At 52.6% G+C, this 69276-nt stretch overlaps 2 protein-coding genes across 13 annotated transcripts; one reads left to right on the forward strand and one right to left on the reverse strand.

The window, feature by feature from the left end:
• Positions 1 to 461: 461 nt before the first annotated feature.
• Positions 462 to 48569, forward strand: MINK1 (misshapen like kinase 1). Of its 12 annotated transcripts, none has more exons than XM_029211117.1 (33): positions 462 to 733; positions 31629 to 31694; positions 33298 to 33354; positions 33446 to 33571; positions 35380 to 35490; positions 35912 to 36002; positions 36400 to 36530; positions 36824 to 36878; positions 37019 to 37097; positions 37351 to 37526; positions 37991 to 38060; positions 38422 to 38632; positions 40430 to 40546; positions 41309 to 41497; positions 41693 to 41866; positions 42177 to 42437; positions 42883 to 42968; positions 43126 to 43236; positions 43383 to 43495; positions 43652 to 43737; positions 43965 to 43988; positions 44094 to 44257; positions 44648 to 44753; positions 44838 to 44975; positions 45167 to 45275; positions 45603 to 45770; positions 45877 to 46020; positions 46226 to 46360; positions 46547 to 46647; positions 46730 to 46879; positions 46964 to 47123; positions 47214 to 47353; positions 47714 to 48569. In XM_029211117.1, the coding sequence occupies exons 1-33, from the start codon at positions 677 to 679 to the stop codon at positions 47795 to 47797; spliced, it is 3990 nt and encodes a 1329-aa protein (XP_029066950.1). In that variant the 5' UTR covers positions 462 to 676; the 3' UTR covers positions 47798 to 48569. The 12 variants fall into 12 exon arrangements, 11 of the variants coding, with proteins under 11 accessions (XP_029066950.1, XP_029066951.1, XP_029066954.1 ...); XM_029211118.1 differs by having other exon boundaries at positions 44651 to 44753; XM_029211121.1 differs by having other exon boundaries at positions 42237 to 42437.
• Positions 48570 to 48787: 218 nt separating this feature from the next.
• CHRNE (cholinergic receptor nicotinic epsilon subunit) lies at positions 48788 to 53648 on the reverse strand. The gene is made up of 12 exons (XM_029212913.1): positions 53603 to 53648; positions 53199 to 53341; positions 53035 to 53079; positions 52808 to 52917; positions 52523 to 52678; positions 52124 to 52224; positions 51540 to 51740; positions 51348 to 51462; positions 49978 to 50092; positions 49705 to 49891; positions 49509 to 49615; positions 48788 to 49391 (listed from the first exon to the last, which is right to left on the reverse strand). Exons 1-12 carry the CDS (start codon positions 53646 to 53648, stop codon positions 49242 to 49244), a joined length of 1476 nt encoding a protein of 491 aa, XP_029068746.1. The 3' UTR covers positions 48788 to 49241.
• Between the last annotated feature and the right edge of the window lie 15628 nt (positions 53649 to 69276).

Here is a 69276-nt window from a genome sequence, read left to right on the forward strand (position 1 = left end):
ATCCTATCTAGAGACCACCCAGCCCTCGCGTGGGGAGTTACCATAACAACCCCCCTAGTAATAGAGGGTGTTGGGTCCCGCCCCCCTGCCCCCGCAAATAGAGCGGTGGGTGGCTTGATTGGCAGCTGGGCACACGAAAGAGGAGGGAAAGGGAAGGAAAGGCGTCAAAGGAGAGATCAGAAGGAAACGGAGGAGAGAAAGGGCAAAAAATACGGGGAGGGAAGGAAACGCGTGTGCGCACGCGCACCAGCTGGTGGGCGCGCTCCCCGGCGGTCCCGGCCACCGCCCACTTCTTTCACGCTAGGCTCGCGCGGTCGCTCAGTCCTCGCGCGCGCCTTTCGCTCTCTCTGCTGCGCCTGCGCGCAGGTGTCGGCGTCGAGGGGGAGGGGGAACCCGGCGCGCTCGCGTCACGTTCCCTCCTCCACCCTCCCCGGTGCTCGGCCATTCTGCGCCTGCGCGGGAGAGTCGGGAGGCTCGGGTTGCAGGCTCTGGGGCGATATCGCCTGTCAGTCGGTGGGTCGGTCTTCCCGCCGGCCTTCCCCCTCCCGGTTCTCCGCGGGAGGCGCGGTGGAGTCCGCCCCCGGGATCCCCCGATGGGGGAGAAGCGGCGACGGCGGCAGCGGAATAACCGAGCCGGAGCGTGAGCGGCCCCGGGGCCCCGTTCCCGGCGGAGGCCATGGGCGACCCAGCCCCCGCCCGCAGCCTGGACGACATCGACCTGTCCGCCCTGCGGGTGAGCGCGCTGCCCCCCAGCCTCGCGTCGCGGCGACCCCCGCCCCCTTCCGGGCGCCCGCTGCTGCCAGGCCTCCGCCCTCCGCTCCCCTACGCTCTCCACGCGCTGCAGATTCTGGGAGCCAGTTCGGTCCCCGCCCTGGGGTGCTCCGCCCCCATTCTTCCCTCCTCCTCTACCTTTACTCAGGTTCCGGATCCCCTTCCTCCCAGATGTTTGAGGGTCACCCTCTGGTTCTCCTGAGCTTGCAGAATCTTTACCGTGATGCCCCTCCCTGGCCCCTGACATGCTTTGAGGCCTCTTTCCCCCCTTGCTCCTACTTAGCTCTTCTTCCTCCCCCTCCTATTTTTCGGCTCCTCGAATTTTGACTTTGCCACAGCCTTGCCAGCCTCCCCCTCATCACCCTTTCTCCTCCTCGCCCAGCCCTGAATTGCATCTCTTCCCGGTCGGCAGGCACTTCAGCCTCCCCTCTCCGCCGCACACCTCCTACCGCCGCCCTCATCCCCTGCTCAGCTCTCCCCGTGCCTTGGCGTTTCAAGTGCAGCAGTCCAGAACCAGGCATTTCCGGTCTCAGGGTCCCCGCATATTACATTACCAACTCTGCAGCAGCGTGGGGCTGGGAGGAAAGACAAGTGCACTGGGGGAGGAGGGGACGCGTTTCTTGTCTTCAGAAACTCTGGCCTGGGCTGGGAAGAGGATGTTTATATGTCTGTACACACACAAACACATGCAGCATGTGGTTTGGAAAAGCCTGGGTATTCTTGGTTTTGCTGGAGGGAGGGGGAGGCGATGGAGATTTCTCCAGGGAGGGGTTCATTAGAAAAGGGATCAGAGGAAACAAATGCAGCAGGAATTTCTTCGAAATAGTCGTTTTCCCTCCTGGGGCTCTTGCATGCCCTCATTTGGGGGCTTTCAGCAGCATTTATATGTTTTTCTTCAGCAGGGAGCCCTGGCTTAAGGGGCAACTGAGTGGTTTCAAGGTGAAGACTCCCGCCTGTCCCCCAGGGGGTGTTTTTGTTCTGTGTCCTTCCGGCTTTCTCAACAGGCCAGGGTGTTGGGGAGAGCAAGATTTCCCATCTCTGGGTTAGCTGCTCTGGAGGCCCCTGTTGAAATCGTCTTCTGGCTTTTCAGTTAGCCAGGGAACATGGCCAGTAGTGGGAAAAGGCGGTCAGCCACACAGGTGCCCCGGATATGACTGGAGGGGAGAGGCGAATTAAGAGAGCAGAGTCATGTCGTTAATTGGGTTTCTCTAGGTGACACAGTTTTTCTTGCCATTCAGGTCATAATTTGTTTGGTGCAGTGTTGGGCTAGGAGACCTGACTTGCTGGAGATAAGATGATAAGTTGCTGAGGAGGGAGACGGAACATTGATTTCTCTCTCTCTCTCTCACTCTGTGTGTGTGTGTGTGTTGGTGGCAAGAGGGTCTGAAGACTTTAGGAGGGAGATTGGTGGGCTTTCTCTAGTTGCGGCGAGCAGGAGCTACTCTTCGTTATGGTGCGCGTGCTTCTCATTCTCTTGTTGCGGAGCACGGGCTCTAGGCGTGTGGGCTTCAGTAGTTGTGGCACGCGGGCTTAGTAGTTGTGGCTCACGGGCTCTAGAGCGCAGGCTCAGTAGTTGTGGTGCATGGACTTAGTTGCTCTGCAGCATGTGGGATCTTCCTGGACCAGGGCTCGAACCCGTGTCCTCTGCATTGGCAGGTGGATTCTTAACCACTGAGCCATCAGGGAAGCCCAGGAGGGAGATTCTTAAGATCAGTTTAAACTGCGATTCTCAAGTTAAGCCAGCTGGGATATAAGGTGGAAAGCCAGGCTCCCCTTAATGAGCTTGTCTTTAGGATGAGCCCCCATCTTCCCTTCCCACCTTGGTTGTTGATTAACTCTGGCTATAGGTTCCTGTGCTGTGGTGACTTAAATATAATAAAAGAGAAGGTGGGTCCAAACCATGACCTTTGGTTTAAACCTTGTGGGACTCTCCTTGGGCTTCTCTTTCCCTTTAGCCTCTTCTGGTAGTTTGGCCTGGACCCTCAACCTGGGATTTCCAGCAATTCTGCAGACACCATCTGACCTTGGATTTGGTATTTCCCTTCTGGACTTCTCTACTTGAAGCAATGTTAGCCTCTTTCCTCAATCGCCTCCTGCTTTATTCTCCTCTCCCTTCCTCAAGAGAGCCCTGTGACCTGCTCCCAGTGTGTATGTCTTTCCTGCCTCATGATGCTTAAGAAAGCATTGCCCTTCCCCCACTACCACCCCAGTACTCCAGGGCTGGAGGGAGTGCTTTCTTTGAAATGGGGCTGCAGAAGGCCTGCTTTCTCCTTGCTGCTGGCCTTTGCTCAGAGCCTGTCCCCTCCACCCCACCTCGGAGAGCCCCTGTGGCACTGTTGGGAAGCTCTCTCAGTCATCTCTTGTTCTGTTTCGGTCTGTTTTCCAGTGAGAAACGGCAACCTGGAGAATTAGTAGAAAAGCGTGTTTCCCTGTACTACATCATCTCGTGTTGGGGGCCTGGGGAGGGGATGGGAGAGGAACATATTCAGCATTTATTAGGCGGCGTCAAAGAGCCCAAGTTGTCTTTCTCCTCTTATTTCAAGATAGGGCTTGGCTTCCAGCTGGTGATGAGAGTAATAGTCTGATGTTAGGGAAGATTGAATTGCACTATCTCTTAGCCATGTGTGGAGAGGCGGGTGGACCTACCTCACTGTGACCACAGGCACGCTTGACCTCTTTGAGGCTCTGTTTATCCACCAGCCCAGTAGCATGGGGTTGTGTTCCTGAGTTCAAGTCCCTGCTTTCTCACTTACTGTGTAACCTTGGCCTTTCTCCCCCTTCTTCCCTAGTTTGCTGCAGAGTGTGCAAAGAGCCTTACCTCTCTAAGGCTTCATTTGCCCATCTGTATATAGTGGTGATGGTACTGAACTCAGAGTTGCTGAGGATTAAATGAAATACTGCATATTAAGTACTTAGTTCAGTTCCTGGCACATTGTGACTATATGATCGCCCTTATTGTTTTTTTTGTTGTTGTTTTGCTTTTTGGTTTTTTGGCTGCATGGGGTCTTTGTTGCTGTGCGCGGGCTTTCTCTAGTTGTGACGAGCAGGGGCTGCTCTTTGCAGTGCACGGGCTTCTCATTGCGGTGGCTTCTCTTTGTTGCGGAGCACAGGCTCTAGGCACATGGACTTCAGTAGTTGTGGCACGCAGGCTCAGTAGTTGTGGCGCACGGGCTTAGTGGCTCCGCGGCATGTGGGATCTTCCCGGACCAGGGCTCGAACCCGTGTCCCCTGCATTGGCAGGTGGATTCTTAACCACTGCGCCACCAGGGAAGCCCTCGCCCTTACTGTTAATTTATCAGATGACAATCAGAGAAGGCTTCCAGCGCAAGTGTATCTAAAATAGCACTTCCTCCCCTGCTTCGTTTTCATATAAATTTTTATATAGCATCCCTTAGCCCGCTTTGTTTTATTTCATAGTATTTATCGCCAGCTGACATATATTTATATATATCAACACCGACTAAAATATAAGTTCAGTGCAAGTTAGGATTTTGACTGTTCTGTTCATTTTTGCATCCCCAGTGCCTGTAACAGTGTTTTGAACATAGTGGGGGCTCAGCTGTTTGTTGAATAAACGCGTATCATAACAAGTGAAAGGTCTTAGCACAGTCTTGCTTAGAGAAAGCATTCAGTAAGTGTCATGCTTGTTAGGCTTTCTCTTGCCATCTATATACACATAATTAAGAATATATCTTTTCTGGGTTGTTTTTGGAATCAGACCTTGTGGTAAGCAAGAGTTCTGGAAGCCTCCATCGGAGCGACGTCCTTGAAGTAAAGTTAGGACCTTCCAAGAGAAAAAGCGGGCCTCTTTTGTCAAACCTTCTCTGTGTCCAGGCTTGGTTACATTCCAGGAGAATCTTCTGACTTGGAACCCTTGGCTTCTCACAAAGGATACGTTATCAGTGGAAGAGGACGGGACAAGGAGGGAGCAGACCCCGGGCTGACCTCTCTCCTTTTGCATTGCTCTTTTTGGTTGACCCACTTCATAAACCAGGCAGCCTCTCTTTACTGTCCAGCCAGCTGGAGGTTTTAGACTGCAGTGTCCTTGGAACCATGGAGCTGTGCGCAGTGTGGCTGTATTGAAATAATACCATGACGTGCAGTCAGGAGGGACTTGTTGCCGGGTAGTAGTGCTGACAGAGATGTTCTTTCTCCAGTGATCTTATGTTGTTGTGTCTGTTCTTTGGAGGAGTCGCTTCCCCTTCCTTTTTCCTTCACGAGGCTGTGGAGCCAGCTCCACTCAGAAAGCTGGCAGTTCTGGGCATGTACTTCTAGGCTGCTGAGCAACTGCTGCACTCCGATGTGCTTGCTGTCCAAATGTTGACGACAGATGCCTCAGGCAGGGGATGGGGAGACTGACCTCCTGCAGCAGAAGCAATGGCATTGACTGGGGACTTTTTTCCTAGAGAACCGCAGATGGGAGTGGGGCTGTTTGGGGAGCTAGTGGCACTTGGAGTGAAGTGAAAAGCTGCTTTGGCAAGAGGATGGAAGGAAGGTTGCGGAGAACTTTGCTGGAACTGGGTGTTCAGCCATCCCCCAAACGAGGGAAGAGGCGTCGCCACCCTTTATGCTGCGGGATAGGACAGAGCCATGGCCCTTCGTAACACACGGAAGGGAGGGTCTTTGAAGAAGTGAGGTTTTCACAGTTAAGAGAACAGTAAGAAGGTCAGCAAGAGAGCAGGCTGGCCCACCCCCTCACGCTTATCCCAGGAGCTCACTTAAGACTGTGCTGTGTAGAATCCTGATTTCAGATATGGCCTCCATTCCTTTGAACTCCGAACTGTGTGCCTAAAAGGGGGTAACTCACACAGTTTGGGTATGTTGAGTGTCCTTGCTTGTCATCCTGGGGACAAGATAGCAGGAAGTGTGCAAACACTCTTTACAAGCTTATACTTTGGCATTGGTTTATAAATAAGGAATGCAGTGACCTCTCAATCCAGGAACATAAAACAGTTCTGGGGCTGCAGAGCATCTCCAGAAGCCATCTGAGAGTCTGCCAGACGAATCTTTCTGTCTCCAAAGTTGTACCAGAGAAAGCTATGACTAATATCCTTTCCTGCATCAGTCAGTCACCAAGCATTGTTGGTCTGTTTTATTGAGAATCAGGTTCTAGATACTACGGGAAGTATGTAATATTGTGTTCATACTATTCTGAGCTATTTAATCAGACCTCTGGAAGCATCCCTCTAAGCAATCCCTTTGCAAGCTGAGGCTCCCCCCTGCCTTTTTTTTCTAAACTATTATTGTCTTCCTCATTATCTTAGAACCCTCAGGGTCAGGAAGTTTTTGTTAAATCTGGTTGCTGTGAATTATACTCATTTTCTGTTGTCCTGTGGTCAGTCATCTTGAAATCTGATATGCAGTCTTTTCCCCTCCCCCAGCACTCACTTTACACCCACAGCTCCCTCAGTTTCTTCTTTAGTAGGTTGAAGAAATCGAACAAAAAGTGATCAGGTTAACAAGTCAACTCTCAAAGCATTTCTTGAATGCCCACAGGATCTAGGAAGATACAAGAACATGACTTGGTAGAAGCGCATATTCATTCTCTCGTCTCTCCTGTTCTTCCTGCTCTTCTCCTAACCAACCAGTTCTTGACTTGAGTCTGGGATTCTTCCATCTACGGGAAGCTCCTCCAGAGGGTAATTGAAAAGGTGTTTGAGGCTTTTTGTTCTTAATCGGGGTAGGGAATGGCAGAGGGAGGAGAGAAGAAAGGGATGGAATTGTGGTGATCCAAGGAGCCCCTAGAGATATTGCCCAGTGGCCAGACAGCCGAGGATGTGCTTGCTAATGGTGGGTAGGATTTCCTGTTCTGCTTGAGGAAAGAGCTAGAACTAGGCACAGAGGATACAGTGACACACAAGATAGACATGGTTTTCCTACAGTCTAGTTGTGGGGAGAGACATTAATAAAATCATTATATATAATTACATACACATAAAATTGCAAGTCATGATAAGGACTGTAGCAGAAAACTTTGGCATGCCGTGAGAGCCCATAAAAGAACTGTTTTTACTTTTTGCAAGACAAATATTTGGTTGGTAGATTGAGAGAGAGACAAATCACACGCTGAAAAACCAAGCTAGCATTGCCACAGAAAGAGTAGATAGAGGTGAACCAGCAGGTGGAATTTGGCGACGGCCAGAACTGGGAGACCTTGGATCAGGGCCATTCTTAGGGTGGAGCATTTGGTCAGCAACCGAGGGCCAGGGGTCTGAGGATGCAGTAGAAACTCCAGGCTTAATTTCCAAAAGGATTTCTTCTGAACCTTCCTATGGGAGGGGAAAAAAAAAAAAGTTTGTTTCAAAGGGTAAGGGTATTATATGGAAAGGGCATATAACTGTCATTTTTATTTATTGGGAGGAGCGTCTCTGAGTACTGGGTCTGTGTGGACTCGCATGTCGCTCTGCAGAGGGTGCGTGGGTGTGCCGATTGGCCAAAGCGGGTGTATGAGGAAGAAGGGTATACCGCTAGATGTTTCATGCTGTATTTTTAATAAAAATTGTGTGTGTTTAAGGTGTACCACGTTTTGATAGACACAGACATAGTGAAATGATAACTACCGTCAAGCTACTTAACATTTTCATCTCCTCACGTGTGTGTGTGTATGTGTGTTTGAATCGATGTTACTAGCCCGAGTGTCCAGGGTTGGAAGGTCGGTAAGTCTCACAGGAATAAGCACAAGTAGGCCCATCCTTGGCTTAGCTTTTGTGGTTGTGGGATGTGGGATTCTTTGTAACATTAGGTAGATACTGTATATATATACACACACACACACATATATGTGTGTGTGTGTGTGTGTATGCAACTCTCAGTTTAACATTGTTGTACAAGTCAAGGATGAGTGAGGTGTGTAGGGGGAGTGTTGCTGATTTTGCACGTTTGAAATGAAACAGGGCTGGAGAACCACAGTCTTGGGCTTCTTGGAGGAGCCAGCCTCCAGGAGCAGGTGAAATGTCAGGAGGGCGGGGTGGGCTGTGGGAAGCGTTTGGTGGCACACCCCGTGGAGAGAGGGATGAGTGGAGGACGTGGAGACTCTTCGCCTGAGAGGAAGGTTGAAGGTTGGTAAGGGAGCAGGCAAGAAGTCCTTTGACCGAGGAGGCAAGTGCGTGTCCCCAGGGCAGGAGAGGCTTCCACTGCCGGCTGGGTGACGAGTGAAGCATCCCAGCCACTCAGAGTCTGTTGACTCAGTCAGTGCGTGTGGCAGTGACTGCGCCTCCGCTCTGCCTTTAGGATGAGAAGGGCCTCCTGAAAGCAGGCCTGGCAGCAGCAGGTCTTCTGAGAGAGAAGGGGAGATGTCTCACACCCTCTTCCACCAGAAATCATCCGAGGACAGGATCTGAAGGGCTGGGCTGGCTGAATTGCTCCTGGAACCACAGGCTTGGAGGGCTTTTCTCTGAACAGCGGTCCTTGCAGGGACAGATTGAAGATCAGCAGGGCTGTGTGAAGAAAATTCCACCTCCTTCAAGCCACCCCAACTTCCACTTTTCCCACGAAGCCTCCCCGGACCGAGCCAGCCCTCCCTGGTCACTTTCTCCACCTTTTCATGGACCTTGTAATGTAGCATTTGAGTGTATGTCACCCATATTGAATATTTCATGGTCATGTGTTCCCTGTCACTTCCTTACATATAGGAGCCATGATCCATACTTCCTGTTGATGCTCACAGTGCCTACAAAAATGCTGTGCGCACAGTAGGGGTTCAGTAATTACTCGCTGGGTGGAGATATGGAATTAAGTTTTTTTGTGGGTTTTTTTTTGTTTTAATTTTTTGGCCACACTGTGCAGCATGCGGGATCTTAGTTCCCTGACCAGGGATCAAACCCCTTCCCTGACCAGGGTTAAGATTCCTGCAGTGGAAGCATGGAGTCTTAACCACTGGACCGCCAGGGAAGTCCCTGGAGCTAAGTATTCTTGTGACTTTCCCACGGGAGTGCCTTGTACGTGCTGGGCACCGTGTGACACAAAACAGTACAGGTTCTTACTCAGTGCTTCTCAGCTAGGGTGGCACTGCCCTCCTGGGGGTGTTTGGAAATGTTGGGGAGGGAGGTTTCATTGTCACTTTGTCTGGGAAGCACTAACAGCATTTAGTATGTGGGGATCACAGATGTTAACCACCCTGCCATGACCGGACAGCCCATTGAAGAATTGTTTTTCCACCCAAATTGCCAATATGCCTCTTGTGAACTTGTTATGGACGTGGGAAAGGTCAGGTGAAGGACTAGACATGTTTTCTTCCATGAAGTCGGAAGTAGGTCCTAAGTCCCCTCCTTTCCTTCTTGCTGGGTGGAGAGAGGAATGTAGGCTGTAAATTACTTGTGTGCATGGCGCCTAGCTCTTCTCACAGCTTTTATTTGTCTGCCCGAACACCTCTGGAGGTAAACTGGGCAGGCTCCAGAGCCAGACTGCAAGGAAGAAGATTTTCATGTTCTCTCTTCACCACCTACCCACTCTCTCTTTCAAGGCACATTTGTAAGAAAGTGGTTGAAAGCATGTCGTACTTGGTCTTCAGTTCTGCACGTTCACCAGAGAGTCTTCAAGAAAAGATTCAGACAGATTCAATATCTTGTAATAACCCATAACAGAAAATAATCTGAAAAATATGTATGTATATAATTGAATCACTCTACCGAACACCAGAAATTGATATAATGTTGTAAATCAACTATACTTCAATTAAAACAAAACAAAACAATTGGGCAGGGGCACCCAAAAGCCTGAGCAGCGGGAGGGGAGGCGGAGGTAGGCGTGTGGTCACAGTGTGAGAGAGGAGGCTGGCGTACCTGTCTCTTCTCTCGTGTCTCTTTGCATCCTACGGTTGGCCCCTTGAAGACAAAGGTGTGCTGAGTGAGTGTCGTTGCTCAAATTGCAGGGAATAACTAGAGGGAAGACCACTTGCCTAGTATCCTTTGGAGAAGAACAGAGCTTTGGGGGTGGGTGAGTGGCTGGGAGTAGAGTGGCTGGTGGGGATGCACTGATGCCTCGGTGCAGCACAGCCACCATCACTTCTCACTATCTGAATCCAACTTAGGAGGGCAGGACTGGGTGGGCTCTTGGTCTAGTCTAGCTAAGGTTTGGTGAAGTTGGAGAAGGTCCCTCTAACCTTCACAAGGTCCTTCTTCACCGTGGAAACTACCTTCAACCCCACAAAGCAGGGTTGGGGGGGGACAGGCAGCCTGTGGTTCAGAAGTTTGCCGGTTCCTTTATCCCTCCAGACCTCTAGGAAGCCCTCTTTTTCTCTCTCTCTTCGGTTCAGAACAAAAATTGCTCTGATACAAGTCATTTGTATTTTAATGTGGATTCATTTCAGAAGGGGTTCTGGGGTGGAATAGGAATAATAATGAATACTTACTATGCAGTATGTTCCCTCCTTATATAATCTCATTATCCCTCACAATAACCCTTTGAAGTAGGATATTTTATTCATTTCCAAGGTGACGAGACCAAGGCTTACAGAACTTGGAAGTTAAATAACGTGCCTAAGGTTGGACAGCCAGTAAGCGGCGGATTTCATTCAGACTCGGGTTCAGGGACTTCCCAGGTGGTCCAGTGGTTAAGACTCCACGCTTCCAATGCAGGGGCATGGGTTTGATCCCTGGTCGGGGAACTAAGATCCCACATACAGAGTGGCATGCCCAAAAAAAGTAAAAAAAAAAAAAAAAGACTCGGGTTCAGACTCAACCCAGAACCTGAGCCTGTGCGCCCCTGTGCTGGTGGAGGCCTGCGCCCAGGTGGCAGGGGTCTGTGTCTGTGGGTGTGTGTTGAGGCGAGGGCACCCTGCAGCTGACATTCTGGACTATGTACCTGGAGCAGTATTGTTTTCAACTGGCTTTAATCATGAATGTGTGGCCTGTGGGAAACAGGCTTTGTGGGCTCACTTGGGATGATATAACACTGTCCGTAAAGTTTCTGTGGTGAAGTATGAGGAGACTTAGGAACATGGCCTGTTTCATGGATTGGAGGCAGCCTGTGTGAGAAGTGGTCACCACCTGCAAGAGCACACGGTCTAGATCTGCGTCTTGGTAGAGGACAGGTTTTAATCACATGGGCGCATTTTTTGAGAAGAGGGAGTGACTTGATTGATGGATTAAGTGACTTTAAAAAAAAATTTTTTTTTTTTTAAGTAAATGACTTTAGCCTGAGCCTTTGTGAACTGCTGGTGGGTTGGCGTTGGTGGGCACCTGCTGGGAGCACAAAGCTCCATGGGGCCTGTGCCCAGAACTGGTAGAGATTTCTAGATGTCAGGCTGCCGGGCACAGTACTCTGATGGTAGGAGGGGAAAGCATGCACAAGAATTTAGATTTATTCTGGAGGAAAGAGTTAATGATTCCGAAGGCCTGTTCTTCAGAGGGAGGAGAGGAAGACGATCTCATCCCTCCCACCTTAAAAAAATTTATTTAAATTGTAGTTAAATATACATAACATAAAATTTACCATTTTAGCCTTTTTTCTTTTTGGCTGCGTTGGGTCTTGGTTGCTGTGGGCGGGCTTTCTCTAGTTGCGGCGAGCAGGGGCCACTCTGTTGCGGTGCGCAGGCTTCTCATTGTGGTGGCTTCCCTTGTTGCAGAGCACGGGCTCTAGGCACGTGGGCTTCAGTAGTTGGGGCACTGCGGGCTCAGTAGTTGTGGCGCATGGGCTTAGTTGCTCCGCGGTACGTGGGATCTTCCCAGACCAGGGCTCGAACCTGTGTCCGCTGCATTGGCAGGTGGATTCTTAACCACTGCGCCGCCAGGGAAGCCCCCGTTTTAGCCATTTTTAAGTGTACAGTTCGGTGGCATTAAGTACATTCGCGTTGTTGTGCAACCATCACCGCCATCCCTCTCCAGAACTTTTTCATCTTCCCCAACTGAAACTCTGTCCCCATTAAACATGAACTCTCCATTCCCCTCCCCCAGTCCCTGGCAACCACCGTTCTGTGTCTCCTCTCTTTCTGTGTCTCCTCCCTTTCTGTGTGTGCAGAGCTGAGCAGAGGGCTGACATAGCAGACGCTTACTGTTTGTTGAGTCAGGTGAGGTGGCCTGTTTCAGAAGTCCATGTGTCATCATCCAACTCAGGACACCCCCCCTCCCTCCTGGCTCCAGTGCAAGGCGGTCACCTCTGAGAGGGATTGTAGATGAAATGGCTACATGGAATCACAAAAGAATTAGGCAGCAGAAAGAGAAGTTGAGGGTTTCTCTTCCATACTCAGCTCCTTTTGCCGTCTCCCAGCTGTCATTTGCTTTCTGGTTCTCTTGTACTTATATTCATCATCTTGTTTGTTCTCAGCTCTTACTTCTCACGCTGGGGGTCTGGTGGGTAGCTGCTATAGGAAGGTGGAAAGAAGATCATGTAGGGCATGAAGATAATAAAAGGTAACAACATTTACGTGTTTGTGTGTGAGGGGTTCGTGTGTTAACTGGGTGTCTTCCTGGTAGTAGAAGAAAACCATCCTTAGATGAGTACCTTGGACCCGGTAGGGTATCTCTGTCCTTCCTGTGTTCCACCTTTCCCGAGGGGTGGCCAGCGGTGCAACTTTGGCTGGAGGCTTTATTCAACATCACGTATTCATGTATCAGTAGTAACTGAAAGCTCATACATGGGTGACATCAAGTAAAGGGAGGGTAGGTTTTTAATATCAGGCAGTATGAGCCCAGGAGTTCTTTCCTGTGGAATGATGGGCCACAGAAAAGGCCTAGATTCTTACAGGAGGAAGGGGTGGTTAGCTGCTAAAGATGTCTTGGGGAAATCATGGGCAGCCTTTGAGGCCCCTTTGATGTCACCCTCCTGGGCCTCCAGGCCTGCACAGTTTGGAGCCGGGTCAGGCTGTATCCCTCTGTGGTGTCCGCACCCCTGGACAGACCCAAAGCATGACCTAGAATTGAGTTGGATTTCTTAGAATAGAGGTGACCAATTCAGTGGCCTGCCCGGCCTCCTCACTTTGTCCACACGATTTATAGTTTCTCATCAGACTTCACGGGGAAAGAAGGAAAAAGGAAGGAGAGACACGCTTGGCACTCGAGTCACCCAGGAAGAGAGGAGGGCAGGAGAGCCCTGTACCATAGAGAGGCCTAACAGGTCAAGATCCAGGCCACAGGGGCCTCTAGCCAGTAGGTTGGCGGTGGCAACTTAGGGTCCCCTGTTCAGGGCTGTTTCCCTAGATCACCTGTCCTCGAGTCGGATCCCAGGTTCTGAGGACTCATAGTCTTTTCTCTGTTTTCTGTGTACAAGCTTACAGGAAGCTACATGTATTCAGCATCACCTTCCAGGGTGTGCCCAGTGGCCCTTCTCACCTCAGTCCCTCTCACTAAAGCCTATTTCTTTCTTAGATTGAGCCAGGTATGAATTGGGGTTGATTGTTTTTCTTGGGCTGAGCCTGGTTCACCCACCCCTGGTACTCAAAGCGTGAATGAAGGAACATCCCACTCCCTGACTCATGGAAGCACGGCCTTCCCCAGTTGTTATCCCGCAGTCTGGCATCGTGCCTGCCTGTGGGCATGGTTATCATCACCACCATAAATAAAAGGAAAAAGTGGTTTAAGTGCCTGTGTTTAAAGCAGAGCATCCATAGACCATCTTACATTTCTAAAGGTGCCAGCAGCAGGCCAGGGTCCCAGAGCTAGTTAGATCTGACTTCCGATACTCATACTGCTCTGTGGCAGTGTCGAGGCCCCACCAGAAACGAACGGCTCGTGTGTGTTTGGTCAGCCTGGAGTCCAAGGTGCATTCTGTGCGGATGAGGTGTGTTTCACAAGTCAATGATTAATGCCCCCGCTGCTGCCCAGATCCCCTGCCCTGGCCTTGTAACCTGCTCAGATAGGGTGATACTGACGTCTCCAGAGAGCTCCTTGATGGAGGCCTGCTGACACAGGGGCTGTTGGAGTTGAGGCAACGTGATGCATAGAGCCAGTGTGGAATTAGGAGCTGGGACACGTGGTTCCTGTTTCAGTTCCCTCTAGTTTACAGGATGCGTGTTATCTCTCTGGGACTTGGTTTCCTTACTTGCACAACAAGGGGATGAGAACAGTGGCTCTTAATCAGAGGCTCAGTCAGAATCACCTGGGTAGCCTTTTTTTAACCCAAGCCCTGCCCTGCGGAGGTGATTTAGTCCGTCCAGGGTGGGGCCCTGGTATGTGTGTTTTCCCAGGTGATCTGATGCAGATTGCCTTTGAGAACTACTGGACCAGATAATCCTTAAGCTCCCCCAGATCCAAGAGTCCCCTCCTCCTTTCTTTCCTCTCTTCCTTCCTGAATATCTTTGCGTGCCTACTGTGTGGGGTGGTCTGTTTGTTCTCTCTTGACTTAAACACATGAATGGATCAGATGTGTGCTTTGCAGTGTAGTATATGTAAGGAAAGGTGCACTTATATGTGTGAAGTTGGGCAAAGGGGGAGTTGAGAGAAACAATACTGGGGGAGGGGTCGGTCAGGGTGGGATAACTGAGCGTGGTGTCTCCCAGCTGGTCTGGGAAACACAAGCACCTACTGTGGAGAGAGCTCAGGGTGGGGCGAAGTTGGGGTGTGGACGTGGGGCTGGGCATCTGGGAAGAACACAAAATAAAGGGAAGGTTCAGAAAAAGGTCTGAAGGACCATTTGAAGTATGAACTTCAGTATATGTGCGTGCACTCCTTAGACTTTCCTGAGTCTGTTAGTGCCGAGGGAAGAGCAGGCAGACCAAGTGAGGACTGACCTGGAAACAGGGCATTTTTACTTGGTCTTTGAAGATAGGGAGGGACCTGGTATAGTGAGGCCTTCCCCATCACCACTCACCCCCAAAAGCATAGATGCTGGAGACAGATGTGAATCCTAATCCCAGATCTGTCACCTACTGTGTGACCCCAGCAAGGTCATAACTACCCCCATGCCTCATTTTCGCCATTCGTCAAATGAGGGTAACAAGACCCACCTAACAGGGCTGTTTCAGGGTTAAATAAAAGTGTAAGTAAAGTGCTTAGCTTGGTAACTGCTCATTACATAGGTGGTAGCCACATGATTTCTCTTGTGAAAGTGCCCAGAAAGGGTGTCTCTTATGAAAGTTACCAGAAAGGTTCTGGTAACATTCCTCTCCTCCTTCACATTTCATTTGGGAAAGAGAAAACCACCCAGTGTATTGAGTGCAATCTTAACGGCTGTGGGTGGGTGAGTCACTAAGTCCCCAGGTGTGGGCCTGGCTTCCCCTTCCCTACCCTAGAGTTTTCTACCATCTTCCAGCTTCATTGGAAGAAAGAGCAACTTCAAAATCTAATATCTGAACTTGAAACTCCTGTTTGTCCTGCCCCCTGAGTCGGGAATTCCGGCAGTGGCTGAGCAGTGCCTCTGGCCCTGCATGCCCTTTTGTGTAAAAGCTCTGGGCCCACCCAGAGGAAGCAGTCAGCCAGAGTGGGGAAACCTGCACCTCATCCTTCGGGACATTCTTCTGGGGATACATGGCTTTGCTCAGATGTGAGAGACAGGACTTTCGCACAAAAATGTGTAAAGTGCTTTATGGAAAGGCACAGATTCAGGCGGGGCGCCTGGCCACGAGGATCCTCACTGGCCTTGCCTGGAGACTAAAGGCGCTTTCTGCTTCAGGGCCTTGGGCCTTCCCCACCCCTGACCTTTGCTCGGTTAACTCCGACTTGTCTTTTTGGTCTCAGAATAAATATCACTTCCCCAGAAGCCCTTTACTGCCCCCCCACACCCCAACCCCTATCATGACCTCCCTTTAATCTTTCTAATAGTGCCCTGTACTTTTTCTTATAGCCTATCACAGTTGAGTTTATGTAGTTGTGTAATTGCATCTTTAATGTCTGCTTCCTGTAAGCTCCACGAAGGAGGGGTCCATTTCTGTTTTGTTCATTGCCACATTCTAGTATCTGTCAGGCACTTGATGTTTGTTGAGTGAATGCATGAACTGGTCACAGGGCCCTAAAGTTGGCATGAATGCAGCCAGGGAAGGTTTCTTAGAAAAAAAGAGGCGAGACGGGCCTGGTGAAAAGTTGCATGAGCATGTTTGCTCCATCCTGCTGGTCAGGAAATTCCTCCTTGTGTCTCACCTATATCCTTTGGGCTGTAATTTATTCTGAGTTGGTCCTTGGTGGGGCCGGAGCGTGGCTGCCCTCCACCCTTTGGAGAGTAACCGTTTCTAAGTCTGTGATGCAGATGACTAGTCCTTCCTGCTCCTCCCCCCAGGCCCCACCCTCCACCTGCTCTTCTCCCCACTGACTCAGCTTTGCTCCCTCCACCCTTCCTTCCAAGGTGTCTTTTCATAGTCCCCTGTCAGAGCCTTCCTTCCTAAGTCCTCTCTCATGGGAATCTGGTTGGTCCCCCATCTGGAATTAGATAGAAGCCACACAGGGGTTAGACAAGTCACAGGCTTTCTCGGTCATGAAGCCTCTCCAGCCTCCTGCCTCGCGTTTGGGGACACCTGGCTCCCGCAGGAGGCTGTTGGCGATGAGGTATAATGGTTTGTTTGTGCTGCAGTGGAAAACCAGCAGTGAGAAGCCTTATTATTATCCAGCCTGTGATTATTGTTGTCCTCCTCCGTGAGCTTGGTGTCTGCCAGCCTGAATGGGCTTGACATCTCCCCCTTCCAGCCTCCTCCTTCTTCCGTGCTCTGCCCTTTCTCACCCGAGCATCTGCTTCCCAGGGACCACCCCTCCCCCCACCCCTTTCAGCCCTACCTCCAAGGCCACCGTTCTTTTTTTTCTCCCTTCTCTCTCACCTGCCCTCCTCATAATTCTACTTTTTCATCTTGTTTCTTTTCTCCCGAGCTGCCACTTTTCACTCTAAATCCCAGTAACACCAGCAGTCTTGGTAAATCACCTTTTGACAGTGTTTTTCTTGCTCTATGGGAGGCAAGTCTCTTCATAATGACTGTGCAAATTTGTAGCACTTTGTGGATATCAAAATGTTTTTACATCCATGAACTCTTGTGGGATGGGGTTGGGTAGGTAAGGAAAAGAGGCTCTGGGAGCTTAAGTGATTTGCTGATTTGCCTCCATTACATGAAAGAATCAGAACCAGTGCCCAGGCTTTCTGATTCTTAGTGAGATATAAACACTAACCATTCCCTGTCATTCTATATTACTAGACTCCTGGCTGCCTTTCTGCTTCAGCTAAGAAAATATTTCCCCGAGTTATCCTCTTATACTTTTGAACCTTCTTTTAAGTTGTCTAAGATGCATCTTTCTTCTGCCCTTCACCTAACCCAGCCTCTGCCTATTCCTTTCTCCTTTCCAAAATGCTTCGCTCTTTTCTCCTTCAGGAACCTTCCCCTTTACCTCTTCTTGTCCTGTTGCCTCCTGCGGTCTTTGGGTCCTTATTAATGTTTTCATTTGGGTTTAGCCAGCTATATAGGAGTTTGTGCCTTAAGAAAGTCCACTTTCTAGTAATACATGTTTACCAAGCTTATAAATTAGGGGCGCTGACTCACATAACAAAAGAGGATTCACTTTTAGTAGCTGCCCTAGTACATTGCTTTTAAGTGAATATTTATGGATTATTTTGGAAAAATGGAGATAAACCCAAAACCTAGTGTTAGAAACCATTGCAGGAGGGAAAGGGGATGGTTCTTCCGGATAACACCAACTTCCTTTTGTTTCTATATTTATTCATTCAACAGAAGGGTATTGAATGTGGCCTTGACCTCTAAGGCTTAGTCTTGCAGAAGACGGACAATTAAAGAATCAATCACAAAAATGTAATTGGTGCCATGAAAGGGGCCGTACAGAGTACTGTGGGAGCAGGATAGCCAGGGAAACTTCCTGGAGGAGGTGATGTTTGTGTTGAGGTCTGGAAGGATGGGCATGGGGCATGCAGGTAAAGGGGAGGGGAGAGATGCCCTTGGAAGGGTGGACAGCACGTGCAAAGACCCAGAGGTGAGAAGGGGCAAGGGGTATTAGAAGAACCGAGAGAAATCCAGTAGAGTGCATTCCTGCTTCTCTGCCTCCTCCCCACACCAGCAAGAAACAAATGACCTCAGGATGGGAACGGGCAGGGCTCCAGATTAACCATCCCTGGGATCATCAGCTGTAAGGCAGTCTGATTGGAGCTTAAGGAAGAACCTCTTTGGCCCACAGAAGGCAAATGGAATCCAGTGGACAAAGCTCTGGGGTGTGTGTGCCATGCCTCCTTGGATTTGCCATCAGAAGACTAAACAGGTTCCACTTTGAAAACACTTAACGTCTTGGAGCCTTGGTTTTCTCATCTGTGAAATGGGGTATTAATTCCTGCCTGGCTTCCCTACAGGTCAGAGGCGCAAATGAGATAATGACTGTGAAAGCACCTGTAGATGGTGGAGAGCTAGGTGATTGGCTGATGGCAGCAGTTGGTGAACTTGATTCTCCTGGTTACAGAGACTGATTGTGGTGGCAGAGCCAAGGTCAAACTCTGATAGCTTGTAACATTTTAAACGCAAAGGCCTTAAAAAGTTGAGACTTGAGAAGTGAGTATTAGAGAGGTAAAGGGAAGATGCCACCTCAGCTGCCTAGAAGACTTTGCAAGATCTTCCGGTTCTGGGCAGGGGGATGGCTAGAATGACCTCTAGCAGTCTTCAGACCTGAGGCTGGGGTTGTCCCCCCAGGCCTGCAGTTCTCTGTTTTCCCTTAGGTTCTGGAGGCAGGCGAAACCTCAGAAGCAGGCTGTTTATCTTTTAGGTTTTTTGGTTTATTTTTAAATTTCTGACTGCAATGGTAATTTTTTCCCTTTCCCTTTCCCCACTTCTCCAGCTCAGCATCAGAAAGAGACCATCTGTCCCCTGCCTTGCTTGCGGCCATTTTAGAACCAGCACAAGGCTGCTTGAATTCTAGGCCCCTCTTCTCCTCCCCTCTCTCCTCTACTGCCTGACTTTCTCTCCTCTGCTCCTTCATCTAGCTCCCTGCTACCCGCCTCCTGTGGGCCTCTCCATCCATGAAGACCTCTGGTCTGGATAAAGCCCCCAGCCCAGGGCCTGTGTCTGGGGCAGCCGTGTCTGTGGGGAACCTGGGCATTGAGGTGTGGAGGGGAACTGCTCCCAGCCCGGCTCAGGCAGGGCTCCTGTCTGCTCTGACGGGTTTCTGATCAGCATGGTATTTGTGTCTATGCGTGTGTCAGGTCTGGACTTGCTTCTGCCTCTGCATGTATCTGTGTGTGCGTGTGTGTGTGTGTGTGTTCGTTCATGTTCGTGTATATGTCCTTCTGGCGTAGAGACCCAGAAGGAGTGACTTAAAAACTACCCTTCTGCCAGCACATAAATATCTCTCCTGGTTTCTTTCCCGCCCCTCTACTCCCAGGGCATACTTGATTTCCTCCCTTCCTGCACTCCTTTCCCGTAAAAATACTTCAAATATGCCGATAAACAGAGGACTAGTACTTCACAGTGTGGAACCAGAATAAAAGGATGCAATTCAGTTCCGCAGTGTGAGGGGTAGGTTTATCCAGAGCAGAGTGGAGCGTCAGTTTTAGAGAGTAATGAAAGCTGGAAAAGGAGTTTTTTGAAGGCCGTCCAGTTTATTACTGGATGTTGCGGACAATGGGGAATTGAGGAGGTTTTAACCTTCCTTTCGAGCACTCCCGTCCAGTTTGTTGGCTCAGTGAGGAGGTGCCATGACGATCCTTCTGCCGGCTTCCTTTTTCCCACAGGAGTATTTGTCTTTATGCTTTGGCCTTGGGCCCGCTTTCCATACTGAGCCCTTGGGGTAGGAATGGGCGTAACACGACACGCTCCCTGGGTTGGCAGGGTTGGCAGAGGGTAGATGGAGGCTGACTCAGGCCTCGGAGGGCCACCTTCTGTTGACAGAGGCAGGCGTCTGGACCCCTTGGGTCCTTGGGGCTGTGTCTGCTTTCTCTGCTTGGGGATGAAGGAAGAGGTGACCTGATGAAACTTTTCCTGCCCCTCACCTACCCCCAGCCCACACATTCATTCCCATTTGCCTCCTCTTAACCCACGTTCTTTCTCCCAAACACACACCCTCCCATATTTCTTCTCCTGTGCATACATACACGCACATCCTCTATATAGCTGCTCCCAGCTAACTGAAGGACATCCAGTGTCCACCCTCCACCAGAACACCCGCCTTCTGCCGCCACACTCCCCCCCCCCCGCCCCCAGCCTCTGCCAGCACTGAGTGTGCCTGCATCTCTGTGGGATTCGAGCTGCTGGGGAAACCTGTCTGCCTCTTTCTGGTGGCAGCCCCGATAGAAGGGCTTTAGGGTTAGTGATCCGGTTGGTAGTGGGACTAAGGGATGGGGTTTAAAGCTGCATTTGTGCGGCAGTCAGTGTTCGAGTGCTTAGATGGTTGGTGTTTGGGGGGCGGGTGGTTTTGAGGCCGCTGATGAGCTTCTAGCAGATTGAAGGTCCCCCTCCCCCAGGCTGTGCCTTGGTACCAGCCCTGCCTTTGCCCCCGCCTCTTCCTCTTTGTGTGGGCCTGCTGGGTCACAGGAAGAGCTCAGGAAAACGGGCCTATTGTTTTCCTCAGGGAGGGAGGGCGGGAGGGCCTCTCCACCCAGCCTAGTCTCAGTACTAGATAAATAGAGGCTCCACGGGCTCTGGCAGCCCCGCTCTTCCAGGCAAGAGGGTGGTGTGGCTCTGGACTCCATCCTGCCGGCTCTCGTTGGTTCCCTCTGTGGACCGCAAGTTCCCATTCTCTTTCCCTAGTGGCCCCGCGGTTCTTTTTCCCGTCCCCCATCTGTATCCCAGGTTTCTCTGAGTCTGTGGTCCTCTGTGGAGTCCTGGTGTGCTTGGCAATAGGAGGAGGTGGGGCTGTGGCCCCCCTCCCCAGCACTTGTCCTCCTATCCCCCTGACCCTGGCACGGGCACCCGCCTCCTGGCAGTGTTCCCCCATTTGGGGTAGGATGGCACCTTGCCCGGGTTAGGGAACCACACTGGTTTCAGCAGGAGGACCTGCCAGGGCGTATCCCAGTGAGTAATCACTGCTGGGCCTGAAGCACAGGAGAGACCAGACCTTCCCTTGTCTCTTTCCCGAGGATTCTCAGCCCTTCCCAAGCTTTAGAGTTCTAGGTCTTTGTAGTTCTTTCTACCATTCCTGCAGCTTCCTAGAATCTCCTGGAATTCTTAATGGATGGGCCCTTCCAGCTCAGAAATCTTGTAACTTTAAGACTCATGGGTCAGCAAAAATAGCGGGGGACAGATTTTCCTATCCGACCTGCTTCTCCTGCAGTTGTCTCACGAGCAATCTTACCCCTCATGTTTTAGCATATGTAACTCTTCTCCACATGTTAATTCTCTGTGTTAGTGTCTGATTTATAAGCTCCTAGAAGGTAAACCCAAGGTTTAAGAAGGTAGTCTTTGGCAGGCAGTTTAAAAAGATGCTGCAAATGTTGATAATAACAGTTTGCATTTGTTAAATACTTCAACAACCCCTGTACCCCTCAGGGGATTTCATCTATGTGCAGAGCAGACTGCACACACGTCTCTCCCCACTTGGAGGTGGACGATCTGAAGCAGCACAGGGGGACGCATGTGTTGGAAGAGGTGTTATCGGTGGAACAGCCCTGGGGCTGAGGGTTTGATCTGCCAGCTCTGGGCCGCTTCAAGAAATGTGACCCTGGGACTTCCCTGGTGGTGCAGTGGTTAAGAATCCACCTGACAATACAGGGGACACGGGTTCAAACCCTGGTCCGGGAAGATCCCACACACCGCGGAGCAACTAAGCCTGTGTACCACAACTATTGGGCCTGCGCTCTAGAGTCCGCGAGCCACAACTACTGAGCCTGCGTGCCACAACTGCTGAGCCCATGCATCGTAACTACTGAAGCCCGCGCACCTAGAGCCCGCACGCCTGGAGCCTGTGCTCCGCAGCAGGAGAAGCCACCGCAATGAGAAGCCCGCGCACTGCAACGAAGAGTAGCCCCTGCTCGCCGCAACTAGAGAAAGTCCGCACCCAGCAACGAAGACCCAATGCAGCCATAAATAAATAAATAGATAGATAGGTAGGTAGACAGATAGATAGAAATGTGACCCCAAACGAAGGCCCAACGCAGCCATAAATGAATGAATGAATGAATGAATGAAAGAAATGACCCCAAACCTGAGAGGCTGGCCTCCTTTTGCCCCTTCTGTCCACCCCTTCATCCTGATTCCACCATGACCCCAGACCGCACCTGTACATTTCTAGGTACCCACACACTAATTGTGAGGGAGCAGTTGGGGTTTTCTCCTTTTCTCCTTCCCGTATCCTGCAGCCGTGGCTCACGGCTCCCTGTCCTTGAGCTTCAGCTATTATCCCCGCTGCCACCCCATCCCAGCCAGTCCTCAAACATCGATGCATAAACTCTTTCCCGTTTTTCTCTTGGGAAATAGTCACAGCGTTCATTTTTCACCTAATCTCAGTTAGTCCTACTCCTGCATTAAAATGATTCCTTGGTTTCCAGAGAAGGAAAAGGAGAATGCCAGTTGGTGCTGGCCAGGGTCAGAGTAACTGCTTTGTTGTCTGTCAGAGCTGTGTTCGCCATCTTCCCCTTGTGCTGTCTCCAGATACGAGCTGCGGGGGGGGGGGATCCAGGGAGCCCCTTGAGGGTCTGCAGAGCAAGGAAGAAAGAGCCCAAGGCCAGTTTGTTCCCAGTTCTCTCCTGGTTAGTCCTGGTGAGCAGAGCCCACGACGAAGGTGCAGGTCGGCACCTTGGGAGGGATCAAGGCTCCGTGCCCAGTCCTCTTGTTTAGCTGACTTTTATCGAGCACATAGCATGTCAGATGCTGGGGAGATTCTGAAGCGCAAGGCAGTGCCTTTCAGGAAGTCTTCGGGCTACAGCTGGGGAGACTTAACTCACTCGAAATCATTAAAGGGGGACTTGGAGGAGAAGAGTCTGAAGGGACAACCCATTCCGTCTGCCCCCTTGCCCCGCCTCCCGCTGCGTGTCTCCTCTTTACCCACCCAGCTGGGCACCTCTTCTCTCCCTCCAGCCCCTCCAGCTCTTTTCTTTATCCTCCACTTCTTGCAGAACGCTTTCCTTGACCAAACCCACCTCTACCTTGTTCTGCTGGCATTTAAAGGTTAAATCAACAAGCATCTGAGCACCTCCCAGGTACTTAGAAACCCACCTCGTGCTGTAAGGAAAACAGGAATAGGCACCAGGCGATTCGAGAGTCGTGCGAGGGCAGCATCCTGCATGAGCTGCATGTCACTGCACGTGTGCACGTGCGTGTCGGGATGAAATGCGCGTGCAGAACGCGGTCCTTTGTGTTGCACCTGGAGGCACATCTACCCGGAGAGTTATTGCAGGTTACGTCACTGCTGTCTCTTCATACCTGAACACATACAATTATAAATCGTAAATGACATCATATGACATCAGACCCGGTGCTGTGTAACATTTCTGGCAGTTTTTGCCCTGGATGAGGGCGTCTGTCAGGTGGCTCAGAGCCCCACTCTTCAGTAATGGATTCCAACACTTCTATGCTGCCTTCCACAACCTCTCCACCAACTGAAGGCTTTATAGAGTTCTAATGTATCAAATATTTGGAGGATAAGAAATGCTTAGTGGGCTTCCCTGGTGGCGCAGTGGTTGAGAGTCCGCCTGCCGATGCAGGGGACACGGGTTCGTGCCCTGGTCCAGGAAGATCCCACATGCTGCGGAGCGGCTGGGCTCGTGGGCCATGGCCGCTGAGCGTGCGCGTCCGGAGCCTGTGCTCCGCAACGGGAGAGGCCACAACAGTGAGAGGCCTGCATACCGCAAAAAAAAAAAAAAAAAAAAAAGAAATGCTTAGTAACATAAACCCTAGTGAGTGAAAGAAAGTAGCCACAGCCTGTCACTCCACGCGCTCACAATGCAACAAAAGTGATTTTGCGTATGTTACAGATTCCAAGCTGCCCAGGTAGTATAATAAAACATCTGGGCACACATATCAGCGCAAGTCTGCAGAGCTCTCATACCAGATGGTACCCAGGTATCACCTGAGCGTGGTTCCTGCCCTGGAAGAGCTTCTCTTCTACTTGGGGAGATGAGACATAATCATGAGAAAAGCTAAATGGTGATGTTGTGATCGGGCTTGTTCGGTCGCAGGGAACCTGCTTGAGTGAGGTTGAATAAAGGGATAGAGCAGAGACTCTGGAGCCAGGCTACACGCATTCAAATCCTGACTCTGCCACTTAATTAGCTGTTGGGAAAGTTACTTACGTTCGCTGAGCCTCAGTTCACTCATGTGTAAAATGAGAATCATAATAGTATCAATGTCGTGGAGTTCTGTGGGGTTAAATTCAGTGGTATGTGTAAAGCTCTTAGAACAGCACTGGCTATCACTGCTGATTTTTATTTACTTCAAGGTCCAGAATCTCACCGCAGTCCGAGCACATGAACTGCATGCAGCATACATGGCCAGTTCCTTGGAGATGGAAATGTAGGGTGGAGCTGGGTCGTGGTAGCACCAGGGCACGGGGAGAACCAGTCAGTCTCCCCGTCACTTCCCTCTCCCTCCATTCTGCTCACAAACAGCCTCTGATTTCCTTTACTGAGATAAGAATGGCCTCTGCAGCCCTGACTCTCCGGGTACCTATCTGGCATCTTCCCTCTGGGTTTTAGTTGGAATGGCTGAGAGGGAAATTTGCCCTCGTTCGTCTCTTCTCTTGGTCTTGGACTGGCTACCTTTGGACCAGGAGCCCATCTCTTGGACTCATGAGCTATGACTAGGGCAAGAAAGGGATCAAATGATTGAAAACATGGTCCCTTAGGCAACAGGAGCTTTGATCAGGGCAAAGCAGGCCTGGGAGTCAAATTTTGAGGTCAGACCTTGGCTCCATCACTTCCTGGCTGTGTGTAATCCTGGGCACGTCATTTAATTGCTCTAAACTTCCTTCCCTGTGAAATAAATATGCCAATAGCACCTATGTTAGAGTTTGCTATGAGATTATACTTCTAAAGTGCTCAGCAGTACCAGGATCAAAGAAAATGCTCAAAAAGTGTTAGCTGTTTAATTATTAGAGGGATATGGGGAGGGTGGGCAATGAAAGACATCTGTGAGACAGAAAATGTGGGAGATCTCATGAGGTAGTCAAGATAAGGGCCACAGGGATGGGACAGGTAATAGCATTCATTGCTCAGAGGGTCCTGGGAAGGCTTTTAGACCCCAGCTTAAATATGTCGTCCTTAGTAGAGACTTCCCCTGATTCCCCAGACTTGGTCAAGTTTGTTCTCTTAGCACCCTGTGCTTCTCCGTGGCACATGAGCGGTACCACAGTTATAATTAAAGGATTGTAGACTTTTTTAGTGTCTGCCTCCCCCATCAGAAGGGAAACACCCTTACGGCAGGGACTGCCCCATTTCACTCATTGCTGTATTCCAGAGCCTAGCACGACTCCTGGCACACAGTAAGGAAGTAATACATAGTCATCCGGTTGGCAGCTTTGTGGAGTGTGGACTTGAGCATTTAGAATCATAGAGTTTTCTTGTTGAAAGGGAACCCAGAGAGGTTAAGTGACTTGCCCCCAGACACACAGCCTGTTAGCAGCAAAGCCAAGAATAGAAACCAGGTTGCCTAATTCTATATCATATACATGGTTATATTTTATCATTGTCTGTGTTTGTCTCAGGACTTTTTCACATGTGTTATTAGACCAGAAGCACTTTGCGGGGCTCCCTTTCATGTTAGTAAGGTAGCTTTCTTAGAATGGAAATTGTCACTAATCAACAATAATTTATTGAGCATTATGAGAGGGGCTTTGGGATTATTATTTTTAATAACAGCGCTATTGATATATAATTCACATAGCACAAAATTCACCCTTTTAAAGTATTTTAAAGTGGTTTTTAGTGTATTCACAGACTTGCTATCACCACTAATTTCAGAACATTTTCATTTCATTTCAGCCCCAAATAAAACCCAGTACCCATTAACAGTCACTACAATTCCTCCCTCCTCCTAGCCCCTGGAAACCACTAATCAATCTACTTTCTGACTCGATGGATTTGCCTATTATAGACATTTCACATAAATGGAGCCTTACAATATGTGGGGTTTTTTTTTTTTTAACTGTCTTCTTTCATTTAGCGTAATGTTTTCAAGGTTCATCCATGCCATAGCAGGTATCATTATTTCATACCTTTTTATTGCCTAATAATATTCCATTATTGGAATATCATGTTACTGGAATATCCATAAATGGATATATCACATCCATTCATCAGCTGATGGACATTGGATTGTTTCTACTTTTGGGCTGTTATGAATAAAGCTGCTGTGAACATATTATGTGCAGATTTTGGTGTGTTCATATGTTTTCAATTATCTTGGGTATCTACCTAGGAGTAGCATTGCTGGGTCATGTGATAACTCTCTGTTTTACATCTTGAGGAACTGCTAAACTGTTTTACAAAGTAACTACACAATTTTACATTCCCACCAGCAATGTATGAGGGTTCCAAGTTTTCCATATCCTCGTCAGTGCTTGTTATTATCCATCATTTTGATTATAGCTACCTTTGTGGGTGTGAAGTGGTGTCTTGTTGTGGTTTTGGTTCACATTTCCTCAGTGACTCATGTAGAACATCTTTTCATGTGCTTATTGGCCACTGTATATCTTCTTGGAGAAATGTCTATTCAGATCCTTTGCCCATTTTTAAGTTGGGTTATTTCTCTTTTTTATTGTTGAGTTATTTTATTCTTGAGTTTCTTTTAGTATTCTGGATACAAGTCCCTTATCAGATATGACTTTTATCTAGACACAAGTCCCTTATCGCTGATATATGATTTGCAAATGTTTCCTCCTATTCTGTGGGTTGTCTTTTCACTTTCTTGATGCTATTCTTTGAAACACAAAGGTTTTAGATTTTGATGAAGTCCAATTCACCTTTTTGTTGTTGTTGTTACTTGTGCTTTTGGTGTCATGTGTAAGAAACCATTCCCTGATCCAAGATTATGAAGATTTACTCCTGTGTTTTCTTTTGACTTTTTTTGTTGTTTTAGCTCTTACCTTTTTAGGTGATCCATTTTGGGTTCATTTTTTGTGTATGGTATGAGATACAGGTCCAAATTCATTCTTTTAAATATGGATATCCAGTTGTCCCAGCACCATTTGTTGAAAAGACTATTGAATGGTCTTGGTACTCTTTTTTTTGTTTGTTTAATAAATTTATTTATTTTTGGCTGCGTTGGGTCTTCATTGCTGTGTGTGGGCCTTCTCTAGTTGCGGCAGGCATGGGCTACTCTTCGTTGCAGTGCAAAGGCTTCTCATTGCGGTGGCTTCTCCTGTTGTGGAGCATGGGCTCTAGGCGCGCGGGCTCAGTAGTTGAGGCTCATGGGCTCTAGAGCGCAGGCTCAGTAGTTGTGGCGCACGGGCTTAGCTGCTTTGCGGCATGTGGGATCTTCCTGGACCAGGACTCAAACCCGTGTCCCCTGCACTGGCAGGCGGATCCTTAACCACTGCGCCACTAGGGAAGTCCCGGTCTTGGTACTCTTGTTGAAAGTCAATTGACCACAAATTTAAGAGTTTATTTTTGGATTCTCAATTCCAGTCCATTGATCTATATGTCTATCATTATGCCAGTATCACTGTCTCTCTTTTTTTTTTTTTTTATGCTGTCTTGATTTCTGTAGCTTTTTTTTTTTTTTTTTTTACGGTACGTGGGCCTCTCACTGTTGTGGCCTCTCCCGTTGTGGAGTACAGGCTCAGCAGCCATGGCTCACAGGCCCAGCTGCTCCGCGGCATGTGGGATCTTCCCGGACCGGGGCACGAACCCATGTCGCCTGCATCGGCAGGCGGGCTCTCAACCACTGCGCCACCAGGGAAGCCCAAAGATATCTTTCTTTTTTAATATTTATTTATTTATCTGGTTGCTCCAGGTCTTAGTTGCGGCAGGCGGGCTCCTTAGTTGTGGCATGCGAACTCTTAGTTGCAGCATACGTGTGGGATCTAGTTCCCTGACCAGGGATCGAACCCAGGGCCCCTGCATTGGGACCTTGGAGTCTTATCCACTGTTCCACCAGGGAAGGCCGATTTCTGTAGCTTTATAGTAAGTTTTTAAGTTGAGAAGTGTGAGTCCTTTAACTTCATTCTTCCTTTTCAAGATTTCTTGTCTCTTTTGGATCCCTTGCATTTCCATATGATTTTTAGGATAAGCTTGTCAATTTCTGCGAAAAAAAAAAAAAAAACAGCTGGGATTTTGATAGAAGTGCACTGAATGTGTAGGTCTTAACAATACTAAGTCTTCTGATCCATAAATACGGGATAGCTTTCCATTTACTTAGGGCTTCTTTAATTTCTTTGAACAGTGTTTTATAGTTTTCAGTGTACATGTTTCATACTTCTTTGGTTCGATTTATTCTTTCTGACACTATTGTAAATAAATGGAATTGTTTTCTTAATTTCCTTTTTGGAAATTCATTCATTGTAGTATATAGATATAGAATTGGCTTTCATATGTTGTTCTCGCATCCTGCAACCTTGCTGAACTCGTTGATCAGTCTAATGGATGGGATTAATATGTGAAATTGAGGTTGAAATTCATGGGTTGGATAGCTTGTGGTGGGCTAGAGTGGCTAGAGAAGATTTCTTGAAAAAAAAACCAACCAACCAACAAACAAACAAAAACCTTGGGATTTGGCTTGGCTGACAAGAGAGGTCATTTTTAGGGAGGGTCGGCCACATGAACATAGGGAAAAAGGGGCATGAGTTGAGTCAGTGCAGACGGAGCTGCCACAGAGCTGTTGTAGGAGAGCTGTAGCACTCCAGCACTGTGACTCCACTCAGATCTCTGCTGCTCACCGACAGTCCTGTACCTTCCATTCACCTGTTATTAACTCCCTAAAGCAGCACCGTCTCTCTGAATGGGTCCATTGACCCTCTGCCTTGGAATCACCCAGGGGATCTGTTAAACATACAGATTCCTGCTTCTCACGCCAGACCTACGGTGCTAACTCAGAATCTCTGGAGTAGGATCCTAGGATTCTTACATATCCTAAAGGGCCCTGTGTAGCATCTGTTCCAAGCTTTTCCACCTCATTCCTCAAGCCCCACACTCCTACTTAGCAGAAGATCTTCCCTCCAACATAATCATTTAAGTCAAGGTCATTGGGTATTCACGGAGTTCCCCCATCTTCCTTCCTCTTTGACCTCAACAGACCAGTGTCCCTTCACGTCTCATCTCTTCCTGTCCTTAACTGTCTGGGGCCTCATTTTCCTCACACAACTGAGAGGAAGCTGGACTGGATAAAAAGTCTGCTCTGCAGTTTCAGGGGACAGAATTAAATTCAGAGTGGGAATCTCAGGCAGGGACCAGTGTCCCTTCACGTCTCATCTCTTCCTGTCCTTCTCTCTCCCTCCTTCATTAGTTACCCGCACCCTTGTCCCCATCCCTTTCCACCTCCCAGCAGCTGGCTGGACAAGAAGCAGGCTGCTGAGAACAAAGAGTCTGAGCGCCAAGGGAAAGAGCTGGAGAAGGCCTACAGTAACATCGCTACAGAGCTGTGCCTGTGTGCAGAGGCGACCAGGACCGCCTGGTGGCTTCCCAGGAGCAGAGCACCTCCCTCTGGGGGTGCCTCTTCCAGATCATCATCGAAGAGGGTGGCCAGGCACAAGGACAGGCAGACATTGGAAGGGCCCACATTTAAAGCCAGATCAATGGCATAAATCGTATTTGAACTGTGGTATTACTCATTTCTGGGCATTCTGAATCCTTGGGTATGTACGTCAGGGAGAAATAGGCACTGTTGTATTTCCTCATTGCTGTAATCCAGTGGAAGATACAGTTTACATACTAATACATACATACATACACACGCACACACGCATATCATTTAAAGAATCAGTTCGTCAGGCATTATCAGTCTCCTGTCTTCTTGTCTTCTTCCCTTCCATACGCATGAGAGGTCCTCCCTATTTTGCAAACCCTGGTGTCTGACCTGCTGCCTCCTCTGCTTTTCCCCCTTCCTCCCAAAGTAAGACTTCTCCAGAGAGGGTGCTGCACCCAGAGCCTTCACTTCCTCATCACCCTGCCTCCCCAGCCCCCGCTGTCTGCCTTCTGCTCTCACAGCTGCAGTTTCCACAGGGATGCCCAGTGGCTCCCCCAGTGCGAAGGCCAGTGGCATTTCTCTCAGTCCTCTTTGACCGCCTCCCCTCTGGTGTCTGTTCTGTTCGCCAGTGTGCAGCATGTGGCCCTTCCTCAGAGGCTGGCCTTGGCCCTTCTAGTCCTCTTTCCCTGTGCACTCACCCTGGATACCATGTCTCACACTCACAAACGTCCTCTAAATCTTTATCTCCAGACCCTTGTTTCTAGCTGCCTGTTAGACATTTACTTCTGTGCATCCCCTAACATCTCACACTCAACATCCAAACCCAAACTACTGTCCCTTAGCAGGGCCTGGCCTTCCCCACTCTTCAGTTCTTGTCACCACTCAGATACCACCTCTTCCAGGGAGCCTGCCTGAGATTTCCCACTCTGAATTTAATTCTGTCCCCAGAAACTGTAGAGCAGACTTCTTACCCAGTCCAGCTTCCTCTCAGTTGTGTGAGGAAGATGAGGCCCCAGGCAGTTAAATACTTGCTCGGAGACACACAGCTCCGTTCCCGCTAGAAAGTCACTCTCCAGCGCTCTTGCCTCTACTCCAGACTTGAGCGCCGTCGATTTCTCTCATGGCGTGTAATCATAAACCGCAACATGTCCATGTTGGGGTGCTTGGCCTGTCTGTAAAATCATAAGGCCCTTGAGGGACCATCCATGGTTCTCATATACCACTGAGATCCCCACTGTGCCTAATTGAGGACTTGTGACGCAGTCAGTGCACAGTAAATATTTAATGGGTAAATGAAAGAAGGTAAAGTCACCTGACAAGTCTCCCCTGATTAGGGCCCAGCCCAGTGCAGGGCCGATATAGACACTCATTCAGGCAATATTTATCGGTTGGTTAATGATGGGGCAACTTCAAATACCCGGCTTAGGTGCTGGGACTCCCTTCCGTGAGCAGCAGGGGGCCATGCCCGTTCTGGGCAGAGGAGTAAGATCAGGAAAGTGCTGTTTCTGGCAGCAGCAGCAGAAGGCAGGATGGCGAGGCGGGCGCTCCGGGAAGGAGGAGTGAAGGGATGGGTCTGGGGTGGCACCTTCAGGAGTGGAGAGGAGGAGACAAATGGGCATCTTGAAGGGAGAAAGGACAGGGTGAGTGTGAGGTGGAGAAGGAAGGGAGGGAGAAGAAGAGGCTGCAGAGGTGGACTTTGGTGAAGACTGTGCTGCTATTAAGAAGCAGAGGGCCCTCCCTGGTGGCGCAGTGGTTAAGAATCCACCTGCCAATGCAGGGGACACGGGTTCGAGCCCTGGTCCGGGAAGATCCCACATGCCGCGGAGCAACTAAGCCCGTGCGCCACAACTACTGAGCCTGCGCTCTAGAGCCCACGAGCCACAACTGCTGAGCCCGGGTGCCTAGAGCCTGTACTCTACAACAAGAGAAGCCACAACACTGAGAAGCCCATGCACCGCAAGGAAGAGTAGCCCCTGCTCACCGCACTAGAGAAAGCCCACGCGCAGCAAGGAAGACCCAATGCAGCCAAAACTAACTAACTAACTAACTAAATAATAAAAACTAAAATGAAATAGCTTGTGCCAGGCACCGTCTTAAGCATTTTATGGGCATCGCCTCGTTTGAAGTTGACCCCAGCCCAGAGGTGGGTACTCAGGTATCCCCGTGGTGCAGACAAGGCCACAGGCTCTCAGTTTGTCACCGAGTGTGGAAGCAGCAGCATGTCTGGATAGCCAGAGGGGCTCTGACTTCCGTTTTCTCTCCCCTCCTTCTGACTTTTCCCCTAGAACATGAACTCTGGCCCAGCCCAGGAAGAGGGCACCTGGCCGCCAGGCCCCCCTGCAGCCCCACGTAGTCGTGTTCACCCTCGTCTCCTGGTTGAATAGCTCTTCCGTGTTTCTCGCTACATGGCCCTGTTCTGAGGTGCTGGCGCCTTACTCTTCCTCCCTCCCCCCCCCCTCCCCAGGACCCTGCTGGAATCTTTGAGCTGGTGGAGGTGGTCGGCAATGGAACCTACGGGCAGGTGTACAAGGTGAGGCTCTGTGTGCAGCAGCGGGGCCCACCCCCATGGGCCTCCTCTGGAGTGGGCCCCTTCCTGGAGATTTGAGGGGGGCGGGGGGCCCTGGCAAAGGGCGGGGGGAGGCCAGGGAGGGAGGGAGAGGAGAGGGATAAACGTCACGAGGGAAGGAAGCAGCAAGAAGTGGGGTGTTTTGGCTGGGCTCTGCCTGAGTTTAGAACTAGTCCTGGGTGTGGCAGGAAGTCTGGAGCTGCGTGGGGTATGGGACAGGGACACGGAGCGGGGGGAGGGGTCTGGGGACGTGTGTGTTGCTCAGAGGTGCAGTTTTGGCTTCTCCTGGGACCGCACGACTCAGGGTTGGTGGGACCTAGTGGGTAACCTGCAGAGGGGAAACAGCTTTCTTGAGCTCCCCTGAGTGGCCTGCTGCAGGGCTGGAGCCCGAGCTCAGGCCCTCTGCTTTTGAGGCCGCCTCTCCCCCCACAGAATTGGCATTTCCTTGACCACTGATTGTGGCTTTTAGCCTGGCCAGCCCAGCCCTTTCACGTGGTCTGACCACTGGTCACACTTGACTGGGGGAGGCAGTTGCAGCAGAGAGATGTTCAAGGCAGGTGCTGCCCCAGAGCACGTACCTGGCTGCCTTGTCTCCAGATACAATGCTCGGTCTTTTCACGAGTCTCCTCTGCATCTCAGGGGCCTGCGTTTCCTGGGTCACTGGGACCACCTGCCTGTCTCTTACCCTTCTTCCCTGTAAGCTTTGGGAAGCAGGCGCCCCCCCCGCCCATCCCCCCATCTCTTGCCTAGTTGTTGCCATGGAAATAGCAGCTCTGTGTTCTACCGCTTCTCTGGGCTTGGGGTCGTGAAAAACTGCTGAGGATAAAAATAATCCATGGCTGGCAATACCCCCACCCCACTCTTTCCCAGGAAGCCTTGGACTTTCATACCCAAGCCTGAGATGGTTCCTGCTAGGAATTTCGGAAGGAAGGGGGGCGGCGAGGGGGATGGCAGGGACACACTCTAGAAGAAGTCTCTTCCCATTAGCACTGGTGATGGCATTGACATGTCAGTCAGCCCTTCTGTGTTTCTCCGAGTTCCCTAAAATCTCAGCTCTATTCTTTCCTGTGGACAATAATAAAAAGCCTTGTGGGGGTGGTGATTCTGGGAAAGGCCTCCTGACCAGAGGGGATGGATCAGGAAAGCACCCAGGCAGTTTGTCTTGCATAGAAGATGCTGGAGAGGCAAAGCCCTCCCAGCCTCGTCCCCCAGCTCCCTCCAGCTCCGTCTGAGGATGGAGAGGTATCTTTTACTCCCCATTCTAACTTTCAAACTGGGACGTCTAAGCCAGAGTGCCTGGAGCAGAGCACAAGGGTCTCTCACTCATCCCTCTTGAGCATTTCAGGGGAGGAGACCCTTCATCTTTATCCAGCGTAGCACTTGGAATCCAGCCTCGGTGGTTTTCCTGTAGCCCTCTGTCTATGACCAACCCATAAACTGAGGTGTCTAGCCACCGTGAGGGGCACTTTGTAAGACAGAAGACAGCCAAAAGTTGTGGCCTCTCCCATATTAAGCCCTTCCTGAGCATAGACCCTGATCCCTCCATGCCTGGCTCTCTGTCCTGCAGGGTCGGCATGTCAAGACCGGGCAGCTGGCTGCCATCAAGGTCATGGATGTCACGGAGGTAGGGAGCTGTGTGGGGCAGAGGGAGGGTCAGAGCATTGAGAAGGGGGCTGGGAGGGACTCTCAGGGCTCACCTCCCCGGATTCACCTAGGATGAGGAGGAAGAGATCAAGCAGGAGATCAACATGTTGAAAAAATACTCTCACCACCGCAACATCGCCACCTACTACGGGGCCTTCATCAAGAAGAGCCCCCCTGGGAACGACGACCAGCTCTGGGTGAGACGCGTCCCTGGCCTGCCCACCTGCCCCTCCCCCAGTTAGTCCGTCCATTCTCCCGCCTTTGTGCACAGCTCCTGGGAAAGCAACACATCAAAATATTTGTGGGTGTTGGCAAGACCCGAACCCCTCCTGGCAGTGCACAAGACTTTGTGGACGATTACTCAGCCACAGCTTGCTGTAGCTCTTTTGGGCCTCCCCCAAATTCTCTCCTGGCCAAGAACATTCCTAAGAGTTGTCGCCCTCCCTAGCCTGGGCACTGGTGCCAGCTGATTCCCCAGCCTCACCCTTTCTGGTGCTCAGCCCAGCACAGAGGAGAGGGCAGAAGGGAGCACAGCCATGGCTGGGGGGCTGGAGCTCATGCCAGGTCCCCCCTCCCAGCAGTTGCCAGACAAGTACTTATTGAGCACCCTCTATGTACCCTGCACAGATAGTCATGAGTTGTGGTCCCTGCCTCCAAGGCACTTAGTCTTTTTTTTGGGAGACAGACAGACAGACAGACACACACACACACACACACACATACACACAGAAAGGTGAGTAACACGTCAGGTAGTGTGTAGTGGGTGATCATTGAGGGCTAGAAGCTGAGTGCTAGTGACCAGGTGCCCCGCTGTGGACCTGATGGACACCATCCTCCCCTCCTCCCCCTGTGCTCTGCTGTGGGAGTTGGAGGCCCCAGATGCGGGCCGTATGCAAATTACCTCTAGTGTGCACACAAATGTATGTATCCCAGCCAACATTTTTTTTTTTGCGTTAGATGCGGCTTTTAGAAAATGTACAGTGAAAACATTTGGACAGGCATACTGATCCCCTGGGACTTTTTTGGCTGCTGCCTCTGGGTCCCTAGAGGAGACCAGCCGGGAGCTCTTCTCATCTCCCTGCCTCGGCCCTGCCTGTTTGCGGAGTTTCTGCCGAAGTCTCCCAGGTTCCCTCCTGCAGTTCTTTGGTAGCCCCATGCACTGTTTTGTCTCTAGCAGACCTGGGGACTTCTGACTCTTAGCCCCTTTCTTCTCTCTTGGTCAGGGATTGGCCAACTTTTTCTGTGAAGGGCCAGCTAGTAAATATCTGGGGCTCTGTGGGTCATAAAGTTTCCAACAACTCTTCACCTCAGCCATAGATAATGCACGCATGGGAACAGGAGTGCCACTGGATTCCCAGAGATCTTTATGTAAGACACTAAGGTTTGAATTTCATCTGATTCTTCCTTTGATATTTTTAAAAATTAAAAAAATTTTTTTGGCCATGGCATGTGGGATCTTAGTTCCCTGACCAGGGATCAGACTCGCGCCTCCTGCAGTAGAAGCATGGAATGTTAACCACTGGACCACCAGGGAAGTCCCCTTTCTTTGATTTTTTTTTTTATTCCAACCATTTAAAAATGTAAAAACCATGCTTAGCTTCCTGGCCATAGACTGCCGACCCCTGCTCCAGAGGAGTGGTTCTTAACCGTTTGGGGTTTATGGATCCCAGTGAGGATCTGATGAAAGCTTCGGACCCTTCCCCAAGGAAAATGCACAAACCCACATCATTTTGTCTACAATTTTAGGGATTCCTTGGGCTCCTACTCAGGACCCAGACCATCTCCCTCAGCCCACCTACCTTGTCTTTCCCAGATGTTTCCCCTTCCCCTTTCTTCCCTAATCTCAGCAAGTTCTGTAGCCTTTATGAGGGGTCTCACGGCCCCTGCTCTCCAGCTCATACCAGTTCTGGCCCCAAGGACTCCAGTCCTCCTCCAGGGGCCTGGCAGGGGAAGGAGGCCTTGCCTGACAGATGCTTTTCCTTCCGGTGCCTCCCTGGGACCATAGCTGGTGATGGAGTTCTGTGGTGCTGGTTCTGTGACAGACCTGGTGAAGAACACGAAAGGGAACGCCCTGAAGGAGGACTGTATCGCCTACATCTGCAGGGAGATTCTCCGGGTGAGTGCCAGGGCCCTCCCCGCCTCCTCCTCCTGGGCCAGCCCCTGTGGAGTGTCTCCCTGGACGTGGACCCTCCCCGCACGCACGGGGAAGGAGATGGAACTGTGCCCTCTTGGAGGGGCAGAGGGCCTGATGCCGGTGGGGGTGGAGGCTGAGGGCCAACCTTGGAGAACACTCAGAGGAAATGGGCGCCTGTTTCCCAGCACTGCCCCTTCTCCACGTGCAACCCGGCAGCTGGATTCCCCAGAGCCACCACTCTGAGGAAGCTCCCCGCAAAGTTCATCCTGTACTTGGGCCCCTGGGTGGAGAGGGGCAGCTCCCTCAGCCCAGCCCAGCCCAGCCCAGACTGATGCCTCCCCCTCCCCTCGGCTCACATCCTTGTCCTCTAACACCAAGGCTCCTTCCCCCTCTCCTGCCCCAGGGTCTGGCCCATCTCCACGCCCACAAGGTGATCCACCGAGACATCAAGGGGCAGAATGTGCTGCTGACGGAGAACGCCGAGGTCAAGCTAGGTACGCCGACGCCCTCTGACCTCCAGCACAGAATGGGCCCCATTATTCCTTCCCTCCGGTGGCCCAAGTCCAACTACCCATGGGCTGGGAGGTTTGCTCCTCTCCTTCTGCTGAAAATCACCCGAGAACTTGTTTTTCCTGCTCCCTGTTAGGTCCCAGGTGCTGTGCAGGCCCCTCTGGGGAGATGGGATTGTTTGGCTCCTTCCGCCTGGAATGCTGTCCCTTGGTCCTTTCACCTTGGTTTTTCCCCCAGACGCAGGAAGACTAAGTCAGGGTCTTTGGGATGTTGATGGGGTGAAGAGATGGCCGGGAGTGGCCAGGTAGGACTCGCGGACGCCAGCACAGACGAGGGAGCAGACGTGGTGCTCCATCACAGCCTCTCCCTCTGTCCTCCCAGTGGATTTCGGGGTGAGCGCGCAGCTGGACCGCACCGTGGGCAGGCGGAACACTTTCATCGGGACCCCCTACTGGATGGCCCCCGAGGTCATCGCTTGCGATGAGAACCCTGATGCCACCTACGATTACAGGGTACGGAGCAGAGAGTAGGCGCGTGGAGGCAGCCAAAGGCAGGAAGGAGGTGTGGGGGCAGTGGGTGGATTGAAAAATAGGGGGAGCTTGAGCAGGTTGGGGAGCAAAATGACGACCTAGGGTCGTGTTAGCAGTGAGAGGTTGAGGAACGTTTTGTGGTCAGGAAAGTACAGATGGGAAGGTTGGGGGAGTTGGAGGACAGTGCCGGTTGGAGCACAGGGGCCTCAGGAAGGGCGTGGACCAGGAAGAGTGGTCGGGAACGTTCACCTGTCCCTCTTCTCTTGCCTCCACAGAGTGACATTTGGTCTTTAGGAATTACAGCCATCGAGATGGCAGAGGGAGCCCCCCGTAAGTGCAGAGGCTGGGAGAGAAGGGAGGGCCCAGAAAGAGCTATAGGGAGGAGGTGGGTCGCGGGAGGCCTGTGGCGAGAAGGACTGCAGGCTCTTGGCCGGGCGGGAGGGGCTGATTGCGTCTCTTCCGTGCGCCAGCTCTGTGTGACATGCACCCCATGCGAGCCCTCTTCCTCATCCCCCGGAACCCGCCACCCAGGCTCAAGTCCAAGAAATGGTAGGTCTCTGCGGGGTTGGCGTCTAGGAAGGAGGCCCTCGGACAAGGCCTCCACCTCACCGCCTGCACCCAGGCTTGGGTCTGCACCAGAGAAGAGGGGGCGGGCGGGGGCGGCACTGCAGCTGGGGAGCCAGGAGCCTGGTGTTGGGATACGGGGGAGACAGGAGGGAAGTCAGGGTGGATTCCCCCCTTCCTCCTGGAATCACCCCCCTTCCGAGGGGGCCCTCCCAGTGTGAGCCACCATCGTTTCCAGGTCTAAGAAGTTCATCGACTTCATTGACACGTGTCTCATCAAGACTTACCTGAGCCGCCCACCGACGGAGCAGCTGCTCAAGTTCCCGTTCATCCGCGACCAGCCCACCGAGCGGCAGGTCCGCATCCAGCTCAAGGACCACATTGACCGATCCCGGAAGAAACGAGGCGAGAAAGGTCAGTGGGCAGAGGGAGGTGGCGGGTCTGGGACACACACAGCCCCTGCTCCTCTTCACCAGCCCTGGCTCCTCCTGGCTCCCCTTCAGGCCCCCTTCCAGCCCCAGCTCTCCCTGTCCAAAGAGATCTCCTTTCCCAAACTTCCAACCCCAGAGGGCTTTTTCCTCTGTCACCACCTAATTTAAGTCCGCCTTCCACATGAGGGCTCATGCTGAGCACGTGCATGTGTGAGTGCATGTACACCTCCCACCACATCCTGCCCACGGTGGGGTCTAATCCCGCATCTGCGTCCAGGCCCAAACCTGCGACCCACCATCACCCCGTTGCTCCAAGGAGGCGGGTGGGGACCCAGGAGCGTGGCCATCCAGACAGACCTTATTGGTTATCCCCACCTAAGGTTTCCCTAGCCCAGGGTGGGGTCTGGGGCACTGGGTGAAGAAACAGCAGTGATCTCCCCCCCGCAGAGGAGACAGAATATGAGTACAGTGGCAGCGAAGAGGAAGACGACAGCCATGGAGAGGAAGGAGAGCCAAGGTGGGCTTGGCAGGCGGAGGTTGGGGACCATCGCTTACCGTCTGCGGGGGCAACAGTGGTCCTTGGCCTGGGGACTCAGTCTGGGGGTGGTGGGCACAGACAGGTAGACCCATAAGATGGAATCCCTGGGTGCTAGATGGAATGGAACGAACGAATGAGCAAGAGGTGTGCGAGGGGGATTCAGGGCTGCAGGCTGGGATGTTAAAGGAATCAGGGCCTGAAAGGGGGCAGAGGGAGGGCGGGTCACCCGGGAGTGACTAGAGGCAGACCGTCTGGCCTGGTCGGGTGAAGCGCCCATTTAGGGCTCCCAGGGATGAGGGTGGGTTCTGACCCCGATCCTCCGTGTGCGGTCCTGACCCAGCTCCATCATGAATGTGCCGGGGGAGTCGACCCTCCGCCGGGAATTCCTCCGGCTCCAGCAGGAGAACAAGAGCAACTCTGAGGCTTTAAAGCAGCAGCAGCAGCTGCAGCAGCAGCAACAGCGAGACCCAGAGGCGCACATCAAGCACCTGCTGCACCAGCGGCAGCGGCGCATAGAGGAGCAGAAGGAAGAGCGGCGGCGGGTGGAGGAGGTGGGTGAGGTGGGGTGGGGTGGGGGCGTTGAGGGGGCGGGGCACTTGAGGGGCGGGGCACTTGAGGGGCGGAGGGTGTTGGGGGCGGGGCACCTGAGGGCGGAGGGTGTTGAGGGGGCGGGGCACCCGAGGGGCGGAGGGTGTTGAGGGGGCGGGGCACTTGAGGGGCAGAGGGTGTTGAGGGGGCGGGGCACCTGAGGGGCGGAGGGTGTTGAGGGGGCGGGGTCCTCCCGGAAGGGCCTCCTGACCAGGTTACTGGTCCTACCCCTGGTCCCCCTAGGACAGCAGGGAAAAGAGGGTGTGAGTGGGGCCTTCCCAGCCTCTTGCTCTGAGATTCGTATAGGAGTGCTCTGTCCTCTGTTAGGCGTACCCGCCAGCCCTACGTGGGTGGTTGTGCCATCAGCGTCCCTTCAGAGCAGAGATTTTTCTGAATAGCCACACTGTCCCCCCTCCTTGTTTCTGCACGTAAACCTCCAGTCCGGGTTTGTCTGCTCCTTTACCTTCAGTCCCGGGGAGCTGGGGGTCTGTGTACTAACACTTCAGTGCCCTGGGCATCGGTCTCTCCAGCAGCTGCTCCCTTTGAACATGAAGAAGATCCTTCTAAAGACCCTCCTTTTACTTTTGGTTGTTTGGGCTTAAATTTGCTTTGTACAGGCTTGTCAATCGCACTAATTGGAGGTGGGTGGGAGAAATTCATTTTAATTTATAGGGAATCTTATTTATTTTTGAGAATCTCATTTTTAAATAGGGGCAGTTTTTTAAATCACCAACTTAAAAAATACTTTGTATCTGTATGCATATATATTTAAATGTATTTATTTTGGAGGGGTCATGGTGGGGGAAGAAGAGGTGTACAGATTGGTTAAAATTTTGCCTTAAATGATGGGTTTTTTGTTGAAACAATTACATGATTCCAAAGTTCATGGAGAGCTGAACTTAATTTAAAAGTTATCTAAGCAATAGGAGATAGATGGAAGCATCCACATTGCCCATGTACTACTCCCCAAAGTGGGCCCCTATCTTTGTTGAACAAAAGAATGATTTGCAGGAAAACCTAGTAAAAATTCTTCTTAATAAATACTGTATTCAGGTAGCAGAGTAACCAAAAATTGTGTCTACCAAGGTGTTTCATGAAGCAGGCCTGCTGGATCCTTAGGGCTTGTGCTTTCTTTCTTTCTTTCCCTTCCCTTTCTTTCTTTTTTTTTTTTTTAAGCAGAAAGATTGTGAAAGTTATTAAGTGAATGTGACCTGGGCTAGTAGTGATGCAGCCCAGGTCACATTCACTTAAGGTTGCCGGCCAGGTCCCGAAGTTGCTTCTCTGTGCATGGGCCCCTGGTGCCCTCTGGTGGCTGAGGGCTAGCACTACGGCCCACTCCCTTTGGGCTTTTGGGCTGAGATTTGAGAGGCCAGGAGTGGGGCTGGGGGGCGGGGAGGTTGTTGTTGACTTTAGGTTCTGTTTGTTTGGTGGAGGAGTGGATAGCAGACAGTTTTATGCAGTTCGGCCCACCCAAGGGCAGTAGTCAACCTCTCAGCGGCTGTAACCTGAAGCCCACAGCCACCTTAGAAGTTTCTCGCAAGCCAAGCCCCCCGTGGGCGCTTACGTGAGGGTAGGTAGGTTTGTAGAAACAAGTTGAAGCCACCCCCTCTCACCTCCATCCCCAGTGAGATGGAGACCAGCCCGCACTGTCCAGTAGGGATCCGCTTTCCAGAAGTGGGCCAGGGTGGGTCCGCCTTCTGGGGCTATGCTGTCCCCGTGTCTGGTGCAGCCCTTAAGGCCTCACGGCTCTACCCCCACAGCAACAGCGGCGGGAGCGGGAGCAGCGGAAGCTGCAGGAGAAGGAACAGCAGCGGCGGCGCGAGGACATGCAGGCCCTGCGGCGGGAGGAGGAGAGGCGGCAGGCCGAGCGGGAGCAGGTACAGCGCCCCCAGCGCACGCCCCCAGCGCACACCGGACACCCCCACCCCCCACCCCCGCTCCCGCTGCCTGCCTCCCCTGCTCCCCAGCCCCCTTCCCCTTCTCCCCCTACCCCGAGATTCCTCCTATCTTTTCCAGCTTCACTCTTTCTCTCTGTTCTCTCCCACCCTTCAACCCCCCACCCTGGCTCCCTCTCCTCCTCCTGTCTCTGTGCCTTCATTCCCATCTCTTTGCCCCACCCCTGCCCCCTGCCCCCTGCACCTTCCCTCGTGGGGCCTGCACCCTGGCTTCCTCCTCATTCCCTGCTCTCTGCGGGGCTCATCCCACCCCCAACCCGGCCTCTCTATTACTCTACCCCCTCCTCATCCTCACCCCCTGACCCTGTCCGCCCACTCCTCCGCTGCCGCCGCCGCCCCCCTCTGCCTCTCCCTCTTTCCCTGCCCTTTGCCCCCCCCCCCCCCCCCCCAGGAGTATATCCGTCACAGGCTAGAGGAGGAGCAGCGACAGCTCGAGATCCTTCAGCAACAGCTGCTCCAGGAACAGGCCCTACTGCTGGTAACGGGGTCCCCAGCTTCCTCCGGGAAGATGCGTATTCAGTGTCTCTGCTGGAATGGGATGGGAACCCTTCAGGGGAAGGGATTCACCCCAGCATCGAGGGAAGACATCGCCTCTCTAGGCAGTTGGAGAAAAGGAAGGGCATGCGTGCTCTAGCTTCCGGGGCCACACCCTGCTGAGCCCTCTCTCCCTACCCTTGGGCCCAGGAATACAAGAGGAAGCAGCTGGAGGAGCAGCGGCAGTCGGAGCGCCTGCAGAGGCAGCTGCAGCAGGAGCACGCCTACCTCAAGTCCCTGCAGCAGCAACAGCAGCAGGTCCTGCCCGGGGACAGGAAGCCCCTGTACCACTACGGTCGGGGCATTAACCCTGCCGACAAACCGGCCTGGGCCCGAGAGGTACTCCTTGCCTCCTTTGCCGCCTGAGACTCCATCCGCCTGGGGCCTGATAGCTGCAAGCATGGTCCTTCCACACAGGCGGGCGCTGGGAAGGGGAAAGGGACATGCAGTGCAGGTGGAGGGCTGGAGAGGTCTGGACCTCGGTTTTGAGAACAGGACAAAAGTTGTCTTGCTTGGTATCCTCTTGCATCACAGGTAGAAGAGAGAACGAGGATGAACAAGCAGCAGAACTCTCCCTTGGCCAAGACCAGGCCAGGCAGCACAGGGCCTGAGCCCCCCGTCCCCCAGGCCTCCCCTGGGCCCCCAGGACCCCTTTCCCAAACTCCTCCTATGCAGAGGCCGGTGGAGCCCCAGGAGGGACCACACAAGGTGAGTCTCTCCCTGTTCCTGTCTTAACACGCAGACGCAGGGGGCCTCACGCAGCACAGCTACATCTCGTGTACACACATGCACAGGCCCTTAGCCAGGGATCACAGACCTCAGGATGCGTGGGCAGAGACAGGCGGCTGCACACATCTGTTTCTGTGTCTTACCTGGTCTTGGGCTCTAGGAGCCCCTTTCAATGGATAATTGGAAGCCAGAGGCTTGATTTGCCCCTTCCTCCCAGCCCAAGCCCCAGCTCCCAGGTGGGGACGTGCCACAGAGCAGGCAGCCCACCCTCCCTGGTCTCTCCCCGCAGAGCCTGGTGGCACACCGGGTCCCACTGAAGCCATATGCAGCGCCTGTACCCCGATCCCAGTCCCTGCAGGACCAGCCCACCCGAAACCTGGCTGCCTTCCCAGCCTCACACGACCCCGACCCCGCCGTGCCCACACCCACTGCCACGCCTAGTGCCCGAGGAGGCGTCGTCCGCCAGAACTCAGACCCCACTTCCGAAGGGCCTGGCCCCAGCCCGAACCCCCCAGCCTGGGTCCGGCCTGATAATGAGGCCCCTCCCAAGGTAAGGACAGCCCTGCTGAGCCGCAAAAGGGCAGAGAAATAGTATGGGAGGGGAACGGAGGACGAGCGGGCGGCAGGCGAGGTAGACGTGGGTTCGGGGTTGGAAGGGAACAGAAGGGCGAGGCGTCTAGCACGGCGCGTCCCGCAGGCGTTACCCTGATGTCTGGTGGGCGGGCCGCCACCTGAGTGTGTCCCGGTGATTCCGTGGTGCATATGGGAGTGGAAGAGTGCCCAGGGTGTCTGGGGAGCGCCAGGGGCCAGACTTTCTGGGTCAGATCCCAGCTCTGCTGTTTCTCAGCTTCGTGACCTTAGACAAATTCATTAGCTTCCCCGACCTCAGTCTGCTTCTCCATAAAGGTGGGGAGGGCCCCTTCCAGCGTCTCCATGAGGACAAGTGTCCGCCAGGCGCCCAGCACAGAGCACTGACTCCTTTCTTCTCTCCTCAGGTGCCTCAGAGGACCTCATCTATCGCCACTGCCCTTAACACCAGTGGGGCTGGAGGGTCCCGGCCAGCCCAGGCTGTCCGTGCCAGGTAACCCCTGGGTGCGGGCAGGCGGCAGCCCAGGGAGCGGCGTGGGGGGCAGAGGGGAGTTTGCCAGGTTACCCGCCTAGGGGTGGGCAAGCCCCGACCCAGTCACCTCAGCCCCCTCCCTGCCCCCGCCCCCGGCACCCCTGTGCTCCCTCCACAGACCTCGCAGCAACTCCGCCTGGCAAATCTATCTGCAAAGGCGGGCAGAGCGGGGCAACCCCAAGCCTCCAGGGCCCCCTGCTCAGCCCCCTGGCCCGCCCAACGCTTGTAGGTAATGGAGTTGTCCCCCAACTACTCACTCCCACCCCCACTTCTGCCACCTGCTTTCTCCTGGTGATGGCTCCCTCTGCGGTGCAGCTCAGCCTTCCCAGGCGGAGACACCCCGTCTCCCTGACCCTGCCTCTGCCCCTCCCACAGTAACCCTGACCTCAGGAGGAGCGACCCTGGCTGGGAGCGCTCGGACAGCGTCCTCCCCGCCTCTCACGGGCACCTCCCCCAGGCTGGCTCACTGGAGCGGAACCGGGTGGGAGGTACGTGCACGGGCCTCACGGGCAGCCTCCATCAGGGTGGACCCTGCCTTCGGCTGCTCCCGACTGGGTGGGAGTGGGGTGGGGAGCGGGCTGGGCTTGAGGCCACCCCCTGTGCAGGTGTCAGTGACCTCCCTTCCCCCACCCCGCCACCTCTAGCCTCCAAACTGGACAGCTCCCCCGTGCTCTCCCCTGGGAGCAAAGCCAAGCCCGATGACCACCGCTCGCGGCCAGGCCGGCCCGCAGTAAGTCATCGGGTGGCACCTCCGGCCCTGCCTTCTCCCAGTTTGGGGCTTTGGGGCCGACGTGGAGCCTCTTGAGCCCCAGAAGCTGGGTTCCAGGGTCAGGGCCTTCATTAATCTGTGACTGGAGGGTCTGTGGGCTAACAGGGGGCGCGTCTCAGTCACTAACCTTTCTTAACCTCTCTCCTGCCTCTTCCTGGCTGCCCTTCTTCCCCCACGGCCCCTCCCAGAGCTATAAGCGAGCCATTGGTGAGGTTAGTGAGCAGGGGCCTGCCGGCGGGAGCCCCTCCTGTTACCCTGCCCTTCTCTGGCCTCCTTCGTACCACCGCCTCTCCCCTCACGCAGCTCCTCCCCTGCAGGATTTTGTGTTGCTGAAAGAGCGGACCCTAGACGAGGCCCCCCGGCCTCCCAAGAAGGCCATGGACTACTCGTCGTCCAGCGAGGAGGTGGAGAGCAGCGAGGACGACGAGGAGGAGAGCAACGGCGAACCGTCGGAGGGGAGCAGAGATACCCCTGGGGGCCGGTATGGGGCATCCTGGGGGCGGGGGAGTTGCAGCCAGCTTGAGGGAAGGTGGTTCCCTTTTCCCAGAGGAGGGTCCCCGGCTATCACTGCTGGTCAGTTCTTCCTCCCCTTCCCTAGAGAATGGGGTACAGGGCTGGGGGCTGGTGTCCCCAGCTCTCTCTCACTGTCCTGTCAGTCGGGGGGGGCCTCTTCAGGTGCCTCTGTGCGGCCAGCCCTCCCCGAGTGCTGGGCAGGGGGCAAGGGCTGCCGGGTGAGGGCTGAGTGCGTCGTGTTCCAACAGACACTGAAGGCGCCAGTCCTCCGGCTCTCGTCTGCTCCCTGTGGCATTCGGGTGGCACTTGGGTGGCAGGCAGGGCCTGGAGGGCCTCCTGACCTTCCTCTCTCCCACAGCAGTGATGGAGACACAGACAGCGTCAGCACCATGGTGGTCCATGACGTGGAGGAGATAGCTGGGACCCAGACCCCCTATGGGGGTGGCACCATGGTGGTCCAGCGTGTGAGTGGGCCCCCCCCGTTCTTCCCCAGCCTGCCGTGCACCTCCTTGGCCCCAGCACTGGACCCCTTCTCTCTGTTCCTTTAGACCCCTGAAGAGGAGCGAAGCCTGCTGCATGCTGATAGCAACGGTTACACAAACCTGCCAGATGTGGTCCAGCCCAGCCACTCACCCACCGAGAGCAGCAAAGGTCAAAGCCCCCCCTTGAAGGATGGAGGCAGTGATGTAAGTCAGTGAAGGTGGCTCCACAGGGCAAGAAGAGATCACTGGCCGTGGGCAGGAGACCCAGGGGTGCTGGGGGCGCTGTGGTCAGCAGGGTGGAGCCCTGGGGAGCTGGTTGGCCAGGTTACAACAGGAGGGGGAGGGCAAGGGCTGGGGTCTGGTGTGTCTGCCTCACTGCCGCCCCCACCCCGCAGTACCAGTCTCGTGGGCTGGTAAAGGCCCCTGGCAAGAGCTCGTTCACGATGTTTGTGGACCTGGGGATCTACCAGCCTGGAGGCAGTGGGGACACCATCCCCATCACAGGTGAGACGAGCGATCTGGAGATGGCCATGGGTGGGCCTCTGATGACTGGGCTTCACAAAGCGGTCACGGCCTCCCCTGTGGCCTGAACCTGCCCTGGCACCAAGGGGCCCCCTTGACCCAAGAGAAAAAATGCCCAATGGTGGCTCAGGGACTCGCATGACAGAACGAGGCCTTTGCCAGTCCTTCTGGCCCTGTTTAAACTCCTCCAGGTGCCTCCTCCGTTCTCCAGTCTTTCCCTTTCATTCTGAGTATCCTGGGGTGTGGAGTAAAGAGAGACGGAGTGAGAGGGCTGCAGCCTACTGCCCGTTCCTCTTATCCTTCTGGCAGCCCTGGTGGGTGGAGAGGGCAGTCGGCTCGATCAGCTGCAGTATGACGTGAGGAAAGGCTCTGTGGTCAACGTGAACCCCACCAACACCCGGGCCCACAGCGAAACCCCCGAGATTCGGAAGTACAAGAAGCGGTTCAATTCCGAGATCCTCTGTGCGGCCCTTTGGGGTAAGCCAGGACTGGGAAGGAAAGGAGGGGCCTGGTGTGCCCCCATGCTCCTGGTCAGGCGAGGGCCTGGCTCTGCCTCTGATCTGCCCAAGGGCTCCTATTGCAGGGGTCAACCTGCTGGTGGGCACGGAGAACGGGCTGATGTTGCTGGACCGAAGTGGGCAGGGCAAGGTGTATGGACTCATTGGGCGGCGACGCTTCCAGCAAATGGATGTGCTGGAGGGACTCAACTTGCTCATCACCATCTCAGGTGTGTGTGGAGGGCAGGGCCGGGAGGAGGGCTCAGTCCCTGGGCCCTCCGTCACCACCTTCAGTCTGGGAGGAGGGCAGCCTTGGTCCAGGAGCTAGAAGGTGGGGCCGCACTTTCTCACCCCTCGTGGTTCGCACCCAAAGGACGGCAGGGAGGCAGAAGCTGGACCTCCGATGAGAGGGGTGTGTGTGTGTCTGTCCCTCAGGGAAAAGGAACAAACTGCGGGTATATTATTTGTCCTGGCTCCGGAACAAGATCCTGCACAATGACCCAGAAGTGGAGAAGAAGCAGGGCTGGACCACTGTGGGGGACATGGAGGGCTGCGGGCACTACCGTGTTGGTGAGGAGGTCACGACACAGTGGCCAGGGCACCTTTGTTTATGAGAAGAGAAAGAAACGGGCCTTGGCTAAGAAAGCCTTGTAGCCAGAGATGGGGGGCACACAGTTGGGGGTACAGACAGACCTGTGGGAGGGGCTGCAGCCCAAGAAGGGAAGTTCCTGCATCCCTCTTCTTTCCTGCCCCCAGTGAAATATGAACGCATCAAATTCCTGGTCATTGCCCTGAAGAACTCTGTGGAGGTGTATGCTTGGGCCCCCAAACCCTACCACAAGTTCATGGCTTTCAAGGTAACCCCAGCCTCAGCCCCCAACACTGTTTCGAGGTCTGGCTCCTCCACCCACGTCCCCTAAGCTCTTCTGTCTTCCATAGTCCTTTGCTGACCTCCCACACCGCCCTTTGCTGGTGGACCTGACGGTAGAGGAGGGACAGAGGCTCAAGGTCATCTATGGCTCCAGCGCCGGCTTCCACGCTGTGGATGTCGACTCGGGGAACAGCTATGACATCTACATCCCTGTGCACGTAAGCTTGGCAGGGCTGCGGACAGACTGGGGCCACCAGTCTGTGCTCCAGACTTGGGGCCTCCAGCCCACCTTCTCCTCCCAGATACAGAGCCAGATCACGCCCCACGCCATCATCTTCCTCCCCAACACGGATGGCATGGAGATGCTGCTGTGCTATGAGGATGAGGGCGTCTACGTCAACACGTATGGGCGGATCATTAAGGACGTGGTGCTGCAGTGGGGAGAGATGCCCACCTCTGTGGGTGAGTGAGGTGCCCGCCCTCCAAGCCTGTGTCCCCGACCGAGCTGGGCTGCAGCCCACTCACTGCCCCTCCACTCCCTTCCCCCGCCAGCCTATATCTGCTCCAACCAGATCATGGGCTGGGGTGAGAAAGCCATTGAGATCCGCTCCGTGGAGACGGGCCACCTAGACGGGGTCTTCATGCACAAACGAGCCCAGAGGCTCAAGTTCCTGTGTGAGCGGAATGACAAGGTGGGAATGACAAGGGGCCCGGGCTACTGCACTGGGTGGGGCCCCCAGGACCTGGGCCCCTGGGCAGAGCTGGGGGAGGGGTGGTTCTGGGTCTTCCTGGAAGGAGGCCTCCAGGGAGCGCACTGTGTGGTCACAGCTTGCCCTTCCCTCGTCTTCCCTCTCTGAGAACTCTCCAGATTCCTTCATCCGGGAGGTCGGCCTGCTGCCCACTTCCCTGAGTGTCCCCGCCTTTCGGAGGGGCTGGGGGGCACTCTGAGGGACTCCGCTCTGCAGTCTCTCTCTCCCCTGCTCCTGGTTAACTGAAACGCCCCCCCCCCCCCGCCGGGCAACCCTGGTGACTTCTGTTCCTACTCCACCCAGGTGTTTTTTGCCTCAGTCCGCTCCGGGGGCAGCAGCCAAGTTTACTTCATGACCCTGAACCGTAACTGCATCATGAACTGGTGATGGGGCCCTGGACGGGGCTGTCCCGCGTGGACCAGCTCTCCCCCCCCCCCACACCCAGACTTCCCGGGCCGCCCTTCTTTTCCCTCCCTGGGCTTTGCTTTTACTGGTTTGATTCACTGGAGCCTGCTGGGAACGTGACCTCTGACCCCTGATGCTTTTGTGATCACGTGACCATCCTCTTCCCCAACATGTTCTCTCCCCAAAACTGTGCCTGTCCCAACTTCTGGGGAGAGGCACAGCTTCCCCTTACCAGGAATTGAGTGGGCCTAGCCCCCCCCCCCTTCTCCACTTAAGAGGAGAGTGCTTGGGGCTTGGACCCCATACCCCACTGCTGCTGACTCGGCAGGGCCCTGGGCCCCTTTATTTGCACGTCAGGGGAGCCGGCTCCCCCCTTGAATGTACCAGACCCTGGGGGGGGGTCACTGGGCCCTAGGTTTTAGGGGGGTCACCAGCCACTCCAGGGGCAGGGACCATTTCCTCATTTTCTGAAAGCACTTTAATGATTCCCCTCCCCCCAAACCCCAGGGAATGGAGGGGGGACCCCGCCAGCCAAAACATTTACCCCTTTCCAACCCCTGTCTCTTGTAGCCTCTGCCCTTCCCTGGTGGAGGGAGGGAGCAGGGAGCTCTCACCCTCCACACCCCCTTGCTTGCATCTGTATATAGTGTGAGCAGCAAGTAGCCCCGGCCCCTCCCTGCCCCCACCACTCCTCAATGTAGTGGCCTTGGAGATCTCCGTTTGTTAATAAAGACCATTCAACCAGCTCCCACCATTTCAGGCCTTACGTTATTCTGTTTTCTCTCAGCATCCCAGGTACTAGCCAGGGCCCACCAGCATTGCTGGGATGAAGGGGGCACGGTGGTGTGGAATCTGCAGTCAGTGAGCCTTGGTGGAGAGGGGGTGGATGGGCACTGCTGGGCCAAGAAAACCTCGAGGAAACAACTGAGGGAGGGTGAGGGCATCCTCAGGCTTAAACCTGTGGGGCCCTGCACAGGGGCCATTTGGTTTCCACCCACTCCAGCCTGGCCGGGCCACGAAGGCACCTGGCTCAAGCCTCTCTATATGCAAGTCCTGCATGGGGCGGGGTCGCTCCTGTTTGGCAACAAATGGATAAAGATCTCTTAGAGGCTCACAGGGCTACAGGGTCCCAGGGAGCTGGGACCCAAGAAAAACTGGGAGGTCGGGAAGAATGAATTGAGGACGGTTCTTGCCTTCTGGAGGGTTGACATGCAAGAGCCTTCCTGAACCATCTGCCAACTCTGGCTGCTGTCTGCCCGGTGGCCAGACCTCCACACGTGAGCACATACGACTCTTGCGAGGCTGAATACAGATTTATCATTGGCAGTACGAAAGGATCGCAATAAAGCAGTGGGAGCAGCTTGTTTTTCAGGTTTCCTCCTGGAGATGGGTGGGAACGTTCGTCACCGTGGCTGCAGGCTCACAGCTACATACAGGGCGGGTAGGGCAGTTCGGGCACTTGGTTGAAGTAGGCCCCGAGGAAGATGAGGCTGGAGCCAACAAGGAAGAGCACCAGAGCGGCCCAGAAGCAGATGTTGTCGAGGGCCTTCCCCATGCGCACCCAGTCGGACACCTCCTGGGGAAGGGGCGGGCAAAGCTGAGTCCCTAAAAGCAGCAGGAGCCTGGTGCACGAGTCAGGGAGAGCGGAGGCCCCCAGCAGCTCCCCACCCAGCCTCTCCGGCTCCTGCCCCACCTCGCCGGTGACCTCCTGGTCTCGCGTGCTCTCGGCCACGAAGTTCACGGCATCCACACAGCAGCGGATCTCGGGGGCGGCGGCGCCCAGGCTCTGGCAGAGGGCAGCTGGTGGGAGCGACCCCGGGGGGTGGGGGGTGATTAGGATCCTCTCCCACTGCAGGTGCCCCCATTGGCCCGCTCGGACCACTGCTCACCAGTCCAGGTCCTGTGCCGGTGCCTCTGCCCCTCAAACATGAGCTCACTCCGCGGCTTTTTCAGTATCAGCTCCTCAGCGCGGAGCAGTAGGCCCAAGGACGACGCCCGCCTTGGAGGCGAGGCGGCCCGGGAGACCTCGGGGCGTGCGCCCGAGCCCAGGAGTTGGGGCAGCAGCTCCAGTAAGACCTGGGGTGGGGGGGTGGGGGGGTGCGGCCGGGAGGTTAGCTCGAAGCCCCGCCTCCCGCCCGGCGCCCCCTCCACCCGGTGCTTACGTGGCGCAGCCGCGGGGACATGGCGTGAGTGGTGGGCGTCCGACAAGACACGTTGAGCACGATGACACAATTCATGACAATGAGCGTGGCAACCACCATGACGAAAATGAGGTACCTGAGGAGCCCGGAGTTCGTGACGTCGCAGCCTCCCCACTTCCCCCGAGCCACAGAGGGGGCCACTAGTCCTCTAACCTCACAAACGCACCTCTCCGCAAGGGGTGGAGTTACGCCCCTTAGGTGCTGCTCCTCTGCGTCCCCCCCGCCCTTCTCCCCCCTCGCACCGCCGGTGGCAACCATGAAAGGGACCGCCAGCTCCCTGGAAACCCTGCTGTGGGTCTGCCACTTCCACAGCTCCACGGAGGTGCGCCTACGCCGATACCCACCCTCCACCCCCAAGGGTGGCACCTTGAAACGCTCTAGGAAGGTTTCCAGCGTCCCCCCATTACCTCTGACCTATGACCTGATGACCCCACAGTCCCTGTGCTTTTCCAGGCGGCCCTCCAGCCCCCACTTCTCTCTTCCCTGGAACTTGTGGCCGCGGCCCGTGAATATCTGGAGCAGCGGTTCAGAGAGCCGAAGTCCCTGGAGCCGTGAGAGCCAGAGAAGCCGCCCGCCCCGAAGCCCACCCTGGGGCTGGTGCTAAGAGAATCCACGGCCAGCGTAGTGAACTTCGGGGCCACCTCGTTAGAGATGGGGTGCCGAGAGTGCTGAGGAGGGGCGGGGAAGGGGGATCGAGCGGCAGGAGCAGGGACCTCTGCACCCCCGCCAACTCCTGCACCCCCGCTGCAGATCTCAGCCCTGTGGGTGCAGCAGGAGGTGCGGCGACTAGACGCCGGGGATCCGGGTAGAGCTCTGGCCCGGGCAGCCCAGGCCGCGGGGCAGGGGGCTCGGCAAGCGGGGTCTGCGGCAGGCGCGAGCGCCCGGCTTCTGCTCCAAGGAGCGCGGCTATGCCTGTGTGGACGAGGTCTGCAGGGATCCGCCTCATTCCTGCAACAGCGGCGACGGCAGCTGGGCCTCGGCACCCCCGGGGAACCGGTGAGTTAAAGATGAGGGGAGAGGTGGGGGCCAGGGGCGGCGGGGCTGGGTGGGCACTAAGCCGGCCCGCCCCCAACAGAGATACTCCGGAGACCTCCAGGTGGCGTCCAGCAGCATTACGGAGGACGGGGGACCGGAAAAGCCACCACCATCCCAGCCCCACCCCGCATCTAAATAAAGCCCAGGCGGGGATGAGGCAGCTGAGGCTTCTCCCAGAGTCATTAGGTTTGGGCCCTCCCAACGAGCCCCTTGGCTCCACCCCATGCTCATCTGGCTCTGCCCTTCACACTGGCCACGCCCCACGTAGGCACCGCCGGGATCCACTCTGCCCCCACCTGCCGAGCAGCGGCACGCTCAGAGATGTCTCTGGGATTTTCTGGGCAATTAGGAACAAGAAGACGGTCTGGGCGAGCAGGACGTTGATGGAGACGGTGCATTTCTGGCCGCCGGCTGGAGGGAGTACCTGGTGAGAGCAGGCCCCGCCCCCCAGGAGGGAGCCCGGGTTTGGGGTCTGGGCGACTCCATACCCTGTGCCGGCAGGAAATAGGCGAGCAGTACTAGGCCCGAGATGAGCACGCAAGGCACGATGATGTTAATAACGTAGAAGAGCGGCTTCCGGCGAATGATGAGCGTGTAGATGACTTCAGTGTCCCCTGGACCATCATTAGAGCCACCGTCGTGGCGGCGGATCACCCCGGGGCAGAAGTCGATGGCCCACTCCCCGTTCTCTGCGGGACGGGAGGCGCGGTCAGCTGGCTCTCGGAGGTGGGGCGCGCTGCTCTGCTCTCCGTCCCCTCATCTGACCGCGGGGGGCCTGCAACTCCAGGCGAGGAGAGGATGCAAACCGTCTGGACAAGGGTGGGTGGGGCAGGTGGTCTGGATTGCTTGGGCTGGTCAGAAAGGGGCATTCCCAGAGAGGTTAGGGAACGAACCACCACAAGCGAGAAAGCTGGACTAGTCCTACGATCAAGAATGATTTCAGGAAAGAGTCAAGTTAAAGCAGGGTTGCCAAGTCAATCCCAGCATCGATGGTTTGGGGCAGCCCCACTCTGCAAGTCCCCTCTCTGGACCCATCTAGAAGCGAGTTTTTTGGAGCAGGAGGGGGCCTCACCAGTATAGGCCTCAGTGTCGATATCTATGTTGCTGATGGTGTCGCCCTCGTCGTCCACAGCAAAGACGAGCTCCACCTCTTCTGCATTGTACGTCTGCGAGCTGCGGAGCCGGGGCCCGGACCCCCCACCATAGAGGCTGGGACTCGGGCCTCAGCCTCAGGCCCCGCCCTAGAAGCAAGGATCTGGCAGGGGAATTAAGCTCCACCCGGCAACCCAGGCCTCGACCTCACACCTGGGTTTCTACACCTACTTCTAACCCGCTAGGGCGGCCTTACCCCATTCGAATGTCTAGCTCCACCTCCAGCACAAAGCCCCGCCCCGGATTAGAAGTCCCCCCTCACACACCTGGCCCCACCCCCTGCCCCCGTAATTCCACAAAGGTCCGGGCCGCTTCCCACCGGAAAACAAGAGAGCAGTTCTGCCAGTCGAAAGGGAAGTAGGTGACCTCCACGGCGCAGATACTTCGGTAGATGGCCGGGGGCAGCCAGCTCACGTAGCCGCCCTCCGAGACCAGCACGTTGGCTTCATAGGCCACACCGAACTGGCCGTCGATACTGTGGGCTCCGGGAAACCAAGGGTTTGCGCAGATCTGTGGCCCCCTCTCCCTCCAAGCACCCTGCCCCAACCAAGTCCAGCCCAGCCCCCCAGGCCTCAGCTTCCCTCCAGTCTGGCCCCATCCTCACTTGTTTTCCAGCACAATCTCTGGCAGCCATACGAGTTCTGAAGGGACCCGCAGGGTTTCTATGCCCCCAAAATCGCCCTTGCTGTAGTTGAGTCGGTAATCATGCCAGTCCTAAGGGTGGGGGAAGGGGAGGGGGACGGAAGGACGTGTGCCTTGGTGCCCAAGAGGAGTTTGGGAGAAAAGGGTCCCCTGGACAAGACCTCACTCTGTTCCCCAGACTCCACTCACGATTCCAATCCAGACGCTGGTGGTGAGGGTCTCCTCTTTCTCATTCTGCGGATGGGAGATTAGGATGATGGAAGCCAGCTTTAGAATAGAGCTCAGCAGTTGGGACCAGAAGTGGGACTTTAGGCTCAGAGCTGGCGCTTGGGGTGACGGTGGGGGTATCTTACCAGTGAGATGAGGTTGGTCAGGGTGACTTTGAGGGTGATGGTGACAGTGTCCTCAGGCTTCTGCACTGGTCGGCGTCCTGGGTCATAGTTGTCAAAGAGGTGGTGGTAAAGACGCAGCTCCTCGTTCTTCCCTTCACCTCTGCCTGGGGGTGGGGCCAAGCAGTGGGGTCACTGGAAACGGAGAGGCTAAGGAGCCTCTCCTCTCTGCCTCTGGATATGCATGGCTCTGCTTCTCTGTCTCTGTCTGAAGCTGTGTATTTTTCCGTGACTGTCTCCCAAACCAGTGATGTGCCTGGGGACCAAATATCGTGTCTCCGTCTACATCTCAGTCTGTCTTTGTCCTGTCCCTTTATGCCAGTATCCTGTGTGTGTGTCCGACCACTTCCCCCGACCCTGGTCCATACCGAGCAGCTGCAATAGGAGCAGGGCGCTGAGCAGAGTCCCTGCCATCCCACGGTCTGGTCCCCGGGGTTATTCGGAGTTTGGCAAGCTCCGACGGGGCAGGCCAGGGTGCTGTGAGTGCGGGGGAGGGGGCTGGCAGTGGAGGAGGGTGCTAGTTCCGGGCTGGGTCAGGGACTGACACCTAATCCTCTTACTAGCCCTACGGCGGCAGCCAGGGACATCCTGGCTTCTTCCAGAGGCAGCTGCCCCATCCTGAGTTCCCTGCCCTCACCCCATCCCAGCAGCCTTTGCCTGGGCTTCGGCCAGCTCCCCAGCCACAGACCCAATCCCCTCATGACTGAAACAGGCCTGATGCAGGTGGACAGGTCTTTTAAGAAACACCTGGAACCACAAGCCTGGCAGTGGGGGTGGAGGGCCCTGCTTTCCAGTAATGCACTGGTGTCCTTTGAGTCAGCTGCCCTGTGCAGGTGACATCGCTTGCCGCCCATACTCACCACCACCCACAGCCCAGCCAAGGTCACGCTAATGCAGTTTCTGCCGGCAGAGTTTGGCAAAAGCAGAGCGTCCATAAAATCTGGTAATGAGACAGGTGGTCACAGGGGGTTAGTCTGCAGTAACAAACTCCACCTGGCAAAGGAGAGGGTGCCACAGTACAGGGCCCACCTTCTCCTGCAACCCATCCCCATGTCTGCCCACTCTCAGCGGGGCGGGGGGGCGGAGCACTCACCAGAGACACCAGTTTCTCATCTCTCTGCTGCCACTTTGTGGTCACATATGAAAGTACTGTCTTCCCCACCCCAAACACACACACACACACACACACACACACACACACACCCCTTTCAGTCTTTCCTAAGTCTCCTTGGACCACCCTAGTCAGTCACTGGAAATGCTTATTTAAAATTCAGTTTACTAGGCTCCATCCCCAAAGAATCCCAATTTAGGAAGATGGCAGAGATGGGGTGCCAGGAATCTGCTTTATTTAAGAAACTCCCCATGTCTCCTTACGGGGTAGGAAGCACTTTTTCTGCCTTACACACTGCTTCCTCACACAGATCCAGCAAAGCAGTTACCATCGTCCAGAATGTATGAAAGAGGACTCCAGGTCAGGTCCAAGGTCACGTTACTGAGTCCAAGCGCCTCTTGCTCATCTCATGACAGGCCGATAAATCAAGTGACAAATTGTTGGGGCAAGGAATAGCAACTTTATTTGGAAAGCCAGTAGAGCAAGAAGATGGTGGACTAGTGTCTCAATGAACTATCTTCCCTGAGTCAGAATTCAGGCTTCTTTTATGCTAAAAGGTGAGGAGGTAGTCCTGGTTCCTGCCAGACTCTGGAGGGGATATGTTAATTTCCCCCTTCCTGGACTTCCCTGGTGGCACAGTGGTTGGGAGTACACCTGCCAATGCAGGGCACACGGGTTCAAGCTCTGGTCGGGGAAGATCCAACATGCCGCGGAGCAGCTAAGCCCGTGCGTCACAACTGCTGAAGCCCGCGCACCTGGAGCCCGTGCTCCGCAACAAGAGAAGCCACCGCAGTGAGAGGCCCGTGCACCGCAACGAAGAGTAGCCCCCACTCGCTGCAACTGGGGAAAGCCTGTGTGCAGCAATGAAGACCCAACACACAGCCAAGAAACAAAAAATTTCTTCCTTCCTGCAGCCACTTATAGGTGGACCCTGTCAGGATGTTTCCCGTGAGCTAAACAAAGGTATTTTAGCTTAATGCTCATTACCTGGGAGGCAGGGTTCCCAGAGATGGGCCATTATGTATGATTTAAACAAAAGTATTTTAGCTTAATGCTCATTACCTGGGAGGCAGGGTTCCCAGAGATGGGCCATTATGTATGATTTAAACAAAGGTATTTTAGCTTAATGCTCATTACCTGGGAGGCAGGGTTCCCAGAGATGGGCCATTATGTATGATTTAAGCTTATAGGCAACATTCCTTTAGTAATTAATGTAATAGAACACAAAGGTTCTTCCCTATTACAATTCCCCACTGTCAATGATCCATTCCACAATCCTGTGGGGAAAAAGGACAAAGACCGCTCTACTACCTGCTGAACACGGGTGACAAAGAGGTGATTATGGGATGGAACTGATCAGCCTTGGACAGGGACTCCTTAAAATCTTTAGTCAGTTGTACAATCCCCTTTCCTTTTTTATCTACAACTGTTTGAACCTGATGAAACCCCTTAGCCCTTTGTTGTCTAATTTGCAATTTAATTTGGGGTATTGGTTCCAGTTCCCAATACTTATCTATTAATTAACTTGGTGCCAGAATTACACTAAATTCCTGTGCTATTTATTTGGACAAAATTAAACAAATAGGTTGACCCTTCTTCAGCTACAATGAAATTTTTTTAAGTATTAAGATTATAAAGAGCAACCTTAAGTCATCTAAGGGTTCACAAACCCATTACTCTCTAGGCGTCTCAGAAATTGGGTCATGGGCTTCCTTGGTGGCGCAGTGGTTGAGAATCTGCCTGTACCGCAAAAAAAAAAAAAAAAAAAAAAAAAAGGGGGAATGGGGCTTCCCTGGTAGTGCAGTGGTTAAGAATCCGCCTGCCAATGCAGGGTACACGGGTTCGAGCCCTGGTCCGGGAAGATCCCACATGCTGCAGAGCAACTAAGCCCGAGCACCACAACTACTGAAGCCCGGGCTTCACAACAAGAGAAGCCACCACAATGACAAGCCTGCGCACCACAACGAAGAGTTGCCCCCGCTCTCTGCAACTAGAGAAAGCCTGCACACAGCAACGAAGACCCAACGCAGCCAAAAATAAATAAATAAATTTATATATAAAAAAAATCCTGTGTTAGTTCCTGGGGCACAGGGACCTGGTGTGGTATCACGATCTAAGATGCGACCCAATTGGGGCCAGGAGGCACTCCTGGGGCAGGGCAATTTCCCTTATGCGGTTATCCCATAGGTGCCTGAATGCAAACGGCCAGCAGACTGGGCTTCTACAGATGCAGAGTCCTTTCTCCCCCTCAGACTTGTTCATAGGGAGGATCCTCTGTATGAAAGGAGAATGGTCATTAATCAGGCCAGGGAAGCAACTCCACCTAACAGACCCACATGGTACACCTGAAGCCCACTGGACCCTGATGAGAGAGGAATGCCCTTATCATAGCACTACCATGAGTGCATCTTGGCAAGGCTTTGAAAAGGGGAATCCAAGCAAGATTTTGAACGAAATTCAGCAAAAACCAAATGAAGATTTATCAGGCCTACAGATGTTACACTGATGCAGATCCTGAGGCCCCTGAAAATACTGGAATGGTAAATTTGATCTTCATTGGGCAAAGCGTCCCAGATGTAACAAAATTACGAAAGTTAGATGGTAAATTTGGAACGAACCCTTCTCCGTTGGTAGATCTTGCTTTTAAAGGGTTCAACGACAGAGAACAACAACAGAAGAAAGAAGATGCAAAAGACAATGCCATTTTTCTGTCAGTGGCACTCGCCAGAAGGTGAGTGACCCAAAGAGAGGTCAGCCACCATTGGGAAAGGGACAAATGCACTTATTGTAAGGAGGAAAGGTACTGGAAAAAAAGGTTGCCATAGGCTAAACAGGAAGGAAACCAATAAAAGTCAGGAGCCTCTCAGGTGGTAGAAAGAGAGGAACACCCTGATAAACAAAGAGGCCCGGGGGGGGGCGCTCCCTTGGACTTGAGGTGCCCAATTCCAATTTCCCCACAGGAGCCCCAGGTAAAATTGACAGTGGGGAATGAGCTGATTAACTTTCTGTTACAGGTGCAACATACTCTGGTAAACACCAAGGTGGCACAGAAAACATCTCAATCCATCCCAGTCACAGGAGTCCTTGGAGGGGCACACAATTGCTCATTCTTACAACCTTTAGAATGCCAACTAGGGAACCTTACCCTGAAATAGTTTCTTATAGATGCCGGAGTATCCAGTCCATCTTTTGGGGCAAGATCTCCTGTGTAGAAAAGGACAAAGAAGGGCCAAAGAGTGGGGTTTCAGACCTCCCCATATGGGGACTCAGCACAGAGGAACCTGGCAAGTAGACTTCACTCAAATCCTCGAGCTGCAGGAAATTTCAGATAACCTGCTAGTATGAGTGGACACTTTGTCACGATGGGTGGAAGCATAGCCCACCTGGACAGAAAAAGCCTCAGGAGTGTTTAAAGCCCTCCTTAAGGAAATAATCCCCCAACTTGGATTAAGGCGTTGCAAATTAATTGGAAAATATATTTATCCTGGAGACCCCAACTGATAGGAAAAACCAAGGAAATGAACGATACATTAAAAAGGAGCATTGCTGAAATATGTCGAGAGACTAATTTAACTCGGGATAAGGGCTTGCCAGTTGCCCTGCAACTCTGGGATCAGTGTGGCTCCCAGAAGCAGGCTTAAATTAAGCCCCTTTGAAATGCTGTACAGTAAGCCATTCAAGGTGTCTTCCCAGACAGGAGTATCTGCAAATGCTCTAAAAGACCCAGCAATTGCCAATTATATTAAAACTTTGGGCACTATACTAACCTCTGTTCATGAGTTTGCCTCCAGCAGGTCTGCCTACCCAACTAACGTAGGCTTACATCCATTCTGACCTGGGACCGAATCTTCCTTAAAACCTGGAGAGAACCAGGGCCTGAACTTCAGCTGACTGCAAGGTGAATAGGACCACACATAGTATTACTTACCACACACTTGTCTGTAAAGTTAGCTGGGGTAAAGCCATGGATTCATCATCACACTCGGGTTAAAGCAGCACCACTGTCATCAAAAAATGACCCAATTTCTTTTTTTAATTTTTATTTAAAGGAACTCTTTATTTATTTTTGACTGTGTTGGGTCTTCGTTGCTGTGCGTGGGCTTTCTCTAGTTGTGGCGAGCGGGGGCCACTCTTCATCGCGGTGCGCGGGCCTCTCACTATCGCAGCCTCTTGTTGCGGAGCACAGGCTCCACACGCGCAGGCTCAGCCGCCATGACTCACGGGCCCAGCCGCTCCGCGGCACGTGGGATCTTCCCGGACCAGGGCATGAACCTGTGTCCCCTCCATCGGCAGGCAGACTCTCAACCACTGCGCCACCAGGGAAGCCCCCCATTTTTTAAAGACATAAATACAAGACAAAACAAACAGCGCAGGGACTTCCCTGGTGGTCCAGTGGTTAAGACTCTGCGCTCCCAGTACAGGGGGCCCCGGTTCAATCCCTGGTCGGGGAACCTGCATGGGGCAACTAAGATCCAGCGCAGCCAAAAACAACAACAACAGAAACCCCAAAAAACAAAAACACCCAGCACACACAAACCAGCACATCCAAAGAAACGAACCAGTTCACAAATCGGGTAAAAGTCCACCAACTATTTCCTCTTATCCTCTTTCCTACATGGTACCCCACTCAAATACAAAACAAATTAGCTTATTCTAGAGAAAAAAATCCCCAAACAGAGAGGAAATAAAGTTTCCAGCTTTACACACTGGAGTGACTTACCCTACAGTATGGAGCCCATCGGCTCCCAGATGTTGATTCCTTTGTTCCAACTGCCAAGAGCTGGGACAGCCAGTGCAGCTTCAGGGAACTTTAAAAGGAACATCCTCAGGACAAGCGGTCCCAGCAGCTGCTAGGGCCTTACCCCAAAATTCCCCAAGCAGAGCTGGCTGGCCACGGGCAGCAAGAGCCCTGGCTGGCTTATACTGCTTGCCATACGACAGGCCAACAGACCGAGTAACAAGTTGCTGGGGCAGGGAATCGTGACTTTATTCAGAAAGCCGGCAGACTGAGAAGATGGTGGACCAGCGTCCCACTGAACCACCTTCCCCGAGTTAGAATTCAGGCTTCTTTTATACTAAGAGGAGGGGGTAAAGTCCTGGTTCTGGCCGGACTCCAGAAGGGATTTATTCCTTGTGGCAGCTATTCACAGGTGGGCCTGGTCAGGATGTCTCCCGTGAGCTAAACAAAGGTATTTTAGCTTAATGCTCATTACCTGGGAGGCAGGGTTCCCAGAGATGGACCATTATGTATGATTTAAACAAAGGTATTTTAGCTTCATGCTCATTACCTGGGAGGCAGGGTTCCCAGAGATGGGCCATTATGTATAATTTAAGCTTATAGGCAACATTCCTTTAGTGACTAACTTGTAAGAGAATACAAAGTTTCTTCTCCCTCTTACAGTCACACAAGTAGATTGGCAACAAGGCATGAGACTTACTAATAAGCACCTACTGTATAGCGCAGGGAACTCTACTCAGTACTCTGTCATGACCTATATGGGAAAAGAATCTTAAAAAGAGTGGATATATGTATATGTATAACTGATTCACTTTGCCGTACACCTGAAACTAACAACATTGTAACTCAACTAGACTCTGATAAAAATTTTTAAAAACAGAAAGCATAGAGATTATACCTGATATTTACACTGAAAAAACAAAAATGAGAAACAAAAACAATGCATGAGAATTATAATCAGCTTTTTCTTCTTTCTTTCTTTCTTTTTTTCTTTTTCTGGCCGTGCCTCGCGGCTTGTGAGATCTCAGTTCGCCAACGGCAGTGAAAGCCTGGAATCCTAACCGCTAGACCACCGGAGAGCTCCCTGTAATCAGCTTTACTGATCGTGGATACCTGTGTTGTTTCACAGGTCGCAAAACACTTTCAGGTCCACCATTTTGGGATCTTCTACTTCTGAGCTCCTTCATAACCACCCCCCTGTTACAAGCAAGAACACTGAATGTCCACACAGCTTGTCCATTTCGCCACATGTCCTTGAAGCCTCGGCTCCCACTGTTAACTGCCTTTTCATTACTTGTTTTCCACTTCAGACGCCCAGAAAGAATCTCCTTGGCCCAGCTCACCTCGCACACGGCTGATACGGGTACTGACTCTGAACTCTGTGCTGCTAGCTTATTCCACAGCCTCTCGGGGAGGGCTGGGCCAAGGCGCGTTGTGATAAGTACAGAGATTTATTTAAACATTAATAGGCACCTACAACGTTCCCTGCACAGGGCCAGATGCTCTGATTAAACAGATGAATAAGCCATGGCCCCAAGGAGGAGGGAGAGACCTCACAGGGTGAAAAGCAGAAACCATGGAGGCTGTAGGTAGGGTCCCGTGTCACTTAGCTTCTTTGCATTGCAAGAGTCAGATCCACCAGCTAGGTTTCCTGTAGGTTTCCACATGGGCTGGGACAACATGGACCAATGTCAGAGGCCAAGGCAGCCCTGGGGACCCGCCAGTCCTGCCTCTGCTCTGTCTGCTCTGGGCTCCTCTCACACCTGCCTTTTCTCTCTACTTTGTATATCCTCTTTCTACTGTGTGGTCTCCACTTTCTCGTGGATTCTGCATCATTTCATCTAAGGTCTTGGCCACAAATCGACCTCGGCTTTTCTCTTCAGGTGCAGCCAATTCCGCCTTTGCTGCCCAACGCCACGAGGCTTCGGGTGCAGGCATGGAAGGGTGCTGGGGTGGGCCTAAGACACCCCGTTTACCGAGGGTGGTGTATGTGGCCACTCGACCAGTGCCTTCCATCCCTTACCAACCCAGCCCGCCTCCTACACGTTTAGCTCCCAAAACACCCTGTCATGATTCCATTCTCACTGTCACAACCGAAGATGCACTATATATCCTTCCCGGCAGGAATGATACGTGATATCTTGCTGCCAAAAGTGATGGTGGCAGGGGCCCTTCAGAAAAGCTCTCAACCTCCGAGTCCAGTGTCCTCAGATTTACATACAGTCTCCTCCAGGTGTGATTTCTGTCCATTCCCCAAACTACGGGCTAAATCCTCAGTTTAATCACCATCACTACATCATGTATAAACGATACATCACACACACACACACACACACACACACACACACACACATCACATCATACAAGATACGATAATGGGAGAAAACCACGCTTGGACCAACAACCTGCATGTCAGAGTAGTCTGGGGTGGAGGTACAGTGAGTAGAAATCATCGTCCCTGATGCCCAAACCCAGGTACTGCAGCCTGGGCCACTGGCCCCAGGCATCTATCACGCTCTACAGAAGACCGCTTTGCTGCAGTCCTCGGCCAGGTCTGTAACTCGTGGGTGGAGGTCTTGCTCAGACCAGTGACTCCTATGGGCATTTCTTGCAGAGTCAGCACATCAGAAAATCTGGGGAGTCTCCAGGAGGGGCTCTGACCTACCCCCCTCCCCTCCCCTCCCCCACCCCACAGTTGTCCCTTCCTGCCAGTGCTGGGCCCAGAGCTGAGCCAGCATCTTTCCCGTGTTTGCTCAGGATGACCATTGCCTGAGGGCCTGAGACGCCGACACTGGTGGAGTCAAGCACCTGATCTAGGCCCGGGTTCTGTGCGTTATAATGAAAATTCCACAGAACCTCAGTGGGCTGCCTGGCACTTCAGTTTCTGGGGACGCCTTGACTTCCAAGCTGGAGCCAAAGATCTCAGCTCAACAGGAAGCCACTTCCTTCACCTCCTGGCTCTTGGCGGGTAACTCGGAACAGCTGCGCTGCCCCCGGCTGCCAGGCCTGCCGGCTGGGTTCCTTAGCCATCAGCACCTCACAGGGGAAACGTCCCCAAGCTGGCCTGCCGAGGCCCCGCCACAGGCAACAGAGGGGCTCCTCTTTCTTTCATGAACAGGGAGAGTGGGTCTGGCTGAGCCAGGACAGGGCAGTGATTTCTAGGCCGTCTCCCTCACTGGGACCTAAGCTCTTGGATTGCTGAGACTTTGCTGGGTTCCTGTGTTCACGGCACATAGCACAGAGCCCAGGACATAACAGGCTCCATAAACGTTTACTGGATGAATGAGTAAGAATAAATGAATTTGTAATCTTCCCAGCACCCTCCCTTCTACTGAGAAGTGTTCTTCTCAAACCATGTGACCCCAGAGGAACTGCCAGGTACTTAGAGACACCTCCGCCGCCTGGTCCAGGGCAGGACACCTGACCCCAGCCAGACTAAAGAAAGTCCTTCCTGGGAATTTTGTTAAACAGGAACTCAGGAAGTCAGTCTCTCCCTGCTGTAGGAGATCCAAGATGTGAAATTCAGATGCATGAGGCAGCCACGTTCATTCCTTGCATTTTACGTGGAGTAAGAGAGAATGTGGCTGATACTCAAAGACGAGTAGAGACAAGAAAGGGCCTCCAGCATCCCAGCCCCTGGTTCCAGAAATTCCTGAGGCCCAGGTGTGCTTGTCTCCTCCTGCAGGCTGGTTGTCCAACGATTCCTTTGATTGAATGAGGTACCTCAGTATCTTTCCAGTAAACCCCCCTTTTCTTGGCTTAAAAATATTAAGATTTAAGAAAAATAAACTGAGGGACTTCCCCGGTGGTGCAGCGGTAAAGACGCCACGCTCCCAATGCAGGGGGCCCGGGTTCAATCCCTGGTCAGGGAACTAGGTTCCACATGCCTACAGATTCTGCATGCCACAACTAAAAAAGACCCTGCATTCCACAACGAAGATCCCGCACGCAGCAACAAATATCCCGTGTGCCACAACTAAGACCCAGCGCAGCCAATTAAATAAATAAATAAATATTTTTAAAAATTTATTAAAAAAAGAAAGCAAAACAGGTATAAAAGAAAACAAAAATGCCCAGGAAAAACCTCTCTGACAATAAAAAAGCAATACATGCCAATGCTAGAAAAATGGAAGAGTCCAGAAAGAAGCAGTGAAAATCAAAAACTTTCCTCTTCCCAAAGGTTAATAGCTTCCTGTAAATCAAATTCTCCAAGACCAAAGTCAAGCATATGTGTGTGAATATATGTATGTATATATACATACATACATGTTTACTTATTTATTTCACATATACAAGAAGCATCAGAGTATGTTTACTATTTTGTAGCTTTTTCTCACTCAGTGTATTGTAGAGATTGGCTTGTATCATCACACACAAGTCTTCCCCATTCTCCTTAACCGCCGCAGTGTTCTACTGCATGCATGTACCATACATAATCTATGCAGTTCCCAATGGATAGACATTTAAGAAGCTAACCATTTTGGGTTTTGCAATCACATACTATGCAACCATATGCATGCATTTATCTTTGGCAGACCTTTATCCATAGGGTAAATTTCTAGCAGTGAAATTGCTAGAGCAAAGAGTTCATGCATTAGAAAAAAGCAACTACTGATGCCTTTGCCCATGTTGTTCTCCAAAAAGCATGCACACACTTACATTCACACCGACACAACATGAGGATACCTGTTTCCTCATACCCTCCCCAGGACAGCCTATTACCAAACGTAAAATTTTTTGCCAAACCAACAGGTGAACATTGCTGTCTCATTATTTTGATTTACATGTCTTGATTAAGAAAACTGAGGGTTTTTTCAGCAGTTATCTTGGCCATCTATATGTATATATTTAAAAAACCCTGCTCATTCATATCAATGAACAAAATAATATTTATTCTAATATATGAGAATCTGAGATATAATGAAGATAAAATATTACACCAATGTTGAAAACTAGGGGATTTTCCTGGAGTTCCAGTGGTTAAGACTCCATGCGTCCACTGCAGGGGGCGCAGGTCTGATCCCTGGTTGGGGAACTAAGATCCCACATGCCACAGTGTGGCCAAAAAAAAATTTTTCTTTTGAAAACTAGGTTAATCAAATAAATGCTTTGGGACAACTGGAGAACCAATCATCAAAATAGCCACCAGACCCTCATCTCTTCCACCAGGTGGATCAGATATTTGAATGTAAATTGAAGCCAAGAAAGTCCTAGAATGAAACAAGGATTGATGCATTCATCATCCTGGAGAGAAGGTCTTTCTTCCCTTCCCTGGAGCCCAAAATCAGAGGCCATAAAGAAAAAGAAAAAAAATGCAGAAAGCTTCTGTAGGGTCAAAAAAATCAAAGGCAAGCAAATAACAAAGTGGGAGAAAATACCTGCAACCAGTGACATCTCCTTTATTAATAAAGTGCTCACAGAAGCCCTTAAAAAGCTGACAAGATGGTGAACTCACTTGGGCTGTTGGCTCTGTCCTCAAACATAGACGCTCTGCTATAAAACTGTGAGAAACCCCTGGGGAGAGAGGAGATGGTTGGTCCTGGTGTCGGAGGGAACTGGCAGCCAGAGTGGAAGGGTGGCCGGCTCCATTGGAAAGAGATGAAAAGGGTAAAGAGTCATAATAAATACCTTCAAAAAGGGAGGGAGGAAATGAAGGGGTAGGGGAAAGAGAGGGAGAAAGAGAGGAAGAGGAGGGAGGCAGCACAGCTGTCCCCTTGGGGGACCCTTGAGAAGCTGGGGACGCTGAGCGCACCCAGGGCGCCCGGAGGCCCAGGGTAAAGGGTTTGCTTTCCCAGGGCAGCGCTCTCTGTACCGACTTGGGTAAAGAAGAAAAAAGTCCTTGGGACTTGGTGCAGGAAAGAAAGTTCATACTCGTCATCTTGTTAAATGAGATCTCCAATCAACTTTTTAAAAATTAATTAATTAATTAATGTTTGGCTGCATTGGGTCTTCGTTGCTGCGCGCGGGCTTTCTCTAGTTGCATTGAGCCGGGGACTCTTCATTGCGGTGCGCGGGCTTCTCATTGCGGTGGCTTCTCTTGTTGTGGAGCACGGGCTCTAGGCATGCAGTCTTCAGTAGTTGTGGCACACGGGCTTCAGTAGTTGTGGCTCATGGGGTCTAGAGCGCAGGCTCGGTAGTGTGGCGCACGGGCTTAGTTGCTCTGGGGCATGTGGGATCTTCCCAGACCAGGGCTCGAACCCGTGTCCCCTGCATTGGCAGGCGGATTCCTAACCACTGCACGACCAGGGAAGTCCCTCCAATCAACTTTTCACTTCAGGACAGAAGACAAGAAAATGAATCAGGAAGGAAAGTCTCAGTATCAGCCAGGAACCGAGAGCACCTTCATGAGAAGTTTCTACACCTCGCGGGCCTGGCTTCAGAGGTGATGCCACCGTAGATGCGTAGATGTGCCACCGGGATTCCGCCAATTTTGAAGGCCCAGGAGAAAATGATTCAAAGTCAGAGAAAAACAACTAAGAACTCCCAGTTCCTGACAGCCTGATGAAATGGGACTCCTCAAGCCAAGAGGATGCAAAAGGCAATTATAAATGAAGTGTGTTAGATCCAGTGGTTCATACTCCTAAACTCTCACTATTAACACTCTTAGTATTTATACTATTAATATTAAAAGTAGTGGCGGGACTTCCCTGGTGGTACAGTGGTTAAGAATCCTCCTGCCAATGCAGGGGACATGGGTTCGAGCCTTGGTCGGGGAAGATCCCACGTGCCGCGGAGCAACTAAGCCCGTGCGCCACAACTGTTGAGCCTACGTGCCTAGAGCCGGTGCTCCACAGCAAGAGAAGCCACTGCAATGAGAAGCCTGTGCACCACAACAAAGAGTAGCCTCAACTCGCGGCAACTAGAGAAAGCCTGTGCGCAGCAACAAGACCCAACGCTGCCCAAAATAAATAAATTTATAAAAGCATGCATTTCCTACCTGACCCAGGAATTCCATTCCTAGGACTTTATTTGAGAGAGAGAAAAGCTTATGTCCGCCAAAGATTTCCACACAAACCAGATCAAGCGTTGCTTGGCTGCGAGGACCAATAGGAAGGGGCACAGCGGAATAGATGAAAATGTTGTCTCTTTTTTTTTTTTTTTTTGCGGTACGCGGGCCTCTCACTGCTGTGGCTTCTCCCGTTGCGGAGCAACAGGCTCCAGGCGCGCAGGCTCAGCGGCCATGGCTCACGGGCGCAGCCACTCCGCGGCATGTGGGATCTTCGCGGACCGAGGCATGAACTCATGTCCCCTGCATCAGCAGGCGGACTCCCAACCACTGCGCCACCAGGGAAGCCCTAAAATGTTGTCTATCTTGATGGGGTGGTGATTACACGGATGGACACATTTGTCAAAACTCATGAAACTGTACACCTCAGATCTGTGTATTTCTCTGCATATATAAATTATTTCTCAATTTTAAAAGGTTATTAGGGAATTCCCTAGCGGTCCAGTGTTTAGGACTCCGCGCCTTCACCACCAAGGGCCTGGGGAACTAAGATCCCACAAGCCACGTGGTGTAGCCAAAAAAAAAAAAAAAATTAAAAAGGTTATTAGTTAAAAAAATTAAAGTAAGGCATTGTTTAAATGCACAACAGAGGACTACTTACAGAGCATTTATAGAGCATAGACCTCGGTATTATAATTCTAAAAGGCCATTTTAAATACAGTCAGCCCTCTGTATACATGGACACAGAACCTGTGGATAGAGAGGGCTGACTGTATATACCCCAAAACGGGGGAAATATCAGTAAACTGAAGCAGAACGAAGAAGTGATAAAGAATAGCTAGTGATGAAATGGTGAGAGATCTCTTCTCCCAGCGATCCCACACCCAGATAGCTTTATGGATGAGTTCTACCAGACTTTCAAGGAACAGATCATCTGTATTTTATATAATTTGTTCCGGAAAATAGAAAAAGAAGGCAAACCAACGAGTTTTATGAAATTTTTACTCCAGCTAAGGACAGACAAGAAAATAAAAATATAGGCTTCACTCACTTAGGAACATAATTGTGAAAATCCTATATAAAATACGGGCCAACCAAATCCAAAGTTTATTGGAAAAGAGATTATCCAAACTGATTAAGTCAAGTTTGCCCTGGGAATGCCAGGATGATGTGCCACCCCACATTCTTCCTCCCTGACAGAACCCCATCTTGCTGGGAATAGCATGTGTGCCCCAGACCCAAGGGCTGAGTCACCATTAGTCACAGCCATTCCCTGCTCCCCTGCCAGACACTCAGAATGCAAACCTCTCTTGCAGCCAGAAGCACCGTGATCCGTTTCTGACTAATGACACCAGGACAAGTCAGCTGGGGGAGCAGGAGTCTGTGAAACTTTAACCTTTCTGGTGAAAGGAGAGTCACTTATGGTTAGGCAGTTTTGTGCTTCTTTTCCTGCTCTTTCCCTTTCACCACCAGATTTATGCCTTTGAATGTGGTAGCCAGCTTGCACTCATGAGGTGGCTAGCATGAGGACAAAAAGCCAGTGTGCTGAGGATGGCAAAATAGAACGATGGACCCCTTCTACTGGATGACACCATCAAGCTGCTGGACCAACCTGAGATGGTCCATCTCCAGACTGCTTGTTAAGAAGTTACTGCCCTTTGGGGATTCCCTGGCAGTCCAGTGGTTAGGACTCCACACTTTCACTGCCAAGGGCCCGGGTTCAATCCCTGGTCGGGAACTAAGAACCCTCAAGCCACAATGAGCGGCCAAAATAAAGAAATAAAATTTTTTAAAAAATTAGAAGAAGTTACTGCCCTTAGGTTTTAAGATACAATTACTGGTATTCTGTTACATGCAGCTGAGACCATTTCTACCGATTCAAATGGTTTATCATCAGAAAATCTACCACTATTATTAATTACATTAGTGGAATAAAGGAGAAAGAGCACATGATTGCATAATTTGAAATAGGAAAAGCTCAGAGTGCAATGCCTAATTTTTTTTTTTTTTTTTTGCGGTACGCGGGCCTCTCACTGTTGTGGCCTCTCCCGTTGCGGAGCACAGGCTCCGGATGCGCAGGCTCAGCGGCCATGGCTCACGGGCCCAGCCGCGCCGCGGCATGTGGGATCTTCCCGGACCGGGGCAAGAACCCGTTTCCCCTGCATCGGCAGGCGGACTCCCAACCACTGCGCCACCAGGGAAGCCTAATTTTAATCTTTAAAACTTCAGAAAACTAGGAATAGAAACAACTTATCTACGTTGAAAGACCATATATTAAAAACGTGTAGGGGGACTTCCCTGGTGGCGCAGTGGTTAAGAATCTGCCTGCCGGGCTTCCCTGGTGGCGCGGTGGTTGAGAGTCTGCCTGCCAATGCAGGAGACACGGGTTCGAGCCCTGGTCCGGGAAGATCCCACATGCTGCGGAACAACTGAGCCTGTGCGCCACAACTGCCGAGTTTGTGCTCTACAACCCACAGGCCACAACTACTGAAGCCCATGTGCCGTAACGACTGAAGCCCGAGCGCCTGGAGGCCGTGCTCCGCAACAGGAGAGGCCACCGCAATGAGAGGCCTGCGCGCCACAGCAAAGAGTAGCCCCCGCTCGTCGCAACTGGAGGGAGCCCGCGTGCAGTGGCAAGGACCCAAAGCAGCCAGAGATAAATGAATAAAATAAATAAACTTAAAAAAAAATAATCTGCCTGCCAATGCAGGGGACACGGGTTTGAGCCCTGGTCTGGGAAGATTCCATATGCCGCAGAGCAACTAAGCCCGTGCACCACAACTACTGAGCCTGCACTCTAGAGCCTGCAAGCCACAAGTACAGAGCCCGCATGCTGCAACTACTGAAGCCCACACGCCTAGTGCCTGTGCTCCACAACAAGAGAAGCCACCACAATGAGAAGCCCATGCACCACAACGAAGAGCAGCCCCTGCTCTCCGCAACTAGAGGAAGCTCGTGCACAGCAATAAAGACCCAACGCAGCCAAAAATAAACTGATTAATTAATTTAAAAAACCAAACCTATAGGGGACTTCCCTGGTGGTCCAGTGGTTAAAATTCCATGCTTCCAATGCAGGGGGCATGGGTTCAATCCTTGGTTGGGGAACTAAGACCCCCCACATGCCTTGTGGCATGGCCAAACAAAACAACCCTATAATTAACATATTTAATGATTCCCTCCCTGTAAACCTGGGTATAAGATGGGATTGCCACTCCTGCAACATTGGGGGTCCTGACCCATGTGCTAA

Source organism: Monodon monoceros, unplaced genomic scaffold (assembly GCF_005190385.1).
Source record: "Monodon monoceros isolate NGI ecotype Baffin Bay Population unplaced genomic scaffold, NGI_Narwhal_1 Super_Scaffold_9, whole genome shotgun sequence".
NCBI lineage: Eukaryota > Metazoa > Chordata > Mammalia > Artiodactyla > Monodontidae > Monodon > Monodon monoceros.

Coding starts and splice junctions, on each gene's coding strand:
- MINK1 (XM_029211116.1), top strand. CDS start 677: ATGGGCGACCCAGCCCCCGCCCGCAGCCTGGACGACATCGACCTGTCC. Junction 36,003..36,399: donor GAACGCCGAGGTCAAGCTAG/GTACGCCGACGC, acceptor CTGTCCTCCCAG/TGGATTTCGGGGTGAGCGCG. Junction 37,098..37,350: donor AGGCTCAAGTCCAAGAAATG/GTAGGTCTCTGC, acceptor CATCGTTTCCAG/GTCTAAGAAGTTCATCGACT.
- CHRNE (XM_029212913.1), bottom strand. CDS start 53,648: ATGGCAGGGACTCTGCTCAGCGCCCTGCTCCTATTGCAGCTGCTCG. Junction 53,342..53,602: donor GCTCCTATTGCAGCTGCTCG/GTATGGACCAGG, acceptor CCCCACCCCCAG/GCAGAGGTGAAGGGAAGAAC. Junction 49,892..49,977: donor TGTCCCCGCGGCTGCGCCAC/GTAAGCACCGGG, acceptor CCCCCACCCCAG/GTCTTACTGGAGCTGCTGCC.